The following is a 63477-nucleotide window of genomic DNA, read 5'->3' on the forward strand; positions in this document are numbered from 1 at the left end:
GAGAAACGAAATTGGAAATAGAAATTTCGTAACATGGGAATTCAGGCTCGCGTTTAAAGGGATAAAACTGTGTGAGAGTCATGCGAGTCAAAGTTCTGATACCCTGCACTTCTATTATTCTCATGCAGTAATGAATACTGTAGGCATAATGTTCATACAGATTATTTTTAATACATATCCCTACCCGCGATGGCAGAGTGACACAGCAGAAATAAAGGTTATCGCTTAACTACTGCGAATGATGAGCCCTTGTATCACCTCACAAATATAACTCTGTCTTAAGATTCGAGAGAAGCTACGAGACCCCCTCGTATAAGTCATTATCTAGCCAACATTTGAGAGGACTAATCATCAACTGCACATGTAAAATATTAGACACTTACCCCAGGGCAGATGAAATTACAAAAGAAACTGTGCCTAAAATTCACGTATTCGCACGTTAGTGACTTTAGTAACACTCACAGCCAAAACATTGTATACATTATCGTGTGATTCTTCTGTTTGCATTAATCATAGGCTAGAGATGTGGGCAGAGAAAATGTATCTCTTCATCGATTGGTTCGTATGTTTGAGTGGGCGTGTCCTACTGCTTGCAGTTAGTTGAAGATTAGCTGTGTGGCTAAGGAAGTCACGAAAGCAATAGTGCTTGTTACGAAACTCTTTTATAGTACCGTTACTGGATATTATGGTCACATTTGAAAAGTATTAGATACCTAGACTAAGTATTTTCGAAGAGTATATGATATTTATGTTTAATAGCATGACTAAACCATGGCACAGAGCTCGATACTTGTCAATTTTCGGCCCTTATTATTCCTGAACTACGTATACAAGAAACTTAAACCCCACGTAGCTGATTTCTCCTACAATGTACCGTAGCATATGTATCTCACTCTTTGCCTGCCCTATCAGGATTTATCCAGCACTTCATCCAATGAAAGAATAGCCCTTCAAAATACCCTTGGGGTAATGTATTAATGGTTAATTAAATTAACTTAAATTAAATATTTAAGTCGTTCTTGCCTCTACTGGTGTACTATCAAAACTGTGGTATATTGCTCAGGGCTTCACTATGTAAAACGTAATTATACTTGACGGTTGTTATATAGTAATAATAGCCTATGATCCGAATAATAGTTTCAGCGCAAATTTTAGGGGATATGAGTCGAAATGAACAAATCAGGAACTTTATAATTTCAATACTAGGCTATAAAAAGCATTGACAAGCTGCTCTTGACTCATACGCTGATCTTTCATTCAGGTAAGGGGTCGGTTACAGCAAATGCGGAGTCATCGTGGCACAGCTTCCGTTCTAATGTCGTCGATCCGGTTTATAAATATTTTATCTCCATATTGCATGATCTGTTAAAACCAGCCTCAATAAGGAAGCGAACGGAATATTTGTGATATCGAAATGTGAAGAAAGGACATTATGTCAGCCGTATGTGTGAAACCAGTGAAGAGTTGAATCACAGCAGCATTGCAATTTAGGTCACCACAACGTAGTAATTTATGGGAATTTGTGTTTTCCAGGCACTTACAGAGTAGGTCCACCTATTTAATATTTACTTAATAAATACAGTCAACATTCTCGAAGAGCAAATAAGATCTACTTTTCCACAGTAGATATTGTGGGGGGTGAAGTTGTGTCTGTAAAAGAACAGTGGGCACAACATTGACATGCAGAGCCTGCTACGGTTGCACCCAGTAGACCCTGTCTTCACAGTGCTTTATTCAGAGGTGGAGGGGATTGGGCACAGTCTTAAAATCTGAAAGATTTGGTGATTTGTTGCGGAGATTGAGCTGATTTGGGAACAATGATGTCTCAGTGAAGGAGCAGAAACTGAGTAGGAGCCAAAAAAGTCACACACACACACACACACACACACACACACATGCACATGCACGCACACCTAACTTTCATCCCATAAGAGGTTTTTAAGAGTCACAGATACAGTTAAACATCTGAGCCCTTTCCCAAGAGAAATGGAATTTATGAAAAAGCAAGCATCATGAGGTTATAATAATATTTTTTTAAAAATCTGTGGAAGACCAAGAACTACTGGAGGGATACATTTGTAAACCAACAGAAATTCTGAGGATGTTTCAAAGTTCAACAGGTCAAGAATAGATCAAGCGATAAACCAAAGTGAGCAAGAGACTAGATGACATTTTAAGGGGAAGAAGGTGCCAAGAGAGGAATGCGCGTGTGCCCGTGAGTGGTGTGGTTAGGCCAGCCAAGAAAAACAGCATCTCACTGGCATTGTGGCTTTCCTGCAAGAGCAGGCGAACAGGTCAACCAAGACCCTAACACCCTGCAGGAGGGCACTTAAGCCTAAGACATTATTACACATGACTGCAGAACAGGAGGAAAGAGTGTCATCAGATTTCTCTCTATAACCCTTACCAATCTGAAGCAGGAGAATGAGAACGGGGCACTTTAAGAAAGCTGCAGTAGAGCAGTGCTTTCTAAGAGCCTGGGAAGTAATGTTCAGGCTGGAAGAAACAGAACAATCCAGGGGACAGAGGCCCTATACCAAGGGCTACAGGGAAGTCACTCTGTCTCCAAGATAGGAAGCTCTGCATGACCCATTTAGGATACTTCTTTGAAAAATACCAAAATGAAATGCTTTGTTGGTGAGCCCACATGGCAGAATTATCCAGAATATGGGCGGCAGCATGATCTACATCAGATCAAACATTACTCGTAAAGACTGATTATTGATCATTCTGATTGCTGGTTGTATTTAGTCTATAGTGATTTTTTCTCTCAGGAGAAGAAACAAATTAACAAGTAAGGGTGGCCACCTAAGAGGAGGAACAGAAAAGTAATTAAGATTTTTTAAAATTCTTCATCTATATTCATTATTGTTGGATTAATAATCTGGACGTGATCTGATATGTACATTACACTAAATGGAAAGTTACCCACTAAATGGGCTGCTAAAACCGACCGCCTGACCACTAGGGGCTGCAAACATCGACTCCATTTCCCATATCCGAGCATCACTGGACGATCGACTGTCCCTGGTTCGGCATCCTTGCTCTTGGTACCTCCCCGTACCAGCTACTGTGATGGTTAAGAGTTAGTTGCGCGAGCTTCAAGCAAACGGCAAACATTCGAACTTTTGTGATTTCTGTGGATGGGGAAATACAGTTTAAGGCAGTGTCTCCAAAGTAAGTTTGACGTAGACTGGACGACTAATGTTCTGGGATATGAAGTGACTCATCTGGAATAACGTGTGGAGGAGTTGAGGAGTGTGCTGTTGAAACGGTAGGTTGGATTCAAATTTCACTTGTCTTGTCGCGAGTCGAATTCTTCTCTCTAACAGTTAACTCAGAGCATTCAAAGCAGTCATTTACAGAAGGTAGATGATCTGACGTGTGCACAAAATAATTTTGCCGTCAAGTAAGTTGCTTGTTTTCGACCTTTTGTTTGGTTACGGTCAGCTCCCCGTTCCCATGGTGAAGCGTACTCAAAGCGTGGAAGCGCCTCACATTGAGAAGTTTAATGGTGTTGTCTCTGCCGGACACAATGGAGTTTAGGCCAAACTTCGTCAGTGGCTTGGACCTTTGGGCCCTTTTGTAATGATATTGTCTTCTGTGTCATACTGTAGTGACTTCTTTCTGAGCTACGTATTCGGGATATCTTAGCTATGTACCCTAACCTACTTCGAGACCTTTTTTAAAACCTGAAATATTCTAATTTTCCCACTCCAGACTGCATATATGGGTTAACATATGTGGACAAATTTAGTGATATAAATCCTATGGGGTTATTTTGAGTATATTGTTCTCATATATTGAGGTCATAACGTATTCTGTCTGAAAGACGTCTTGTTTATAAAATTAACAAAAATTCTAACAGTGAACATTCCTCAGTTAACTGAAAAGAAAATAATGAAGCATGCCACTCTTCGTACTCGCATACTTAATTGCACTGCATGCATTGCATGTGTTACAAAAAGGCGGGGGGGGGGGGGGGGGGGGGGGGGTGCAGAAAGTGGAAGCTTCTAGTAGAAGTACCCTGTAGGTTAAACTGTAACACAGCGGAGGCATCAGAAATGATTTATCGATGTCATAGGAGCTATGAAAACAGTGGCTTATGTGCAGTATACATTATTAATGGTACAAATTAGATATGACGTCCTAGTGCCCTTATTGACAGTTGTCTTTAGCTAGCTACAATTAAGATATTGTACCTTCTTGAAGCATTGATGTATCAGTCTGGTATTGTATTGTGCTGTGTCCCTTTTTTTTGTTTGTTTGATTGAATGTTTTGTCGGGAAGCAGGCTGTCAATTAGCAGTTTTGTGTATAGCTCGTACTGTCACAGAACCAGTGCCATCACATTACATAATACCAGTGATTTCTAAATTGACAATAGAACTCAGTCCAAGGCATACCCTCTCAGGCCAGTGCATTTAACTGTTCATCCAGTAAGAATGTGGAGGGTTTCTTTGTAACATTTGTTCAGAGTTCTTAATTGACCGATTATAACTGATGCTACAATTCTTGCGTTGTGACCCAGTTCATTTTGTAGTATGACTTGTCAAGATGTTGAATAGTGATTCTGGTTTTAAAGGGGCTTGCTGGACTGTTTACCCATATTCACTGTCTTAGTTAAATTTGCGATCATCAGTGAGATGTATTGATTAAATTCGTCTGTCGTTTTGTGGGTCATGTGTCTAGGAAACATGACACACATGCGCACGCACGCACATACACACACGCACGCACACATGCATACTGATTTATAATGAGCTGCTAAAATAGTGTATACTCCACATCACTGCTCTCTCCTCACTATAAAAAGAAAATATTTTGACCCTTATTACATTCGGTCACAAGATGGAATATTGATAGAAATATGCAATTAATGTGTTTTTGGGCATAATTTAAAAATTACTGCTACATCTACAATGTAATGTTATACAATATATACTGTTTTTTTCCTCCAAATGGCAGGAAAGACTATCCAATTATTATGAGTTTTGGGGTTTTCAAAACGTGGCCAGACCGTTTATTTACACCCTGTTCTGATAAGGTGTATGCTGATTTTTATCACTAAGTTGACTTCTTTGTGGTGAGTTCTTTGCCCTGTCCGTTCTTCTCCATTATCTCCAGATCCTTGTAGTCATACAGTATGTGGTGGGATGGATGAGGAGGAGCAGAACCGCTATGTGGCCCAGCTGAAGGAGGAGTTTGACAGCTGTGACACTACAGGGACTGGTTACCTGGATAAAGAAGAGCTTACATCTCTCTGCCACAAACTGAGCCTGGATGCCCACCTTCCCTTACTGCTGGACACTTTGCTTGGCACACAGCACTACGCCAGGGTAAGAGATCTCACTTCTCTTTCTCTCTTTGGGCAGGTTCTGCTCCAGGGATTGCACCATTATTTCTCTTGATATAGACCTAACAGATCATTTTAAATTCTCTGAATCGAGGTATGTTGTTTTAGCGGAGTCCCAGTTACAGTTTGCGTTTCGCTCCCGGGAATTTTTTGGTGAAGCTAAAAATGATAATGGCCGTTTTTTTTTGTCTTGGTTGTTTTTTTTTTTTTTGGTGATGCAGGTGAACTTTGAGGAGTTCAAAGAAGGGTTTGTGGCTGTTCTTTCACGGTCCTTGGACTTCAGCACATCTGAAGAGGACAGCAGCTATCTTGAACCAGGTAGTCGACTGATAAGATTCCCTTAACTAATTTATGCTCAGTGCTTTTATATCTATGTGTTTTTCAGCTGCAAGTAAAACTGACTGATAGTGAGCTTGCCTGGTTTTTGAAAGGACAGTTCAGGTTTCAAATAATGTTGCTCATAGTTTTATAAAAGCTTTGAATGTGGGCTTATTTTGTGATTCTGATTGAGTTAATCAGCTGGATCGGGGCTGTTTGCTAAGCTTGACCGTGGAAGGCCAGAACCATCCCGTTTATAAGTCACAGATTTCATTGTGCATGTTCCAACAGTTAAACTTAGTATGGAGTTCGCTTCAAATTGTGTTTTACAAATCTAAATGTCAGATTCGAGGAAAATCGAGTTTTGTCTGTTTTTCATTCTATTTAGTGTCTGAGGATAATTGATATTTTGCTCTGATCCTGATCCCAAGGAATGTGAATAGTTTTGAAATCGGGAGTTTTTGGAGATGGTTTGGATTTACGATAATCTGCTGAAGCTTATGAAGCTGAATGAGTCCTTTCAGGTCTTTTTTTTTTAGTAGTGTGTAATTGTTTCTAACAATGAAAGGAGTTGGAAAGATAAGCTATATGTCTGCCAAATTGTAATTATAGCTTGTTTTGTTCGGGCTAAATAGAGTGGAGAAAGTGAATACAGATACCAGACTTATGATTCATGTAGCTTTTCTCTTATGGAGAGTCCAGTGTAAATGTTAAATTGCGGTAAGAACCGGATGTGACCCGTTGCCTTGTAAGTTTATTCACATATGTACTCAATGCAATTTTTGCCAGTTGCCATGAGTTTTTGAGATTACTGAATAATTGACATTTAGACTTCTAGGATATCAGAAACAGACTGAACTGATTGAATCTTAATGGATAAACATAAAAAGACAGAAAAATTGGCTGAAACAGAGGTAGTGGTGACAGTGGTTTTCTTGGTTTTCCTTTAAAATGTTTCAGTCGTTTCTGTTTCCACGTAAAGGACAGATGGTATGAAGTAAAATAATAACAGTAGAATATGAAGTGAATTTTGCAGATTGGATAAGGTAAATGATTCTGTGATTGGTTCAGAAAATGGTTTTAAGTATTTTGGTTTTTGGTTTGTTTCATGAGACCTTTACTTGAACACATTTGTTCTCTTTGATTATCTCATTTTCTTAGCCAGTGTATCTTTTCTCTCAGTCAACATACTCTTATTTCATGTTCTTATTGAACAATATCTCTCTCTCTCTCTCTCTCTCTCTCTCTCTCTCTCTCTCTCTCTCCTTCTCTCTCACCGCAGTGGTCCCAGAGGAGGTAAAGCCTAAATTTGTGAAGGGTACGAAGCGATATGGGCGCAGGTCTCGTCCAGACACACTCGACTCGGAGCGCACAGCGGACTCTGAAGATTCACCACCTTTTGGGACAGATTCACCTGAGAGGAGAGCCAAGCTTAGACGCTCCACCTCACTGGAAAGTGTAGAGGTAAGATGATTGTCTTTCTCTCTATCATCCTTTCCTTTCTCAATTCAAAGGCACAAGCTGAGCAGTTAGGGTCAGTTGACCGCGGATATCCTTGAATACTGCTGTAAATTTTACCGGAGTTACATAAAGTTCTGTTTGGAGTTCGTTTAAAGTATTACTGTTTCCTTGCAAAGAGGACAGTTTTTGGAATGGCCACAAAATTGAATTTACTCTGCCGAGTGTTGTTTCATGTTCACACTGGTTAGAGTTAATTTAGCCTAACTCTGGCCAGTTTGCTTTATCACTGCCCCCCGGGTTGATGGCTTAACGCACGCCCGAACAGACAGAGACCGGGTACCGTTTTGCTCACCCAGTTCGCTTCCGATGAAAGAGACTATTGTTTTGGAGTTTTTTTTATACAGTTACATTTCCTGACATGTGCAGACTTCGGCGTCAGATTCGAGTAATCTGAGGCAGGCTGCTCCACACTCAGGAAGTGCTGTGTGGTGTGGAATGTGCAAGTGGCGTAGCACTAGGCTGAGCCCCACCTACACCAACCCTCAGTGTTACTGTTGGCTGCAGATCAGAGATTGGTCCCTCTTACTTTTCCCTCTTTCTTTCTAGAGCAAGAACGCTGGCCCGTTTCTGCTGCGTCTGGAGTTTTTCGCCGACTCCGTTATTGTTCGTTCGGCGGTAAAAAAAAACCAACAAAAATAAAACGGGTTGGCGCAGTCTTGACCTGCTTGTCTCTGTGAGCAATATTTTAGGGCTGAACCTCAGATTAAGTATCATCCTATGACGATATTAAAGCCAAACAGTTAGATTGATAGCACATGTAGTGTCTTTTCTCTACAGACTATTATCTACGAAATCCCATCAGCAGCGGGTGCTAGTCTTTTTTTTTTTTTGGAGGGGGCTGAGAGCCTGTAACCGCAGGGGTTTTCTCAGAGTATAGTTTGTTCAGTTAAAGCTTTGGAGATGTCACACTGCAGTTTGAGGGGTTTTTCTTTGTTGTTGTGGGCAGAGCACCATTTGGCCTAATATTTATGAGCTGGCCAGCGGTGCTCTATCTGAGGCAGTGTGTTTGTACGCGAGTTCCTCCGACCGTATGCCTCCTCTCGGAGCTTTTTTGCTAATGTGCATAAAGCTGGGATTAGAGGTTTTGTTTAGTCGGTTTGGGTGGAGATTGCGGAGAAGGCCAGTATGGTTCTTCACTAAAACACATCTTTGCCGACTCTTTGAAGCCGGTTAACTAATAGGAGGGTTTTGACGGTAATTTAGAACCACCGCAGCGTCTTACTTGCTGTTCCTCTTACAGTTTACAAGCACATCATCCGTTTGTCTCCCAGGTTCTCTTTCTTTCTTTCTTTCTTTCTTTCTTTTTTTTCCTTTGTGAAATATTTAAAGCATTTATGTAACCCAGCGCTGAGTACTGGGCTTAGGAGATTACATGTTTTCTAAAGCCACTCTCTCTGTCTCTCCTACCAGACTATACGACAGGCCACGCTGTATCATGCAGTTGGACTCTTCCCCCACCCCCTCAACCAACAATCTGCTTTAAATAACTAACATTGCCAATAGTTTACTTATTATGTAAAGGGTTTTAAGCCAGCGTCAATTTTAAACCCACTTGGATGGTGTTCCAGCTGCTGCATTCCTGTCAAGCCCTTTGTGCTTCCATACTAGTTTACAGCAAATGAAACATATTTAGTAATCAAAATACACAAACATGAAAGATGGGTTTTTGGTGATGGGGGCAGGGGTGGTGGTGGTGGTGGTGATGGGGGGGGGGGGGGGTTGGGGGTGTTGGACTACAGAATTCAGTCCTGTTGCCCTGGACACAGATTCCAGTGCGTGAATACCTCTGGAATTTTCTGTCAAACTGCTGGAAGTCCTGTTATGTAAATAATTGAACCGGTCACGATAAATATTGCAAACACAAATCCACCCATTTTGTTTTTATATATTTTGCAATTTGTTTTAAACGTCAAGTAGAATGCCCCCAGTCTCTGGTATTGTTTCCTACCCCACAGTCATAAAATGAACAGTTATCTTATTGTGCTCCGTGTTTCATGCATTCCTTAATATTTTCATGCATTCTGTCTGGTGACAAGTTAATGATGGAGGGCTGGATCAGGAGCAGGCTCACTTATGTAAACACTGAAGCCATTGACTATAAAAGGATGCATTCCTGTTCACTTTTGTGTGAGATGGCATTTGTTATGGGGCACTTTGAGTAGGGAACACTGCTCTGTTTTGCGCTCTTAATTAGTGAGCACAGTGATAGCATGTTTTGAGTCCATCTGCTTCTGAGACAAAAGCTACTGAGATCAGAGAAAGAGTGAGGGAGGGAGAGAGCGAGAGAGAGAGTGTTCTGGGCTCTCTGCTGAAAAGCTGTTTGTGAATGGTTGTGTAACGATGTTCAATATTTAAAGCTGATGAAAATTGATTGTGGCTCGGTCCCGTATTCGATTCTCTGTGTTTTATTTCCTGTTGCCAGAGGCTAATTGCACAGTCACACCTATAATCACTCAGTGACCCAGTCTTAGCCTCGGTGTCATGCAAAGCATACAGATTAACGAAACATACGTTTGATTTTTACACAGTTGTTCATTTATTTGTTTGTTTGTTTTATTTGTTTGCAGTGATGTAATGTGCCACTTTATACACACACACACTCACACATATTGTTTACTTTATGGTAACCCAATGTTTGACTTTGATAATACAAGCCCATTAGCTGTCATCAGTAGGATGGTCAATTTGATAATAAAAAATGAATATGATTTTTTTGTGTGTATGTCTCGCTCTGTGTTAAATGTCATTGAAACAGAATGATGGATATTCCTGGCAGAGTTTAAATCTGTGTTAAAAAATCCTCATTCAGAAGGCCATGGCATCAAAATTGCTCTCACTGGTAGAAGTGTTGGGTCTCACCTGGTCTAAATCACATTTACTTTACGTACGCCGTGCGCCGAGAGATTAGCGAAAGCAAAAAAAAAAAAAAAATCACACATGTGTGATGGGCCCCTAAATCCATTCATGTGGAAGTGCAGTGGCCTGTGCGTCGTGATGGAGCGCTGCTTTACTCCCGGCTCTGAAACACTCAGTCTAATGGTTGTTTCTGCTCGGCGTGGCAGAAGGAATGTTGGAATTCCTCAGAGCCGTGATGCTGTTTTCCGCGGCACCGCTGTATCGTGTCGGCTCGTACTTGTGCTCTCCTTCCGCCCCCCCCCCCCCCCCCCCTTTTTTTTTTTTTCCACTCTAAACTCAGCCACACATTATTATTACCATGTTTTCACAGCATGTCTCACTTGATTAAACACACAAATATTTGATTTTGAAATACTGGAGTATTTTAGGGGTGTCAAGAGTGTAAAAAGATCAGCCCATTTGCCCTGTGATACCCCTCTGGTCCTATTTGTCAGGGGTCGAATGTTTTGTTCACCTGTGTATGTCTCACTTGCAGAGTCTTAGGTCTGATGAAGATGCGGGAAGCAATAAGGACACTGTTCATCACTCTTTTGAAGCACAAGGTATACGTTTACATTTTTTTTTAATCACCTACATAATTTCGATTTATTTGCATTAATTAAGAGCAGATGTGGTCATTTTATCATTCAGTAACAGTCCCATCCACATATTACACATTCTACAAGTGGATAATATTTGCATTGTGCATTAGTATGTGAGAGGCTGATTCAGAATCAGAATCATTTTTAATGACCACATGACCGAGGTCGGTTGAATTTGCTTTCGGTACAGCATGGTGGGTAAGCTCAATTTAGCAGTGTCAGTAACATCAGACATTGTCTGTGATGGTCACATCTGCCTTTCATCATTACATTAGAGACACTGACTCGCAGATAAAATTCACAGACATTATTCACAAACAATACTTACAAGATTGGTACAGGAGATTTACAAGAGGTAATACTGGTAATCTGTAGACACACAGTGCATCATTTTCATATGCATTTGTGTTTCAGGTCAGTTAAAACGGTGGAAGCAGGAGAGCTCAGGTAGTGTACAGCCCTCCGTTAGCCCACAGCAGCAGGAGGTGACGGACGGGCAGGTGAAAGCAGTGTGGAGGGAGCTGGGTGTTGGTACTGAGGGCTCTCTGAGCAGACAGGAACTGTCACTGGTCTGTACCCACCTGGGTCTCAAGGACCTTCAGTCTGAGGTACATGCTCTTCCGCACCAAGACCACTCCTCCTGTCCACTTTCTGTTTTAGATTAGAAAGATACTTAATTTTTTTTTTTTTTTGGCTAATGTGTCCACTAAAATCTGACACAGATTCTTTTCTGTATGTTTTTGTGACTGCGGTCAGGAACTGGATGCTCTGTTTAAGAAACTGGACAAAGACCAGGACGGGAGAGTCAGCCTCGGTGAATTCCAGAGTGGACTCTTCAAACACGGGAACTTACCTGCTCCCTCCTCCACCTCTACCCCTGTTCGAGTTAACCCCCATCGCACTCTCAAACAGGTCAGAAACACACACACACCATACAGGAACTTTGTCCTCTACTGCATACACAAATGCTATTATCTTGTCTGTCGTCTCAATGCTTATGCAGAATATCACAAGGATGAGGGTGAAGTGAGAAGTATAAATTTAACTTGTCTTTACCTGCAGAGGGACTAACAGAACATCTTTGCTCAGTGTGCAAGTCCCATTTTGCTGATTCTTACCTGAAATCTTCTCACTCTTTTTCACAAATACCTCACAGTATATATTACTAATGACAGATATAGATACACCGGGATCGTTATGGTGATACTCTCATTTAAGTTAATACATTCGCTCACTCACTCATTATTTAAGCCGCTTATGCTGATGAGGGTCGCGGGGGGTGCTGGAGCCTATCCCAGCGCTCATAGGGCGAAATGCAGGGAAACACCCTGGACAGGTCGCCAGTCCATCGCAGGTTTATACATTCTGAGAGGATGAAATTACTTAAACAAGATCCGCAGAGAGAGCTTGATGGAGAACTTAATCTAAGTCTTCAACCCAAGGACACACCAGTGTCAGTGAGAGGACAGTGTCAAGAGACCAGTGTGCTTCTACCTCATATTCCTACAGAAACAGAATTGCCTTCAGTATGGAAAATGGCTTAGTTACTGATTTAAGTATACATATGCATACACAGTTATAGGAGCCAAGGAGAGAGGGAGCTGCTCCAATTAGACGTAGAGGAAGAAAGAAAAGAGGACTGGCGAGAAACACAAAGACTTTAGAACGAAGCCGTACACTAAGACTCACACTCTCACTGGTAAAAACAAAAAAAAAAAGAGGAAAACGGTCCAGTTTCCGAGATTTATATTTGTCACTCACCATCCCAGACCTGAAGAGATGTTTGAGTTGAACAAAACTGTCTCAGACTGTTATCCATCCATGACACTTAATTGATTACCTAACTATTGAGGAGAACCTCTGTTTAAAGAGCTTCAGTTTCAAGCCAAGTAAAGCTGAGGGCTTCATGGCTGGAACCAGTTAAGATAATTAGTGGGGTGGGGCTTCCTTTGGTCTCCCAGCCCTCTGTATTTTACCAAGAATGCATTCCTCCACCCAACCACACAACTGCTGCTCGAAGAGATGTACTGCACTTCAGGCCTGATATCTGGCTGCAGTTTATTAACATGGGGTTTGAGGGACGACATTGGCTCTTTCAGCGCTAATACTGTTGACACTCCTGAGGTGAATCCTGTTTGGCAGTGATTTTCTTACTTCATTTTGAGATGTTTAAAAATCTGTTTTTTTATCTCACATTTCTTCCTTCTTGGGGTGAAAGTCTTGAACTTGATCTACTTATCCTTGAAAAAGTTTCAATTTAAAAAAAAAAAAAGCGAAATGGCCATTCTGTGTCCAAATGCTGCCTCACAGTTGGATGAATTTGCACAGATTGGTAGGGAAAGTAGGCCAAGCCAGCTTAAATGTTACGAAACTAAAAATATGTTTATCAGTGGTCTGTGAAATAATTTCATTCATTCAATTGAAGGTCCTTTGCCTAAGGGGTTTAGCGTTTCACTATGTGAAGTGGAGATTTGAGGCTGAAAGGTCTTAAGGCTATAACTCGACTTCACGGTGTTCACAAGATCAGGAAAGACCAAAGAAAACGTAGGCTCTTTGTGTGCTCGGAAAGTTTGGACGGAATTTTTGGATCGTTTTCCGCCCCTCATGTCTTTCCCACTACTGTCTCAGGCGTTTGAGGAGCGGGTGGTCCGCTCCACGTCCCCCTCCCTCCTTTCGGCCACTGTGGGCCAGAGGCTGCTGACCCAGCTGGATGATGGGTCGGGCTGCACCAGTCCAGAAAGAGTCATCGCCCTCTGGACTGAGGAGGGCATCCGGAATAGCAGAGAGATTCTACAGGTCAGTCTTCATAGACTCCATCAGGGTAGACTGTGGGTAGTGTTAAACTACCCTTGTATGTGTTATACTTAGAATAACATAGGTTCAGTTAAGGTTGTGTGTCCCTTCAGGAAAAATTGTGCTGAATTCTAAAAACAAACAAATGGAATACGCTCACACAGAGAAATATTTTAATATCCTTGTGTTGCAAACAGCTCCTAAAAGACAGAGGGGGGGTTTCTGTTTGATGCATAAAGATCATAGAATGGATTTGTCATGCTGTCCAGAGACTAACCAGTCATGCTTTTTACTATGTAAAACTTACACGTTTGAGATATTAAACATCACAGAATTCTTAAAAGTCAGGTAGTTAACCAAAAACATCACAGAGAACAAGGAACTGTACGACCGATTTGTTGGTTTTGTATGAGGAGTGTGGCTTAGCGTTTGGTTCAGTGTGCCTCTGCTCCATCCGCAGACTCTGGACTTTTCGCTGGACGAGAGGCTTAGCCTGGCTGAACTTACTCTGGCCCTGGACAACGAGCTGCTGGTCAGCGGGAACGGGATCCACCAGGCTGCCCTCATCTCCTACAAAAATGAGATCCAGTACCTACAGTGGGTCTTCGCAGTCAAACCATGTGCTCGACATGCGTGTCTGCTTCTGCAATACAAACGCACAGTGCCCTGAATCAGTTAATGCTATCATAACACTTATTCATTTCATTCTTTGTGTTGTTGCTACCATGAGTTGACCCTCTAACTCTTGCATACTCAAATCAGTGTTTTTGTTTTCCGGCTGTTGCTGTTCTCACTCTAAGTAATAGCACTGTTGGTTGTACGGACAGTGTTTTAGGCATCAGCGGTGTTCATAGGGAATCGTGGGCGCTGAAACCATGTCTTAGCATAGAGATGTTTAGATGGTATTTCCCTGTGTCCCCCTCAGAGTGCTGGCTGATCAGGCGTGTCAGGAGAGGGACAAGACCAAAGTCGACCTGGAGCTCGCCCACCGTCGGAACCTGCAGCTGGTCAGAGAGGTGGACGACCGCCATGCCACCATGGAGTCACTGAACGAGACGAAAATCAAGTAAGGCCGGATTGCTTTCATTTTTCTCCCTCTCACTGAGTCTCTTGGTGCTTTCATATTTGGTTGTCAGAAAAACCTGCTTGACTAGTTTTACTTGAACCTAAGAGTGCAGAGTAGAAGCGGAAGTCACTCCACGGCAAAAAGATTCAGGGTATGAGGGTTTGAGAGAGATCTAAGTGAGTACAGTCCCTCAAACCTTTATCTTTATCCTAAACAAACTGATGTGTAGACTCAGGTGGAGTACAGGAAACAGGTCCACGTTGGAGTAGAGAAACGGTCAGAGAGGGTTGTAAGGATTTCTGTGTCCCGGTCAGGGATCTGGAGCAGGAGTTTCGGGACAAGCTTACGGCCTTGCGGAGTGAGTCCGAACAGGAGAGCGAGGTGATCCTGCAGCAGGTGGAGCATGAACGAGTGAGGCTTCAAAGGGAAGTGGACCTTCTGCGGGCTCGAGACACCAGCCTACAGGAGGAAGTCAACACGACCATCCAGGTAACCGCTGACCTCACAACAACACCACTGCTCTAAGGCTACAAACTCTCTAAATAATGCAGAGATGATATCACAATTAGGATCACATAACTGAAAGTTTAACTTTAGTTATGTGATGTGATGGTGTTTATTTAAAATGTGATGGTGACAGTGAATTTTAGCCAGACATTTAAATATAAATATTACCTTTGGATGTTCTGACACAGTTATGCTGTATGTTTACCCTAGACCAACCTTCATACAATGAATAAGGTCATGAAGGGACCAGTGTTTACCCATGTGGGGAGAGTAGGGTGAAGATGTGCGTGTGTGTGTGTGTGTGTGGTCGTGTGTGTTACTTTGGTGTCAGGTTCAAGTAATTGCTGTTCTGATGTTACAGGAAAGCAGTCGTTTAGAGGAGGAGGTCAGCGTTCTGAGGAAAGAGCTGTCAGAATCACAAAGTATCATCTCCAAACTGCAGAAAGATCTAGAACAGGTAAGACTCCTCTTTTTAGGAATGACGTCACACGCTGTACTCCAGTAATTAAATCTTGTGCATTTTGAATAATTAATCAACATCGCCGTTTATTTAAAACAAACAACCCCCCTGCCCGAAGCCTAACATAATTTCTCATGGTCTATTTTTAATTTGATTGGACAGTTTTCAAGCCTTGATCCGAACCAGACGGGAGCACTGGGCCAGGAGGAGCGCATCTCGGAGATTATAAAAGACTATGAGCTGCAGTGCAGGGTGAGGATGAAGCCGTGTGTGTGTGTGTGTGTGCATCTGTGTGTGTGTGTGTGTACAGTTATTTGAAGGGAAGGAATACATTGTTCACTGTGTCTGTTTATCCTTGGACTGCCCTTGGAATGTGCATATGGTCTTTCTCTCTGCATGGAGTTGGATCAGTAGTCAGAGCTGTGACTGTTTATCAGCTGTTCTAAGGTTAGTTTTGTAGCTGAGAACTGAACTTTTTTTTTTCTGATGTGGAACATTACCCGAACCCTCTTCATTTATATTGTTGCTTTTGTGTTTGTAGTGCTTTTTTTTGCACCAAACTTAAAGGGGACCTCAAAAAACACTTAATTAAAAGTCAAGAGGCAAAAGCTTGCCAATCTGTTGTGATTAAAGCATACAGTCTCGGTGGAATGCTCTGGATCTGTTCTTTGAACCTCTTATCACCTCATACTCATCTCCTCAAAAGTTAGCACTAACTCAAAACACATTGATTTTCCAGCATTATTCATGTTAAAATCTGAATCTAGTGTTTTGCTAGAGTGGCAAAGTACCTCTTGGATATTCTCTGAATGAGGAAGACAGCTAAAAAGGAAAGTGTGATTGCTTGCCTTATAACTAGGGAGAGGTGCTACTGCAGTTAGAAAATTATTTGTTGTTTATGTACATCCCCAAACTAATGAACAATGCAAACAACTAAGTAAGTGAGCAGATCTTCCTCTAGATCCCCTTAATATTATTTGGTAGTTATTAATAGAAATTTACATTAAAAAAAATTTCATTCTCAGTGTTTCTTTGTTGCAGGTAGAGCTGGTTTTTGTTCTAGTAAGTGCCATAGTAGAGCTGTTTTATGGGACAGTTCAGTTTTTTTTGTTTTTTTTTTAATTTGAAATATGCTGTTGATAAAGTAGGTTACATTTGGACTTCTGTTGAATGGCTCTTTTACCTGTGTGTGTGCTGTAGGATGAGCTTTTCAGTACAGTCTTGAGTACAGCTTTCATCTGACACAGGTGATTTCACGTAATGTGTGTTGAATTTGACACAACCAGCCTCATCCCTCTGCTAAATGCATGGTTCATATGTCTCAGGAACTGCGTGACAGAAACGACGAGCTGAGCTCAGAGCTCGAAGCGTTAAAGAGTCAAGGCTCTGGACGAAGATCCAGACGGTCGAGAGACAGCATGTCCGCTCACACCTGGTCCAGCCGCCGAGCATTAACCGTGGAATCCGATTCTGGTGGGTTGACCGTAGCCTTGGCGTTCACCTTTGCACACGTTATGACATCTCATATTTGAAATAATTATATCTCAGTAACATACTTTATTGAAAGCAAAGAGAATGTGGTTAAATATTTGGCTTCTCTAAACATGATTGGCTCTCTCTCTCTCTCTCTCCCTCTCACGTTCATTTACACCCATGTTCTCTTTCTGGTCTGCTGTTTAATAAAACTGAAACTTAGCTAATCTGTGTTTTCTTTGTAGACGACCCTGAAATGAAGAAGGGCACGTCTCCTCAAGTGAAGAAAAAGCTACATGTCGGTGAAAAGAACAGTAAGCAACTGAATTCACCTTTTGAGAACAGAAACAAGATGAACATCTGTGTGTCACGAGAACACTGAGCGTAATTCTTTTTTTCTTTTTTGGGATTTAATGTGTTTTCCAGCCTTGGGCTCTCTGGAGAATCTGTCTGTCCCTGTGAGCATTGAGACAGAGCTAGCCATGGAACAACTTAAGGAGAAATATGAGCAAGAGGTACAAGACCTGAAGATACAACTAGAGACCAAGGTACTTATTTCTCTGCCAGACAATCTGTTACTTTAAATACATTACTGAAGGGACAAAAAAAAAAAAAAGCACTTTTGAAATTCGTCATCCAGTAAAGCTTGAATGTTACCATCCTCTCTGCAGGTGAACTTTTATGAGCGCAGCATGGAGCTGATGCGTCGTAACATGGAGGTGGAGCGAAAGGACATCTCACAAAGCTTCAAAGTGGAGATCAGTGAGTTGGAGGAGCAGAAAGCCCTAGCAGAGGAGAGGGCGGAGCAACTACGGAAGGCCGTGGAGAAGCTGGAGGCGGAGCTTCGGGACAGGGCCGAGGGCGGGACTTTGGCCCCTGAGCAGGAGAGGCGGATCCAGCGTGAGCGGGCGGAGCTAGAGCAGAACTACGCGCGTGAAATCGGCAACATCGTGCACCGCCTCACGTCAGAGAAAGACCAGCTGGAGGCGGAGCTCAAGCTGAAGATGGACCAGGAGGTGCTTCTGGTGAGGTGGGTGTGGCCAAACCGTTTCCTCGATTTCCAAGTTTTCGGGTAAAGGAACGTGGGAATGGTGATATACAATGTATCGAGAATGGAAGGAAGCAGTTCGTTATATACCGAATAGAAGGCAGCAGTAGCCTAGATCTTGATTTGAATCGGTTAATTAGGAAATCTTAGGCCCTGTTTACACTTGGTTTTTAAAATGCGTCTTGGGCGTTCAGATCACCTGTGGACAGCCGAGACACATTGCCGTTTATACCTGTGTCTATCATGCGTCTCCAGGGTGTCCAGCTGACCGCTTGTGTTTGGATTTTGTTACTGCTACGTCACTTTTGCTAAAAGATTATTATGTTAGTCTCTGTTGGGGACTTGTGATTTCCAAGTTTCCTTCCTCCAAGTTACCTGCTGCCATACATTACACTGTTTGATATCTGTTTTACATTTATTGGTGAATTACGTGTATGTACTTCATAAAAAAACTTCTGCTTTATGAATAATTTGTTTTGTAAGATTTCCATAACCTTTCTCATTTTAAGTTATGACTCAAGAGTTTTCAGTGACGCCCCCTACACTCTGCATGATGTCCCACCCCAATTCCTCAGCCCGCACATTTAACATTATGTAACTCCCCAAAACAAATCCTAACCCTTTGCCTCCCGTGGACGCAATACCCATAGTATTCATGTACGTTATGGAGTATGTTGTTATGTATCAGGGAGGAGGTAGAGCAGCAGTTGGCGCAGATGAAGACGCAGTATAGCGAGGCTCAGCGCAGCCTGCTTCACCAGCTGCACTGTGAGCGCAGCCGGCTGCAGGAGCAATCCGAGCACCATCGCAAGGAGGCAGGCCGCTGGGAAGCGCGAGTTCAGGAACTCGAACAGGAGGTGCGCAGGGAGCGCCTCCTCAGCGCTGAGCGTTACGGTGAGGAGCAGGCAGAGATCTGCAGGAGAGTTGCTCTGGAGAAGAAGAGAATGGAGGAGGACCATCAGGAGGAAGTCAGGCAGCTGAGAGAAGATATCTGCCAACTGGAAGCTCAGGTTAACTTGATGTCTAATGCAGAAGAGGAGTCGGTGATGTTACAGAAGCAGTTGGAGGATAAGCTGGAGGAAATGTGTGTCCAGCTAGAGGATAACACTGTCTCTATGAAGGCTCAAGACGCCCTCATCCAGCATTTGACCACAGACCTGCATGCTAAAGAGAAGGAGATGGAGATTAAGATGGAGAGAGAGCGAGAACTTCTCGGTAAACTCTCTCAACTCGAGCAAAAACTGAAAACGGTTCGCGAAAGAGAGAAAACGCTTCTTAAACAGTTGTCTCATGAAAAACAGGTGTGTGAGGCAGGGAAAAAGAGAGAGCAGGAGCTTCTTGACAAAATCAGTGAGCTCGAGGAAAATTGCAGTAATGAAAAAATGAGAGAGCAAGAACTTGTTAGGGAGCTGTCTCAGCTGACGTCAGAAGTGGAGACTCTGAAAGCTGAATCAGAGACACTGATCAAAGAGAGACAAATACTACAAGAAAACTGCAGTCAGCTGTCTGCTGCCTTTGTTCAACAACAAACTCAGCTTGGGGAACAAGAAAAAGAACTGGACCAGCTAAGGGGAAACTTGGAGAGAACACATGAGGCTTTGAAAAACAGAGATGACGATCTCTCAAAGCAAGCCACAGAGATGAACTCTTTAGAGAGAGATAGAGTTAAGCTTATAGAGGAGCTGAAGAATCAAAGTACCACTCTAGAGCAGCTTCAGGTAAAGGTTTCCGGTCTTAAAAAGGATTGCGACGGGCTGAAGACGATTGGAAAAACTCTGCAGGATTCCTTGGACAAGGAGCAGGGCAAGGCCACTCAGCTGCAGACCTTGCTGAACTCCGAGCGAGAGGAGAACAGCCGGCTCCTGCTGGAGAGCCACAGCTACGCTCGGCTCACAGACCAACTCTCTTCCCAGATTGTTGAAATGGAGGCCGAGTCATCCAGACTCAGGGATGATCTCCAGGAGTTGAGTCTGGAGCTGCAAAAAAGGGATAACCAAGTGCTGGAGCTTGAAAACCAACTGGAAGCCAGATCCAAAGAAATGGACCTACTTTGGGATGAAGTTCAGCAGAAGATGGATCTTTTGGGAGAAGCTAGTCATCTTTCCAGTGAAGTGAACCTGTTGACCAACCTTTTGAAAGAGAAGGATGAAGAACTGTGTTCCCTTCGAGGAGAGACGGACAACACCACAAACCAGCTGCAGCAGTCTCTTATCAACTCCCAAGCAGAGGTGAAGAGACTAGAGGAAGCCTTTGAATGTGAGAAAAACCGGATGAAAGATCAGCTATTGGAGATGGAGAGGCTGGTCGTGGCTCTGGAGACGACGATGGATCCGTCCAGTCCGCACAGGTTTGTGCCTCACGGACGTGGTAGGCGAAAAAAATCGAACGAACAGACTTTGACTAACCCTCCCACGCCACCACTGACTGCTGCATTTTGCCTCCTCAACATGGATTCCAACAACCGAATGACTAGTTACAACAGCATTTCTCTCCTCTTTCCTCCTCTCTTCGGAGGCTGTGTTTGTGTCACGTGGAATGTTGTCATTAACAAGCTCAACATCACTTTTTTTTTTTTTTTTTCCAGCAATAATAATTTTTTCCCAGTAATATTTTTTTTCTTGTACAACTTACTGCATCTCACTAACTGAATGATTTGTTAATATGCATGAACTGATATTTTATAAATATCAACATTTGAGTGATCTGACAGCAAATAGTGTATTTTTGCATCTTCCATAACTAATCTTTGATTGCTCTCAAAGCATAATCTTTGTTTTGAAATGATTTTAAGTTAGTGTTTGCTTGAGTGTGACTGCTTTAAAACTCAAATAACCTAGTGTTTGTGTGTACCTCACTGTTCAAATGATCCTACCACATACAAATGTGAAGTGTGAGATTTTAACGAATGGAAGATTTAATTTTAGTTTTCTTCTCGAGGGAAATACTGACTACTCACTTTGTTCAACTTTAGGGCACAACTTGATGAAGCCAACTCTGAGAATAGTGCGCTCAGAGACAGGCTTGCAGTTTTACAACAGGATGTTAAGACGCTCGAAGAGGAAGTCAGCAAAAAGAAGTAAGTCTGCTTTTTCATTAAAAATCCTAATTTTTTTTTTTTTTTTTTTTTTAAACCCTGTGTATCTGTTTTTAGACGATGCTACAGTCATTGCAGTTGTGATCCTTTTGCAAAATGCTTGTGTCCCCTCAGGAAGAAGCTTGAGGAGATGGAAAGAGAGCATGAAAGGTTGAAGGAAGAGGGTGAGAAACTGCACAAAGAGGTAAGTTTCCTTTACTTTCTAGTCAGTCAAGGATAACCCTTCTTCTGTCCTCTGACCTCCTCTGAGTCTTCTTTCTCTCTCTAAACCAGAACTCTAAGTACCGCGAGGAGGTGTTGCACCTTAGCGAGCGAAACCTGCAGCTGAGCAGCGACAATGCTGAGTTGAGTTCCCGTCTCCGTGACGACCAGGAGGCGGCACAGCTGCTGAAGAGGAGGCTGGACCAGGCATGCCGAGAGCAGGAGGAGAAGGCCTCAGCTGTCAGACAACTCCAGGAAACCAGCAGTCAGCAGCAGAGAGAGAGGATTCACCTTCAGGCCAGCTGGCAGGCAGAAAGGGAGCTCCTAGAGGGAGAACTAAAAACAGCCAAGGAGAAGGTATCCTGTCTAGTTTTAAAGTGGATAGTGCTCAGTAGATACAATTCAGTTTTTGTGTAGAGGGAACTTTAACAAGTCCAGTTTAAAATCAGAGCATGCTCTTCACCATTAGCACTTGAAGTCCATTGACTAAGGCTGAAGAGAGGTATTGTTGAACAAGTGCTTTGAACCAGTTGTTTCTGATGTGTTGGTGTGTAGCTCCAGCATTTGACCGAGGTAGAGTCTGAGCTGAGCAGTCTAACTCGGAAACACCAGTTACTACAACAGGAGAAGGAGACATTGTTGAAGGATACCGAGGACAGGAACAAGAAGGTGAGAGCCAGACATTTATCTGAGGTCTTTTCGGGGATGGTTCAGGCACTTAGTCCAACGGTCTTGATGACTTTCTATGTTTGTTCAAATTCGATTTTTTTTTTTTTTTTTCTCTCTCTCTTGTAAAAGGTTGAAAGACTTCAGGAATCTCTTCATGCACTCGAAAGCCAGACAGATCAGCTTCAATCCAGACTTCACTCTGCAAGCCAAGAAAAAGATGTCCTTAGGCAGGAAATGGCAACACATCAGAGGATGTTGCAAGAATCTCAGGCGAAGGTGGGCAAGCTGTTCAGACCATTGTTTCAATACAGAAACAGTGTAAAAATATCAAAGGCTCCTTTATCACGTAGAATCTGTACAATTGTTGGGCTGATGACACATGCAGTATTATTTTTACAAAGTCAGTGCTGGAGCTCATCTCTTGATGTTCTTAAATGTATGTGTTTTTGTGTTTACATGTTTTTGATGTGTGGCTCCAGCATTTGACAGAGATGAAGTCTGAGCTTGTTGTCTTAACTCGGTTTACACCGGCCATGGGATTTCTAAGCATTTGAGTGCTCTTGAACTGAGCTGACACATTAATCAAATGTAGCAAATGAAAAAAAAAAAAAAAGGCAGCACTGCATTGTAATAGAACTACTGCTGCCTGCACCTTTAAATGTAATTGTCTTTTTTTTTAAAGCCACTGTATAATTTTGCTCGATGTCATCTGTCAACATTACACCTTTGTTCACATACAAGTTGACAGAAGGTTTCAAGAAGACTTAAAGGTGTTGATCCCATTTTGCCCAGCTACTCGCCTAGTTTTGGCTCCCACATATGCCTGATCAGTCTATCCTCAAATTGCCGGGCTGTATATATAAAAGGGTTTTATAGAGCTGTGACTTTTAAGCAACAAGTGATTCAGCTGATTTGTGGTAACTTCCACTCAATGTATTCATTAAGGTGCCCCCAAGTGGTGCACCTGGTTAAGACACTGATTCTCAGATGAAAGCCGCCCCTCTGTGCTGTAAGACACCATCTGAACATGGTGACCCACTTGCTGTCCGTGACCACCGTGACACAAGTAGTTCTCTCCTCCAAGTACGTCGCATCACTAGGTGATACTTCCCAGCTCAAAGTGTTAAAAGACGACAGAATGCCTGGTTTATATGGGGTGGACAAAGCCTGAAAATGACGTACCAGTCCTACTCATCAACGCTTTGGTTAATGTAGTGTGTAAAGGAGGGACTGATAAAAGTTCAAGGGTAATCTGGATTTGGAGAAAATGGGGGTCAATCACATGAAATAACCAACAAACAGACAAACAAATAAATAAATAAAGACAAAAAGTAAAATGTTCACTAATGCCCAACAGGTTCAGGAACTTGAGGCCAGTATCAATCAGCTTATGAAGGAGAAGGAAGAACTTCAGCTGAACCAGACACGGCAGGAAGACGAGAAAGTCCAAGCCCTACAGGAAAAGTACCAGAGCCTCCAAACCCAGAACCAGGAACTTCTACGTAAGGTAATTCTGTGACACCGTGAGACTCTGGCTGGTCTGTTTTACAAGATAATGGCATCTTAAACTTTAAAACAAAGTACTGTCAAACTGAATAAGCTGTTAATTAAAAAGTCCTCAGGGGTATACGGGCACAGCTCTGGATGAAAATGTGTTGTTGACTCAGCTGTCTTTTTGGAAGGTGGCTCAGCTGCAGACACAGGAGTTGGAAGTACAGAGGTCGACACATGAGTGTCTTACCCTAAAAAACAAACAGGCACAGCTGGAGACAGCTGTGCTGGAAGCTAAGGAAAAGGTATGAAGACCCCTGTTGTTTTGCACCAGGCCACTTCTTGTTCACTTGGCTACCTAGTGCTACTGCGAGATCTGTTCTAGTATTGGATGGCTCGCTGTGAAAGCGATTATAATGAGTGTATTACAGATTGCCGAAGGTTGTGTTTTGAAAACAGAATCATTTTTGTTTCGTGTCGTTGCACAGGCACTGAGTGCGGAGACGGCACTGTCACTGGCCCAGTCTCAGCACATGCGTGAAGTCCAGCAGCTTCGAGAGCAGACGGGATCAGGCGTCAGGGAGCAGCTGGCTGACCTCCACGCCCGGTTGGCCGAACAACAGCGCAGGAGCGAACAGCTGGAGGAGCAGCTCCATACTCAGGCCCAGCAGGCTGGTGCCCAGATCAGCCTCCAGCAGGTCAACATCACTCCACACTACAATCACACAGACAAACTCATTTCTCTCAGCTAGAAGATATCTACGTGGAACTGTTTCATAACTTAATGAAGGGAGAATGGTTGATTTTTGATTTGCACGATACTGCCATTTGGAGAGTGTGTGGTCTGAACAAATGTGTTTTATCCAAAGTCTCTGAATGATATGTATTTGTATTTTATGTTTTGCATCAAACAGGAACAGTATGAGAGGGTTATGGGAAACATGCAGGAGAGAATGGAGGAGCTAGAAGCTAAGCTAAAGAATTTCCGTATGATGCTCCAGGAGAAAGTCAACCAATTGAAAGAGCAGGTGGGTTGATATAATTCAAACTAAAAAAAAAAAAAAATCAATTTAGGATTTTACTTTAGGATTTTACTGATTTGAAGCGCTTTCAGGAAAGAGAAGGGATGTTGTTCAGGAACTTAAACCATATCTCCCTTCCCCTTAGTTTGCAAAGAACGCCAAGTCAGACTTGCTGCTGAAGGATTTGTACGTGGAGAACTCTCAGCTCATGAAAGCCCTGCAGGTGACCGAGCAGAGACAGAAGAGCGCTGAGAAGAAGTCATTCCTTCTGGAAGAGAAGGTCATCGCCCTAAACAAACTCCTACGGAAAATCGCCCCTGCCTCCCTGACCGCTTAGACTCCTCTCTCTCTCTCCCCCCCCCCCCCCCCCCCCCCCTTTTTCACAAATTCGCACTAAGCAGTTAATCACATGTGAAATACCTCCAGTTCTTCTAACACATCAAATAAAGTGCATGTCTCAGTGGTACACAATCACTGCTTAATTGAATGTGGTAAGTGGTGCTTTCTTCACTTCCTTTTAAAGCAATAAACAATCCTAGCTCGTAATCTGAATGCACAAGTAATGCAAGGGACATGGGTAGAAGTAACCTGTAGTGTTACAACACCAGGGTATTATGCATGTATTATTTGTGAAGATACCAATTTTTTTTTTTAAAAAAAAAGTGTTCTTCATATAAAAATCAAATATGATACATTTGAGAGGTTTAATGAAGGACCAGATGTAAGATTGTTTTAATGGAGACAAAAAGACATCATTGGATCAAGACTGTCTGTCTGTTGAAGGTTGAAACTCGTTATTTAATCTGTTCCAATTATATGGTACCTTTTTTTTTTTGGATTAGATTTATTTGAGATGAAATTGAATCATGTTCAAAAGGTACTTGCTGTAAGCGTTTAGGTCAGTATTTTTTTAATTTTTATTTTTTAGCAAAAAGGTTGGCGTAGCCATGGTGTAAATATATTTACACCACAGGAGAAATTAAAAGCCATGAGATGTATACACTTTACTGAAACCATCATAATGACTGTATAAAGTTTGAACCAAAAAATGCAGTATTCATATATATGTACAGTTTTGATACAAATGTTATCCTATCTTAAAATTGCACATTCTCCCCTGAACCTTCAAAAGCTACTGTAATGTCCTCTTTTGTTGCTAATTTATTGTTGTGTTCAGTGTGGAGACACATGAGTAGAAATGTTGTATTAGAAAAAGAAGCAGTCACAGTCACCTCTCGATTCTAAAGGACTTCATGTAGAGGAAAAGATATGATCTTTTTTTTGGACAGAGCTACCCTATCAGTGTATCGATGATGTAAAAATGACCTAGTAAACATTCTCCAAGTATGAATTGTTTTGTTTTGTCTCTCTTACTGCGTATATAAAACAAAAGCCCATAGGAATGCCAAACGTGATGGTCAGTCCTCTTTATGTTAACCGTTTTTTGGGATTAAATTCTCAGTACTTAGTTGTCCTAGCTGCAGTAAGTTCTTATCTGTCTCAAAAGATAACGTTCTCTGGTTCATGTTGCTTAATCAGCTGCCTCCACTGCCCTTAGGGCAGAGAATGCTGTTAAGAGTCGAGTCTTAGTTGTGGTTTTTGAAAAAAGATTAAAAGTCTTATCTCCTGGCCTTCGACTGTATCTGGAACCACTGATTTGGGGTGAGTTTGGGGGGGGGTGACATTTAGTGTAACTAGCACCTGGAAAAAAAATGACTTGACCGGAACTCAGGCTTTGAGTAATGTCATATAAAGTATCTCAAACACTTAACACCCCTTTTGGCTAGAAAAACCTCTCATGGCCTATTATGAAAAAACGATATACAATTCCCACTGTAAATCCTTTCCAAAACTTTTAAGCTCTTTTGGAAGTTCCTAGCTGAGGCATTGCACTGAAAAGCACAAGATATGTACAAAGACAGCCGGATATATTATGAAATCATTACAGTAATATAGGCATTACAATAAAATTCCCGAAGAGGGAACACAGACAGTGAAAGGCTACAAATCTGCTCAAATGTTTCTCTGACCACGTTTTTTTTTTTTTCTTCCTCTGAGAATTTTTCTCTGGTTTGGCTTCCATGAAGGTTTTACGATGTAATTGGATGGGAAGGTGTATTTTATTTGTAGCACTTGAGACAAAGAGGAATTTTTTGAAAGGGTGTTTAAGTATTCCAAAGTCATTGTATAAACCTCCTCAAACCCCGTTCTTACAAATGTTAAAATTATGACTTCACCTTCCACAGTCTGCTATACATTGTACATCATCAGTGGAGTAACGTGTATGTGCAATGAATACTCTTTTCAAACCTGTCATTCAAAGACCTCTAGCCCCTATTTAACCTGTAATTTTCATTCGTTTCAATGTTTTCACTTGCCTCCTCTTTATTACAAAATACCTCCTTTGGTGTGAAGCACAAATGGGGGAAAAAAACCCTGTCGTTCATTTAAAAAAAAAAAAAAAAACAGCTGCCATCTAATCAGGCTCCACAATGACTTTGGCAGCAAGAGAAAAAAAAGGAAAGGAAACTGTTGAGTGACTTTTTCTTCCTAAACAGGGCAGTGTTTAATTCCGTGGTTTTTTGGAACGGTTCAGGCGTGTGTCCACATGCTAAGCTCAGTATGTGTGTCTCAGGTGGAAAGTGTTACCAGAATCCGAAATGTCAGTATCTTAATTTCTTCAGATTCTGTTCTATTACTGAAAATATATGTAGATGATCTTGTGAACCTGAAGTCATAGAAAAAAACTAAAAATATGCACAAATGTCTTTATTTAATTTTTTTTGTCTGATTGTGAATATAACCCAATTTATCATGTTTATGCAGTCGTAAATGGTCAACTGCTCTATGGTCTTTTGCACACTACTCATGCTCAGTTCAATCTTTACTTAGATGCACAAAGTTCGTCCCCACATTGTGTTTGTGAGAGTCTCAAAATGCTATAGCACTGAAATAAAATACTGGTACAGCTGTAGAAGCATCCAATAATTTTTCAAACTCTTTTTAAACTGCTGGTTGGCATTTGGGTGAAGGTATTATTGCCATAATTTCTTAATTTCTCTGTGTTACTGAGCTGCGCAGGGTTTCAAAGTCTGCAGGATATTCTCTCGAACAACTTCGTTCCCACAGAAAACAAACCTGTCATAAAGAGATGTGTACAGATTATTAATTTTGTGTGTTACATAATGTTTTCACACAGATGTGTTACTATGCTGCCCTCTAGTGTCCCCAATGGCTCACTGGCCTACTGTCGTTCAATGAAGGTATCAAATTTTACTCAAGATACAAAACAGTTTGTGCTAAATTTGAAATTGTTGTCACTGCAGGCTTCAAGTTAAACATACTGCTAATATTAATGCATAATAAGAATATATAAACATATACATACACACACACACACACACACACACACACACACACACACACATATATATATATATGCATAATGAATAGTTTCAAAATGTAAAAATGTTCTGGCTCTGAACTTACAGGCTTCTGTCCTTTCCTCGAAGTACCTCAATCCGGCTGGCACCATACTTGGGCAGCAGAGGGTTGAGAATATTGTTGTTCCAGAGAAATTTCACATGGGTCAGATCACCGACGTCTTTCTCAGCATCAACAAAGGCCCCAAAGAACTTCCCAGGCGAGAGGGAACCACTTTTAAAATAGAAAGAAAAAAAAATCTTAACAAACTTTTAAGAAATACTGTGAATTAACGCACAACGATAACTGCCCTTTTGTTTTCTGTCATTGTAAACTTGTGACTAATAAATATCTATATTCTCATATAGATGCACTACACATAAACATTATATAACATACTAACATATCAATTTTATGATTTTAACCTGTGTCAAATATACTTAGATACATACTGTTTTCAATATATAGTTCAATATGTTCGCTATGACTGCTGCACACACCTGTAAATTTCATACTGGTAAGTGTTTCCATTGCTTCCGTAAAATGCCACCTTCACGTATCCCGAAGTGTAGAGAGAGCCATCAATGGTTACCTTCACCTCATAACGATAACCTAAAAGCATGATTAATATCCAAAGATACTGTCACATTAATGACATTGCACTATTCAGCTTAACATATGGTTTATTAGTAATCAATAATAATTAAGAAATATCATTTCTCTTTCTCTAATTAAAAAATGACACACAACCGAGAGGAATCCAAGTGGCTATCGGGTTTGTCAGGTTCTATTTCGGTTTTCGTTACAATCAAAAATTTAAGGGGCTAACTATTATCCAGTGAGCCATTCAGAGTGTGTGTCTGTGTGTGTGTGTGTGTGTGTGTGATGAAACGATATGATCAGCTGGCTGCATTTTGTTATGGCGACAGTGTCGCAGCAGCTGTCAGCCATGTACAAAGACCTGTGCTTAAGCAGTTTGCATATCTGTCATTCCATATTGCAAAAAGGCTCTTTCTAAATCCTTTCCACATTTCCACATTGATGTACTCTATACAGTTATGTGCCAAAGACAATGACAACATGCTGAGGAGATACTGTGCTTTGTTCGGTGTCTGAGCTTTACTGTATGCAAATTCACCGGTATTTGGAAGCCTTGTTTTCTCTTTAAATATCTCCACGAGACTGTGAGTGCTTTGGAAGGCTATGAGAATACCAGCCAGGAGTAATTAAAAGGAAAAACGTAATGACTCAGTGAAGCATCAGCATGATACCGATGTGAACTAATTGCAAAGTTTGATTGACAAAGCCTCTTGCTTCCTTAGTTTGCAAATCTTATTTGAATGAATACAAAGGTGTGCAATTATGAAATGATCATCTCTAAAATCTGGTATACATCTCAAATGACCTGGATTAAGTTGTGTATAAAAAAACACGTGGAATATGTTCAAGAGTCCAAAAAGGATTTCCAAAGAACAGAAAATGAAATTTCTTTTCAGTGTGAATCCCTGGACGAACTGAAAGAACCCTAGAAGCTTATTAACCTTATTCTGATATTCATGAGTTTATGATGAGAGCACGTACGTGCGAAGGGCTTAGCATCGCCTGTGTTGAGATAGAACTTCATTCTGTCCACCCCAGCAGGCACCTTGAAGGTATCGGCATAGTGCCCCATCACAGGGCATGAACCAGGAGCACAGGGGAAGCACTTTCCCTTAAAAAAAGACAAAAAAAATGATAATGAGAGCGAGAGAGACAGAGAGAGAAAGAGAGAGAGAGGGAGAGAGAGAGAGAGAGAGAGAGAGAGAGAGAGAGAGAGATTTATCATGAAATGTTAACATTTTACTTGAAAGAAGTTTTGTTTGTGCTTTGGGCTGAAATGTTTAAAAGTTTAAAAATTAGTACCTGTTTGCCTGAAGTGTTTATCAGGATTAAGTTACATTATTCAAAAGCATACATTGGCTCCTTAAAACCATTTAGATGGCGAAATACTAAAAAAGATGTATTATTGAAACATTGACACTTTCTAGTATTTTATGCGCCTCCTCTCTGAAACGTCTCTCTGAGTAGGGATGTCACGAGAACCGATACTTCGATACCAAGTCGATGCCAGAATTCTGAAAATGTGACAGTACTCGTTTTTCTACAGTATCATAGGTACAGGGGATGCAATCCACCTCAACTCGTCGAAAAGAGAAACAGTAGGAGTCGTGTATGGAAGTACTATGCGTTTGAGGCGAATCATCAGGGATAAATTATAAATTCGCAAAAACCAGTACACCAAACGGTGCCATCGAACTTTTCAGACAAAAGGGGAAAACACTTCCAATTTGGCAAAACACCTCAAAGACAGACATCTGGATTTATTCAAAGAATTCAAGAGGAGTAAGTTTCAATTCATGTTAACGTTAGCGTTTTAAATAAATATTTCCGGACAAATGTTCTGTCACCACCTCAGTAAATTTAAACTACTGATTGCACTCTGAGTACATAGAGGTGTGTGTGTGTGTGTGTGTGTGTTAGTACATTGCGTGTGCAGCCTCAGCTGTTTTCTCACAGTCATCGAGCTATACCTGATAACTGAAATCTGAAAATTTTCCTTTCACAGGATCAGCCAGAGTCAACCAGGAGAGGCAGGAGCAAAGTCAGCAACTGTTTTGTTTTGTAACTGTTTTGTAATGTTTAAATGTTTTTAATAAAGGAGTGTATGTTGAGGTACATGGGATTTATTGTTTTGTTTTTGAATTTTACCGTGGTATCGAATTGGGTATTGAGAATCATGGAATTTCACTGGTATTCGTATCGAGTACTAAATTTCTGGTATTGTGACATACCGATGTCTGAGTAAGAATCTTTTCTTACACAGTTTCTGTCATTGTCCACATCGACACAGTGTCAAGTGCCCAACAGCAAAGAGGGGGGATCTAACAGGCTTTTTCTGTTTCACTTTGAACTTGGACGTGCTTTAGATCAGCACCCTATAAATCCGCAGAAGAAGATGATAGTGGTTTACACTGCTTTACAGTGTGGGAACAGAGGGAGTTTATAGCTGTCAGTTAGGCGAAGGAATAACACCCAAGGGCGTTTACAAGAAGAACAAGGAGACATTGCTCCCTTAGGGGACATAGTCAAATGAGGTCACGCTCCTTGCTCACGGCGCTGTTTGGTTGGGAAGCATCCCAAACTGGGGATAAAGTGTCATTAACTGGGACAGCTGCAGACACTGGCCCTCCTGCAGATAGCATGGGGGAAGCCCGTCTGCTGGGGCTGTGCCCAAAGCAATCTTGGCGAATCAACATCTAAAACCATAGAAAAAGTTCACAGCCATATCAATGTCACAAGCGACGACAGGTGGTCTGCACACAGCCCCCCCCCCGCCCCCCCCCCCACTGCGGCACGGCCCAGCCGTTGTCATGCACCATCTCCCCCCCCAATGCCTCTGATACCTTACCATCCATCTGAAAGCCTCAGTCATATTTAAAAACAAGGATACCCTTATGCCTTATCCAACCGACACCTTAATGACAAGCCCAGCTTGGATGGCTGGGTAAGCGAGGTGTTGGGGGGGGGGGGGGGGGGGCTGTTACAATTGGCAAAGGAGAAATCTCACTCACAGATTCAAACATAGAGTCATCGGAGCAGGGATACCCCACAAAACCGTCACGGTTCACAATGCTGTCACTGTAGTATTTGTAGGCTCTCAGGTGGTTGCAGGCCACAAAGTCACGAGTCCCTGATAGGGAGAAACCATGAAAACAAGAGAGAGAGAAAGAAAGATAAAGGGAGAGTGAGAGAGACGGGGAAAAGGGGGAGGGGTGTTGGTAGAGAAAGAGAAAAGGGTCACTAGGCTGTGTGTTGCTTTCTCACAGTATGGATCAAGTACCAGGCGTTTGAAGATCTCCAGCTATGTGGTGGTGGCTCCCTTAGGCTCTCTTATCTACTGGATCAAAAAGGGCAGATTCAGCTGTGGGCCCCCATGCCATGCCACTGGTATGATATAAATGCTGATACTTGAACCCTCCCTCCACCAAACTCCCCCCCCCACCAGATTTCAAAAGAAGCTTGTCGCCTTCAAAAAAAAAAAAAAAATCTATATTGTTTGCATACGTTCAAGTGGAAAAACCGTGGTAGGCTTCTTTATGACTTTTCCATTGGTGGTCATGCTGATGTTCTAAGAAAGCAACATTGCGTGATTCATTTTTACAACTATAAAAACCCAGGTTAATACTTTAGTATTTTCTGATCCTTCTACTTTTCATTTTGTCTTACGCAACATCCCTGGTACTAGGCCTCTCCGTTTCTATTGAGGTGAGGGCATTTCAGGGTCAATAACTGTACAACATGTCTATCATCTGTACTCTGTATTGTCAGTCTGTTTCATTTGTAAAGTGCTACGTGTAGAACTTTGTAGTCTTTAGATGTGCAGGCCCTGAAATGTTAGACTTCACGTTGTTTTCCCTGTATATGTGTTTGCACCTCTCACCTTCCCAAATTCCATCAATGTCCACAATCTGTGAGATGATATTTTTGTCACAACCTGGCATTTCTTCTCCTCCATTGGGATAGAAGTCGATGTGTCCGACAGCTTGGGACATTCCAAGACCTGAGAGAAAAAATGAAAATGTCTGTTTTCGTTCTGTTTTTTTTTTTTTTAACTGAGGTTTCAGCCTACATATGCCTTCTGAGAGCTGTGACATTGAAAAAACGTATTATTATTATTAAAACGTATTAAACTTGTTTATTCAAAAGAAAGAAAAATTCTTAGCATAATGAGTTTGAATGCACTGATTACGGCAGCTAAACAACTGTGGCTTTTATTCATCCTATCATGAAAACGACGACAGGACAAGAAGCTCAACGCTGCATATGCTTCTCACCAAGGTAAGGGACGAGAGGAAGACTGTCTGTGTGAATGACATCCACAAATTTGGCATCTGAGGGGTCTAGTCGCACCAAGATGGGACACCCTTGAAACATCGGCTCAGCAGGGTCCAAGCCTGAGAGAGAGAGAAGAATAGAAATACGCCACCAGACCAATACAATACGTGAAGACGGTAATATTATAAGTACTGTAAACAGTGATAATTCAGCCCCTGTTCTGCCATCAGACCTCTTCTTTCTCACACACGACTTCCCTGAGTGGAAGTTAAAAATATTGGTCCGGAAATGACCCAGTGTCCTTCCATGGAAGTCCAGAATGAAAACAGTTCGGAAGCTCCATGGAGAGAGCCTGCGTTACCTGTGATTCTGCCCAACCCCGGGATCCTTCGGCCAGCTTCTCCGGCACAGTGCGCCCCCAGGCTGTGTCCAATCACATGGACATTCTCTGGCTTCTGACCGAAAGAGGTCTGTGGGAAGGGAAAACAGAAGCCGTAATCATATCATAGTTTAATCTGCCACTTTGGTCTTCGGTGTGGGAGACTTGTGAGAGAGCTCCTCTTGCCTATGGATGACAGCATCGATCTGTGTTAAAATGATTTCACATGCTTCAGCTGTTTTCTCTGTGCCTTCGCCTGAGCGGCATGGAAGTTTGTTCATCAAAAGTGAACTGTGCTTCAGTGAAAAGGAGTGAACGTTAATTATTTCCATTTAGACCTGGATGTTAGTTATGACATGCGGTGATACTGTTTTATGGGTAAAACATACCTGAAACAGAGTGACCAGTTCTGCAATTTGAGCCCCAACCACGCGGATGTTATTGGCTGCTTGTGTGTACAGAGTCCGTGAACCCCCTTTCCAGTCCACACAGATGCAGTTAACGTCCTCGACTGTCAGCATAAGCTAAAACACATCATACTGTCACAACACTTTCAATTTCTCCAAAAACTTCTAGGATTTTAAGTTACATGTTGGTGCATAAAAACAACAGTGCAGATAAATCCCTTAAAGAATTCATAAATGGGAAAAAATAGAAATAAATCTGTTTGGTATTTTCAGCCAAAAAATGCTAGCGCATAAAAAATGCATCACTCTTTTCTTACCGAACACATGTCCAACAACCAGTTCTCATCACCTTTGTCAATAAACCCATGAATAATGAAACGAGTCTTTCTTGCTGGGCTATAGTTTGATGCTGACACAATGTTTGGGTCCGCTCTGATTTGCTAAAGACAATCAGAAAAAAAAAACGCAGTAAAGCATCCATAACACATTGTGGGGACAAAAGCCAAAAGTAAAATTATAGTTTACTGAGAGTTGAAAAGCATCTATGATATTCCATCTTACCACTGAAATGCCTAAGTTTAAGAAGTGCTTAAGTGTTTAGACCAAACTCATCCTCTTGGCCTTCCCTTAAAGATTACACATGGCATAGGCCAGGGCAACAAAAAATAATATTTACTTACTGATGGATACCACTTGAAAGAAAAACATTTTATGTCCTGCAGAGTACAAACTGCTTCAAACAGTTACTACTGATTACCCCCTCCCCTCCCCCTTGTTACGTTACTACTGAAACCCCATGTTATGGTTACAATGGACTGCCTTGCCTGGTAGGCGTTGGGGTTCTGTTTTGTGAAGAGGAGGAAACGGGTGTTTATTTGTTCAGGGCTCCACGGTATACGTGCAATCGGTCTCTCCACGGTACCGCTCCATGGGTTGTCATCAGAGAAACAGCCCAAGTTCCCATAGCACACTTCCGCCCCTGCCAGTCAGAAATCATTAACCAAGACTTACATTAATGTGTGTAGGTCTTAAGTAGAGCCCGGCCGATATAGTACTTTTCAGACCAATGCCGATTTCGATATTTGATGATTTAAAAATCCGATAATGATATACTGGCTGAAATTCTTTTTTTTTTTTTCCCGAAACACATAACATAAACAAAGATTTTCCCTCACATTTGTTATGTGTAGTTATGTAAGAGTCCTCACAAAGATAACATGACATAATGCAGTTTAAAATAAACTTGTTTTATTGTCATAAGTCGTGCATTGAACAAAGGTATGACAAAATATATCAAAGTTTTGATAAATAATACTTTAAACTGATATAGTGAGCTAGAGTAAAGGCTGCTGTTGATTGCATCTAATACTACACGAGTATAGTCATGTCATAAAGGGGACTTGCGACTTTGGGATTTCACACTACACGTTTGAAAGAGATACTAGTCAACTTTGTTTGGCTACCAAGCCATGTTGGATACTTGTTCAGCTCACGTTTATTTACGTGTCCCCTCTGGTTTAATAATTTCCAATGCACCGACTATAACTGCACACATGTGAGTCGCAGATATATTTACTATTGCTTCATTGAGGCCGAATAAATTAAATGCTACAGTTTAATCGCTCATTAACGTTAACGGTCTTCCACTGATAAACGTGGCATTATCTTGCTTTGTCGGGAACTTAATTCAGCAATGGAAAGCGCTATGTGCTGCTGTAAGCGATGTTGCCAGGGAGAATTTTCAGAAGAGACGAGGGAGAAATGACAGGACCGTTGTTTGTTTACTCGCTAGAACGACCTCGCTGTTTCATAAACACACCTACAATCAAGTTTGTCAACAGCTTAGTCTACACCGCTCAACTACCGTAACATTAAACATAGGCCTAATTTTGATGTTTGACTGACTGTACCGGTTTTCACGTTACTGCAGCAAAACCAGGCATGGTGGACAAGAACATCATAACATGGTTGAATGATACATCCTCCTTCTCCTTTTCAATCGTCATTTATCAGTATAAACACCGATACCAATTTATCTGCAAGCAGCTCATATCGGCCCATAATATCGGCATGCCGATTTATCGGTCGGGCTCTTAAGACCATTAAAAATGAAACACATGGCTTCCAAAGCGACTAATTTCAATTCATTATGTGGAAATCAGATTCATTCAGATTTTCAGTTCAGATCAGGCATTAGGACATTACATGCCTGTCATATATCTTTACAGCTGGATCCAGAGAACTTTATTCATTGCAGTTTTTGTCATAACATACGAGTAGGCAAACCTAGACATATGTATATGGGTATTAATGAGTAGACTCTGAGATAAGAACTTAGTTTCTTTTACTTGATCATTTCCAAAATGAACTCTTTCAGGCAAAAGAATTTTGTAGAAAAGAGCAGTTGGTAAATTGTCTGCAAATATTTATTGTTAACAGAATAAGCAAAGGAAAACCAAACTGGCAAATATGGTTATGCTTTTTATTTTCAAAAAACAAAACGAAACAAAAACAAACAAAAAAAAAAATAATGAAGTTCAGCAGAATATTAGTCAGGACATCTCTTACCATATGCAGCCCCCAAGAGGCAATTTACAAGACCGCTAATCCAAATCAACCACATCTAAAAGAGACAATAGATTCTCATAAAACCCCACTTTCGTAAAAATGAAACACTAAGAATATTTCATACAGTTCATACAATGATACAAAGCCACAGCACAGCGACGAAAATCAGTTTCCATTCGCACTTAATGTAAAATATGTATTCGCACTTACCTTGACCTGCTGGAAATCGTGTCCCATTCTTTCTCAGCTGGGGGGGTCTATTTTATAACCCCTGTCTGGTGGGAATTGCCCAGGTGGGAAGCCAATCAGATAAACACGGCGCGCTGGCGGTGTTGTGTCCTTCTCTCTGCTATCTCTCAGGAGATAATCCGAAAATGCCATATTGTTAAATTCCTAAATACATTATGTACTGAAATTACAGTAGCATGCAGATGAGTCGGGTTTGCTCCTATGACACAGTATAAATTTGGTGCTATGGCAAAGCATAAATTTGGCCTATTATCCCTGTGATATGTGTACCTTAGGGAGAGTTAACCTATATGTTTCAAATGCCCTATTAAACAAACAAACAAACACCCAAACAAACAAAAACAGAATGCCTGAGGAGTTCGCATTTTAATTTAAAGTACGTGCTATGAGAGCGTAGAACTTCAAAAAATAAATGAATAAATAAATACAGAGGTAAAAGTGGTATAACATTTCATCATGGTGTGACAGAGCAGGCTGCGGTGCTCTGTCTGGCTGTAAAATTAGAAAACGCTGCAGAATCAAATTTCATTTGCAGGGCTGGTGATTAACCATCTTACCTGCCTCACGTTCTTTATTGGATTGGCCACATACACATTGTGAATGTTCCTTGCTTTGAATAGTATGGCCTGACTTATTATTACATTTATAGTATCTATGTAATTTTTACCATTGTACTTTGCTCAGACATGACACATGAGCGTGAGGATAGGCACTGTTATCATTTTTGGCTAAAGTTTTTATGTGTTGGAATGATTGTTATCGATGTTGGCTAAAGTTTTGAGGCGTTGGAATGACTGTTATCAGTGTAGGCTAAAGTTTTGATGCGTTGGAACGATCTAAAAGAGCGTAGTCTTTTTCTTTTCTTTTTTTTTAAACTACGCCAGCGGCAGAGCCTCCACGCGTGTTTCTACTCCACATTTTTAAAAACTGACATATTCATGAAATGTTACATATTTCCCTCAATTTATGAGTCGTGTTTCGCTTTCTTCAGAACCGACAACAGAACCATTCCCCAAACCGTCAATAGATGGAAGCAGACAGCAGACATTCTCTCTATACTTCGGGTTGCTCTACTAGGGTCCGAGAGGACAGACACAGTGAGAGACAGCATAGTATGCAGTAGGCCTAAATAACGAAAAATTAGACAGAATGTAAATAAATAACAATAAAATAATCCATCAGTGGGGTATTCCAGAGCGCGTGGTTAGTGAAAACTCCGAGTTAGTCAGCTCAGAACAAATAGGCTACTAAACCTCCTAGAAGAGCCCCATGGCTTTGTTTTGGTAGAAGAATGAAGCCATAGCGCTCTTCTGTTAGGAGGTTTAGTATTTGTTCTGAGTTAACTAACTTTACGTTTTCTCTTAACCCGCTTTCTGGACCCCCCCACCCCGATCCCAGAGAAAACTTAACGCCCCCTCCGATGGTGTTGACATCTCTGTCGTTAGGACTGGTCAGAACACTCCAACTCTTGCCATGTGTTTACCGACTAACTCAGCAGGTTAGAGTTAAACAAACATCTAACTTATTTTAAACACTGAATTCAGACCTTTAAAGTGTCTGCCAATGTTATTTCAGATACCTCTAAACCTGCACGGGGAGTGGAGAATTAGCGCGACTGTTACTACTGTTACAGCCGCGCCGGGTCCGAGCGAGGCTCTGTGACATTTATCCCTGTGATGGGATTCAATAAAGCACATTATACTTGGGGCCAGTGGCTTTTCTCTGCATAGTTCATTCTTTTTGTGGTTAATATTTTAACGCCAGAATAATCAATTATCAAACAAATATCAATTCCCAGAATGCATCTGGTGCTCTGAGTCGTCCACGGTACAAGGTGACACACACAGTCTTCCATTAACACGTATACATTTCAAATAAAATACCACAAGAGAAACTATATTCGTTGCCAGATATACAAACAAATCACATTAGAAATATAATATAAGGAATGCATCAAATCAATTAAAAAGCAAATCCCTGTTCACTGTGCTTATGCTGCTCAACTACGTAGTACACAAACTGGCTTTATTTTGAAGCATGAGAGACTGTGTTAATTCATATGACAATATGTGTTGGGAACATCCTTACTTGCGCAGCCATGGTCAGACCGTAACAACTATTGTTATCTTGGATACCTACATATCGTTTCATATGCGACGCGTCATCATTTCATCGTCCTGTTGGCGCGCCATTCAGTCACTTAGGTATACTCGGTGATCGGGGCTAATTCTTCTAGCCTTAGCACTTAGCGCCAGTAAGCATTTCCCAGCAAACACGTTTTTAATGTGAAATACATCGTCTTTAAGCACACAGTCTTCACTATAACTCTTTAACAGGCTATTGGCCTCTAAGTTAGCAGATTTGTTTGAGTAATACACATGAATTTACCAACCTGTGATGGGATTCAATAAAACACATTTAACTTCGTTGCGATGGCTGTGCAACAATGACTGCGCATTTGCTGTAACTGACCCTTTACCTGAATAAAGGTTCAGCGTATGAGACAAGAGAAGCTTGTTAATGCTTTTTATAGCCTAATATTTAGGTGGTAAAGTTAAAGTGCAATTAAGCCATTACTCAATTCTCTTCACTCCCTGAAGCGCCCTCTAGAGACCCGGATATGCACCTCTATAAACGATATAACTGGTGATCACAGTAAAAAACAAAAACAAAAAAACAAACAGAAATCAAAGGTGGTATTTTATGAGAATAACGTTTTTTTGGTCTCCCCTTTTTTAAACACCCCTCCAAACTACAGAGTTTGAGCGTAGCCTAATGTTTACCAGATGATGTGGCCAAATTCAATATTGGTCCCCGAGTGGTTGGGTGCTCCTAAATCCCTAGTTAATCCTATTCAAAAATACCCCCAAGGTAACTTATCCTTTGAGGGAACGCCTGTGAGAATGCCCTGATTAATTAAAGGTGCCAGGCATTGTTTGAAGGTAAATGCTTCTTTACTGCAGTTTAAGGGGGACCTAGCGTAATTTATCACATATTGTCCATACGCCAAATGCTGTGTCGGAAGAAAGTGATGAAATTATGCTTGAGAATACACAAAGTAAATACGTTTCACTTTTCTGAGGTGAAAGTGCCTTAGACATAATGTAAAATTCTGAGAATGGATCAAAGTCTGATGTGTGTAATGTTTTACAACACGAGCAGTGGACATATCATACTTTAGACGAGCAATAGGTCAGCACAGAGGTACTCTTAACTCTAATCGGTGGATACGTATTGAAGCTGCTTGTTATACGGTGTACGGAACTTTCACAGATTTTTTAATTCGGGTTTTTTTTTTTTTTAATCTCGATTAACATAAGAATCCTTTGATATTATTTCAGATGTGTGAGCGTGTCTACCAATTACTAGAGCCCTTTCTGGAAAACGTCAATAAGTAGGACATAGAGTGTTTGAGGAAGGACAAAGGCCAGGAGAAATTACAGCACATTGCAAGATTGAGCAGGCTGTGGTGCGGGGGATGAAGACAGGAAAGCAGGCAGGAATTTTAATCCCGCTAATGTATTACAGTTGGAGTAGAGGACCACAGCACAGGCAGGGCCTGCGGGCAGAAGATGGAGGGTAATGAACGATAAATAGAGAGCAGTAGAACTTTGGACACGAACACATTTTGAAAAAGGATAAATGGGTTTGTCGGAATGTGTGATGTTTTTTAAAAAAAAAAAAAAGAAAGAAAAAAAGAAAAAGGGCCTTGATTCTATCGTTGTCATTTGAGTCAAAGACATCTGTATTTCTCTCCCCGTGTTCTCTCAGAAATGACACTTTTATCCACTCTGGACAAGACAACAATGTGATGAGACATGATTCACTCAAGGGGAACCAGCTTTCAGGTGGTGTTGTCTAAGAATGAGCTGTCACATCTTTGTCAGGTAATGGAAGCTTTGTGGTCTATGAATACCCATCTGCCCCAGGCTTGAGCATGTGAGGTACCTCACCATTGTCTCACTATTGTCTCTGTTGTATTAGCTTTGGAGCAAAGACTTAATGAGAAGAAAAGCTTGTAATCTCATAATGGCAGATTAGCTACAGCCCAAATGATCATCACTAATTTTTCACCATAAACACGGTGAACAAACAGGTACGTTTCTATTTAACCCTCTTAACGAAAGTAAGATTTTTTTTTTTTTTTTAAAGGTTTGTTTTTGTTAGTCTTTTTTTAAAAATGGCTTTCATCTTATCATTTTGTCTTCAAGCTGTGACATTTGTATGAATTATGTATCTTGATTCATGTCTCAAATATGCACATTATTCATGTTTTTCTTTTTATATCCTGGAAATCCCCTACAATGGATTAAACATGTTTTAGTTCATCATGCGCTATATTATGCCTCTGTGTTATTTCTGGTGCATAACCTGATATTTCACCGCCGGAAAATAAAAGATTATTCACGCTACCAGTGTAGCAACATATCTTTTGATATGAGCAACTGTATGTATAACACACCATAATCATCACAGCTGTATGTGAATCAGTTTATGACACACTAACACAGCATGGTAGAAGTTTCTAGGTCACACCACAGTGTACTTACTTACCTTTCTCAGTGACTTTTAGCTAACAGTTAGCTCTCAGCTCAAATTTCATGATAAACAAACAAAAAAAAATAAAAAGTCCAGCTGTTCATTAAATGTATTCATCATTTGGCAAGTTGTGCAAATAGTTCATGAGGCAAATATTATATTAAGATATCTCTATGAGATGGAATCTGTCCTTGATCAATTTGTCTTGTTAATAAGTTTTAGAAAGCCAGCAGGCCGACAGACTTTAATTTCGTTAATCCTCGTTTAGAACACAGTATAAAAAGAACTGATATTTCATCCATTCTGTTTATATTGTTAATACCAATTATTGCGTTGAAAGCTGCCTCCTCGAACCTCAATTACATGTATCAGATTTTCTGTTTTAATTTTGCCTTAGCACTCTATGACATCGATTCACCGCACCATAGATCTGAAACAAAATTATAACAAAGTTAAACCTAATTAAAGTGTGGTCCCCCTATTACATTGTGCAATTAGTAAATTAGTTAACATCAAACTCTGGCTCTTGATATTAAACTTCCTCCCCTTTGGAGTGTGTTATGTAATATATGAGTTTTATCATAAGCTTTCTGCCATTCAATAATTAGAATGTGTTAGCGTGACGGGATGTGCTGTTCTTTTAGTTCCATCATTTAGTTGTATTTCCAACTAAACTTGCAGTTATAGCTTCTGTTTGTCGTTTGAGCTTATACAGATATAGTCAGACGAATATATCTAAGGACTATTAAGGCCTATTAATTCAGTTGAATTAATAGGCCTTAATTTCCTGTTAGCAATTTAAGTCTGTTTCTGTTTTGCCACCAAGCAAAAAAATCGCCCATTTTTCCCTCTCCTTTTTCCACAGCACTCTTGACCTCCTTGTCATTTTGTTTTTTGTGGTTGAGTTTGTTGTGTTTCTCCTCTGAGCCCTTCATAACCCTCAGGCATACAGTGATTAACTTGCTTTAAAGTTCATTATTACGGTGATTGGGACAGCTATTTTGTCTTTGGGGGGTGGGGGGTGGGGGGCGCAGCTTTACTGTTCTGCTTTCGAGAGATTTCCTTTTTTTGGAAGTTGATTAAATTCATTTTTTATGATTGTTACTCTCTGGTTAAGTTCTACCGGCAGTGGTTCTGATCTTGTGTGAAAAATCGAGTTCATTAATGTCAACAGCGTGATCAGCATTTGCTTCAATCTCCCTACTCTTAAAGTGTGAGAGGCCGTTTGCTCTCCTAGATATTTATAGTCTGTAAAGGGAGATGCAGATGCTTGCTGTTTCAATGCTAATCTGTTGTTGACTGTAATTTAAGTGGTATTGGTCCCAAGGAAGTTTTACTGACAGCTTAAATTGTAATTGGTCCTCATTGAGTCCCTGGCATATCCCCTGCTCATAAAACTCTTAGCAGGCCATAATTACAGATATCGGTGATTCAGAATCAGACAACATGAAACTAAAGTCAGATACACAGAAAATAATTTCTGCAATGCCTGCTAAAATAGAAGCCAGTGTAAGATTAATGAAAAATGAAATTTTAAATACGTTTCTCCAATAAACTTTCCCCATAGATGCCACAAGGTCTATTTTAATTAAATGCTCTTACAGATGTTTGTACTATTTTTACACATTCACCGTTATTATTCAAGTGTTATAAAGCCAGAATATATTATGTTTATTTTAGCCAGTAAATTCCTGACAATAATTCTGGTGCAATAAGGAGACGTCTGGTCTTTAAGCAAATCCTGTGTTGACTGTGTAGTCTGAAAATGAGTCTTTTACCTTGCGATGTAGGTACACTAAACTCTCTGAGGTGCTTGTTACAGTGTCTATCAATTCGGGGGGGATCTTTTCAGACCATGGGTCATGACCACGGTAAATGCTGTTTTCTTTCTGGTTCATAGTCGGGGCGTATTGGGGTAAACATGGGGGAATTGAGGATATTTACCCTCCAGTGAGATATTGATTCAGAGTGCTGAGGGAGACTCATCAGCGTGACCACTCTTCACCTTCAGCCTCAGACCACTCTTTCACAAAGAGAGAGAGAGAGAGAGAGAGAGAGAGAGAGAGAGAGAGAGAGAGAGAGAGAGAGGGAATGTCTGATGCTTGGAGTATGTCTGGTACCACTCTTAGATTTACGGTTTAAAAAAAAATAGGTTTCCTCTTTTTTTTTTTTGTTTTTTGTTTTTTGAGAACTTTTATCTTTGTACTGCATGTCAGAAGAGTACTTTCCTTCCCTTCAGTCTGTAATATGATGAGAAGACTGTAATGTTCTTTTCCAAAATAATGTTTGATTTGCATTTGATTATTATACCTCGACGTGTATTAATATTTAATGGCCAGAGAGACCAGTTTGTGATGTTGGAAATCACAGTTGGTGCCAGTGAAAATTTAAATCAAAACACTCCCTCTGATGTAGAGAAGAAATTTCAACACACGCAAGGCTTTGTTTTTCCAAACTGAAACAAAAAACACCCAAAAAAAAAACAATTACTCAACGTAGCGATACGACACGGCTTGTAAATCTTGATCTAATTTGGGGTTTTCTATATATTTTCATTAAAAAAAAAAACCTGAAGCAGTTTCATTTGACCCGGGCTGTGGAATAGGGCAGCTCTCTTTCCTTCTGTCGTGAGACTGCAGGGAGGCCTTTTGTACATTTATGTAATGTTGGCAGTGCTCCCTAAACACTGCGGAGGCAAAGCACCAAGAATTCCACCCTGTTACAGGATATCTAGGAGAACACTCAGCTCACGACAGAGACCCCTCAAAGACTGTAGGTCAAAAGGATCAGTGACGTGCCAACAGGAACATCTATATCTCTTCATCTCTTCATCTCCCTCTCTCTCTCTCTCTCTCTGTCCTCTGTCTCCGTCAGTTATATTGTATAACGTTGCCAGGGTTACAAGATAGCGTTGCTATGGTGTCACAGGGACATTTAGAGAACATTATGTATACTGAAGATGGTTTGACTAACGTCATGGTGAATCATAGAAGAAAGACATTAGGAAACCTGTTGGCTTTTCAGTGTTTTTTTCCCTTTAGTGCATGTGTTATTCATAAAAACAAATACTTTTTTATTTTCTTTTAATGAGACAAAGCAGGCTACACCAGAAAAAAAGCTTGTTTTATAACAACTGCACTCTTACATACATTATTTTACAATCATAGACTCCCTTTTTAGAACACCACACAAATCTATATATTCAATGGCTTTTTTAGTTACCCTCTGTAAAAATGTTCTAAATTTTTCTGCTCTGACAGAAGTTGAAGTTATTTTTTTTTTCTCTTGTGGTTATTTTTCTTTTTTTTTTTTTTTTTGAAAACTACTCACTGCTAAGTTTTTGTCTTCCGTCTGACAGCAACCTTTGATCTTTGACCTCTGACCTAGGTGAATGGAATTCATAACAAAGATTAAAATTCCTAAAGGTGGTACTCATGGTACATCCGTCTAGGCTCTGCTCTTGAAGAACATGCTTATCTCATTTTCAGAGTACTACTTTTCATAGATATTTTATCACATACAAAACAAAAAAAAAGTCCATTATGTACATCCTTATACCAATATTGCCACTGTAGTTGCCTTGTTTTGATGGTAGGAGTGTTTTAGACATGTTTAGTTTGGCTAGTTGAGTTTTCGCGGCAGATACAGTACAAAACATTCGAATCCTCTTTGCAATTTGTAATTCACTCTTGTCATGCAGCAAAAAATCAGAGTGGACAAAACAGCAGAGAAGTTTTTTTTTTTTTTTTTTCTTCAACAGTTGGTCGGTTCAGCAACAAAGCCTCAACACGTTTTGAGTCCTTTGAGGCATGGTCCATTGTAAAGTTGTTTATCTACCGCTTTTTTTTTTTTTTTTCCCTCCAAGCTTACGCCTGTTGCGTACAGTCACTTTAGAAAAAAAAAAAAAAAAACGATGTTGTTTTTACCAGTCCGTATTGTAGGGTAGTACCTCAGAATCAGTTTGACTTAGGCAGGGTGTTTTTCTTTTTCTTTTTTTTTTTCTTCTTTTTTTTGTTTTTTTTTGTTTTTGTTTTAAGTTTAGGAGGGGATTTCGAGGAGCGGGGCAGTAATCTTCATACTGGCCGATCCACCGCGTACTGGCAGGGGCTTAGGTTGGACACCGGGTTCTGCACGGCCGAGTAGGCGAAATTGGCGTGTTGCTTCGCCTTGAGCCGGAGACTGGCCAAGCTGGAGTTACAAGTGTCTCTGTACATGTACGGGCTCGCCGTGGTGGCGTACGGGCAGGCCGCGGCGGACACCGCCGCCGAGTTGAGCGTTGGGCTGTTGAGGTTGTTGAGGTTGCCCAGGTTGTTGAGGCCTGAGCCGGGGACTCCCGCCACGGCCGAGGGAACCATGGACGAGGCCATGTTCATGGAGGAGATGGAGCTCGGTGGGGAGAACATGGGCTGGGAGGACAGGGGGCTGACGTTCATGGAGTTGAAGAAGGGGAAGCTCTTGGCCGACAGCGGGCTGCTCGCCAGGCTCTTGGTGGCCCAGTTGTTGTAGGAGTAGCCCGAGTACATGTCGTCGTACGGCTGCATGAGTCCGTTGAACTGGGCGCCGAAGCCGTTCTTGCACAGCTCGGCCTGCTGGTTCCTCTCTCTCTTTCTCCACTTGGCACGACGGTTCTTAAACCATACCTAGACGCGGCGGGGTAAGCAGAAGAGAAAACAGAACAAAGAAGATTAAGTTCCACTTTGCAGGGTGATTTACTGAAGAATGAGATAAACTATAGGGTGGGCCTACAAGTCCAACAACACCCTTGTTTGGAATGCAGTTTTTAATGTCGTAATCACTTTAAGTGTCAGACAAGGAAAAAAAAAAGTATACATATATACACACACACACACACACACACACATACACGCACGCACACCTTACACTCGCACACACACACACACCTCTTTTTCAAAAGCAATCTGTGGTGAAATGCTGTAGTTCTTAATATTTCACAGAATGTGTGTTGCACTCATTTATGCTTCATGTGTTTACTTTTTGGACCGTCAGCACTGAGAAAAAACCTGACATTGGGACACACGTCTGAAACTTGTCCTGAAATTTCAATAGTCTTCATTTTGTAAAGGGTCTCCAACTAAAGAATGAGGGACTAAACCAAGACTTGTGCTGTTTGCACAATGTTTTAGATAGCAGTTCTCATGAGAATGGGTTCTTTGAGACTTTGAGGGGGGAAAAAAAAAGTTCTATCAAGTAAAATTTAACTCTTATCAAACAGCCATATTAAGTGTGATTTATTAAAACTAAATCATTCACTTATTTAAATTATGAGCTTCCTCTGAGATAAATGTCAGGGGAGAGCTGCCCTCACATTTAGTCAAATTTAAAATCCTATTTTTAGAGAAGATTAGAAGGATTAAAGCTTTAATTGCAAATTTTAAATGAAAATATTTAATTTAGTTCTTTCAAAGAAATGAATCTTTCAGTTAAAAAAAAAAAATACATCCAGTGTTGAATCTTTCTCTGCCCAAGAGGCAAAAACTGAGATGAAAATTCTGTGGGAAAAAATACAAAATGAAACAGTTATGTTTGCTTCACAATTTAGTAATTAAAGTGTATATGAAAACGTTTAGATCAACAGAGACTGATCCAATAATTAAAAGAAGACAAAAACAGTAAAACACAACTGATGTGCAAACTTTAGTTCTGCTCTTTTTTCCCCCCCAACTCCGTTTTCCAACTAATCACGGCACAAAAGGCACAAATAGTAATGAAATCAAGTGTCATGAGTCAATCATTTTTACCTGACACAATATGAGTTTGTTTGAAGAGGATGAATATGGACTTTAAATTTTCACTTTACAGCTTGTTTTTACTCTTCACAAAGACTCTCGTCAAAATATAATGTCTATTGTTAGCTATGCAGCACATAAACGTCATGCTCAGATTACATGTGTGCAGTTACATAAAAAAAACCCAAAAAAACGTCATTCAAACCATCGAAGGCTACAAAACGCAAAAAGACAGCAGTGGAAAAACAAAACAAAGCCCAAAGCTACTGATGGACTATGGGAAGTTCAGTTGAAAAGTTTACCATATGGAAAAGTTTTATTTTTTTTATTTTTTATTTTTCAGATTGTGTTTCAATCCTCCGTCCAATGCACTTAATACCAGTTTATATTAAGAGACAGGGAATCCCTCTGCTGTGAAATGTACTCCTACCTTTCCATTGACACGTTAGCAATGTTGTTTAAAGGTTCTCAGAAAGAACCCAGTGTCAAATGCTAGCAGGATGGTCAGTATGTCACAAATCTTATTTTAGATCCACACTGACTTCCATCTTACTTCTATGACTATGATTCGGTATCAGGAACCTGTCAGGACCTCTGTAGAGTCTCTTTGACACATCTCTCATTTCTTAAAAAAGTAATTAGCGTAACAATTAAAGTTAGGCCCCATAGTGAATTACATCTCCTACAAAGATTTTCCATGTAAAAAAAAAAAAAAAAGTGCATGCTTTGCATCTGAGTGTAGATAGATTGAAGACAAATGTGGTTTCATGAATCTCCCATTGATAGGTTTTGAGAGCGTCACCATTAGTCATCAAACTGTCAGGAGAGCATGAAATGTAACCCCTGAAACAGGCTTTCATTAAGGAAATTCCTCCCTTCTCTGTGTGGTCCATTGGCTAAGAGCTTAAAGGTAGCAACGTTTCAGCCTGCCATTGAGTCCGTGCTATGATTTAGGGTTTGAGAGTTTATTAGGGACACATACTCACTCAATTGCATAAATCAACATGACGGGCTAAGCATTTCAGATATGCGTCAGGAGCGAGCATCCAGCTTGGATTACTGGCATATGTGGACGGTTCAGCTGGTCACTGACAGACATTAGGACCAGGGCAGCCTGGGTGCTGTTGTCCTTTCAAAATAACAACCAAGACTGCGTGCTATGTGACCTTTCCTCTGGCCAACGTGAATCTGATCCATTAGATGGCAGGCCAAGCAGTGATTGTATTGTCATCCATCAGGCTGGAAAACCCATCTGCTGTACTGCACAGTGTGTGATCGAGCAACCTCTCGGGTTTAGGTGAAAGGAATAGCACAGAGTTCTAATGGCTCATGTTTATTTATTTTACACGTTAGAAGGAACGAAAGCTATTCCCCGATGAATTCGCCTAACGTTGTCTATTCTCTTTGATGTTGCTTCAAGTGAGTCAAAAACTGTATTATGGCCAACTGAGACAATAACTTTATTCTTAGCATACATCCAGTCTTTACCCTTCCTGGAAAACAGAGCCAGAGAAAGTGATCTATGTAGTCAGAAGCCATAAACTTTATATTCCAGTGCTAACCGTGGACCCTTTCCACTAAAGGGGGAATTTGTGAACCATACTATTGACATTTAGGTTTAGGAGACCAAAACAAACATGTTTCAGCATAGTTTCTGCTCCCAACCTGCTTCCACCCCATACAGAAAAAGTCACTCGGTACTCATACAAATACGAAGACCAGTGTTAGATACATTTATCCCTCTTCTATGTTCTAAAAACATTCTGAAAACATTTGCTTTCTTCTTTGTTTTATTTTTCATTAATAGAATGCTTTGAAAAGTGTTCACAGGACTTAAACATGAGGTGATGCATCTGAAAAACCTGAAGGCATATACAAATCTTTTTAATCAGATGCATTCACAGATCTGAGAGGCAAATACAACTTCCTCTATCTGATTGCTATATATGCTAATTGACTGAACTGTAAAACAGGAGAGGACAGGAAGACAGGCACATATCAAGGGTCACAAAATTAGGTCACAATATAAAACAATATAAGGTCTTTATAATTTTGCCTCTGCTGGACAGAGCTGAGGTCACCCACTCAAACGTATACCCAGTGTGGAGGCTTACCCGTACTCGCGCCTCTGTAAGGTTGGTCCACACGGCGATCTCCTCTCGCGTGCTCATGTCTGGGTAACGGTTCCTCTGGAAGGTGGCCTCCAGCTCCTGGAGCTGCTGGCTGGTAAAATGGGTTCTCTGTCTGCGCTGTTTCTTCTTCAGCGAACCGTCCTCTGGATTCGACTCATCCGTCTGGTTCTGATGGGACTTTTCGTTGTCTGCTCAAAAGAAAATGGAGGAATCACATATGTGTTACGCTTTTCATAAGCAACAGTTCGATTTCAATGAAATGGCTCTAATTCAGATTCATACATCAAAGCACGTCAGTCTAGCCATCACAATATCAGAAGACATTAACGATGATTTACTTAGAGGGGTTTAATATTTAAGAAGGATGTTTATAAGACTTGTGTTTGAAACATATTTTGTCAAATGCCATCAAAATAATTATATGCAATGTCAGGTTTTCTGTCTTGCTTTTTTTCTTTAGCGATGTTACCTTGGAGAGACAAAACTGGATTATTTTTTTCTTTCTTTCTTTCTTTCTTTCTTTCTTTCTTTCTTTCTTTCTTTCTTTCTTTCTTTCTTTCTTTCTTTTTCATTCCCAAAAGCCCAAAGCGGATAAACAAATATGCTGTACTGTACTTTCTGTTTATCACAAAAAGTTTTTTTGTCCTTGTCAGAAGTACTCTACAGTCAACGATACTCAATAATTGTTTGACCCTAAAACAAGGCAAAAAGACAGGGCAGAATAGTATTTGTTATGTCTGCTCAAAATCCTCTCTGTGTGGATCAGAGCTCTGCAAATTGAGGACCTCACAGAAAGGGCTAAATTAGCTGGCCACATAATCCCAGGGATTAGGCGTTAGTGACAGGGCAGGTTTGGGGCTGTTTAGCGAAAGCTTAGCTCTCCAGGAGTGTAGTTATAAATGATCAGCAGGCTTTTTCAGTATCCACAGGTCCACAGTTAAAACCAGAGAATCAAGCCTCTGCTGTTATCTGTCTGTCCACTTACAGTACTTTGACTCTTAGTTAGTGTAACTGTAGTGTGAAGTAGTTTCAGTGAGAAGACAATATAACAAAACTCTACATAATGATGAAGAGATTAGGGTGTGCTGTCTGTTAGCGAATTCGGGATTATAAAATTGCTTAATTGTGTTGTCAGGCTTAGAATTTGAAGTGGCAAGTACAAAAGATTATTGTCACATGCAAGTTATCGTTTACATTTCTGCTCTTTTATAATCAATCCACTATATTTTTTTACTCAGGCGAATGTACTTTTTTTTTTTTTATTAAAGTTTATATTAGTGAGTTTAGTAAGTTCTTTTTTTTTTCATTTGCTTGTTTAAGATAAAGACATTTTCTTTGCAAAGTGGATGTACTGGACCAGTAAGTATATGCCATCATGGAAACATCACTCACACACATGGGTCACCTTAGATCATTAATAGGCAAATTAACCTGGGAGTTGCTTGTGTCCTGCCCATACTTAAATGGTTGAAATTATGAAGATTACACATGAGCTGTTCTGACATTTCGAATTTTACAAATCCCCATGACTCAGTTTTGTGATCATTAAGTACTTCATTTTTAATAGCTGTCTACCTCTTCATTTTGAAAGAAAGTTAACAGTGCCGAGCAAATGTTGGAAAGGTATTGAGATTACGAATGTGTATGACTGATATATGATTTTCTCTGAAAATATTAGTACGGGTTAGTTGTAAGCGAAAATACTGTGAACATCGCGAATCTTTTTTGTTGCATGTCATTCGCATGAGTGGCCTGATCTTGGCTCCACACTGTCTAGGTGCGCATTTGCGATTTACTAATGCAGAAGACGCACCCACGATTGACTGTAATTAAACCTGAATTTATCAGAAGCACTCGTATTGTCATGGACAGTGAAAGGCATTTCTGATTACTGCCGCATGGCACAGTCCCTCTCCCGGGAACAATTAGGCCTATGTGTTTTCTGTTTGTCTTAATTAACCAGATACGGTTATTATTACATATACAATTGTTTAAATGAAATAAGGATGAAAACCCGCTCATACATAGCTCCACATCACCCTGCCAAAACTGGATTCAATGTAGGTCGAGAAATCAGAAGGATTACTTAAAAGGCATGGCAGTGCGACTTTTTCCTTCGAGTTCCATCCGCTTGTTTATTCAAAGTCATCATTATTGATCATTAAACGGCACGCTGTATAATATCCAATGGATATCTCCCACGTGCATCCTACCATACTGTGTGGTGTATTTTTTTTTTTTTAATGTTCTGAATAAAAATCAAGGGGATAGGCAATTCCTGCGGAAACTGTAATACGAGGAGCTCCAATGCGTGCTTCATCAGTGATTGTGGACTAACAGTTCAAACCTTGTTTAAAATTACAGGTCACCATGATGATTTCTTGAAAGTTTGGATAGAATTTGCACCTATGCAGCTCATGCATTTTTTTTGTCGGTGACCTGACACCCACCGTGCAAATGATTTCATCGCCAAACTTTCCAAATGAAGGTAAACATGTTGTTTTGCCCCACTGATTATAGCCATACTGGGTGCCGTTTTGAGGAGATCACGTACAGCTTATTCGGACTCATTCGCTTCGGTTGGGTAAATTCTCCTACCAACATTTTTGACTAATGGGACCACAGAACCAGCGTGGCAGTTTAGTCAATCATCCATCCACGATTTACACCTCAGCACAATGCGAAATATCCAGGGGAATAGTTTAAAACAGGGTTTGGAGAAATTACCTTTCGCTGTTAACCTACGAGACAGTTCCATGATCGGATAAATATGGTCTTTGTCACGCCAAATAAAAATCGCCCCGATCATACGTAATATGTCGAATGCATAGGTTATAGAATTCATTAACATTTTTTATTAAATTCGTCTTTGCTGTATTTTAAGATTTGTTGATCACATAAGAGATCAACCAAAGAAAGAAACAGAACCACTTGATGGTTCATCGTCGAATCGCACTAAGAAATGTCTTCGTGCAATCGGAAGATTTTAAACGATTGAGGCATTAATAAAGAAAAGGGCGTGTACTTGTACACACTTGAAATACGGCTTAGTTTTCATAATAAAAGAAAAGAGTGGTTGAAATGCGCTTTGTTTGCTGGAGTTATGGAAGTGTATGACGGAGTCTTTTGTGTACTGTATATAGGAATATCTGTTAATAACTGCATTGAGATTTTTTAAACAGAAACAAAAACATTTTATTTACCCACCATGGTCTTTTTAAGTATCGTCGTGAATTACTAATTTGGGTTGACTTCGCGTTGCACATAACATAAGTAAATTATCATTATTATTATTATTATTATTATTATTATTATTATTATTACTATTATTGTGCAGCAATTCAATATGATCTAATCTGTCTCACTGTAATTCGGTCATTATAATAAAGAGAGTTCTGCCCTATTTTATGATCCACAGAAATGTCTCTCAAATTCTCACGACATACCCCAGTAGATGCCAGCTGCGTTTTCCTAGGCTATATATTGAGAATATGAAAACTGACCGCTGTTGTCTTGACCTTTGCATCCCTGATCGTGCTGAGGAGTCCCGGAGTCCGAGAGCGACAGTGCCGGGCTACGGGCTTCACTGTCCGTCAGAAGGTTAAAATCCATAACCCCTGCAGCCAGGCTCTGCAAACAACAATTCATTACATTTTAACAATTCAATACAATACATATGACGCAAAACACCATCTAACAAAACCCGGATCAGCAACACCAGACACACACGTGAGCGCACAAATACAAATACACACAACACACACACACACACACACACACACACACACACACACATACATATACCATACACAGGCGCGCGCCTACTTTTTTATGTTTTACTAAATCTTAAGTTGCCTTTTATGAATTTCAAGACGAAACGTGGAATGCAAACTTACAGTCAATTTATAGTCTTAAAATCAATATTTACGGATGGAACTTCCTTAAACAGTCATGAACGTAGCATGCATATTCGAAGACGATTGTTTTCATCGATAACACTTTCATGTACATATTTTATACTGAAGAGTAATGTGTGTCATTCAAGTAACAACACATTCATAAATCACCAGTCCAACCCCGTACATTTAAAAATCTCAGCTTGATATCCTCACGTGTCTGAAAAGCACGAGTACTTGATAATGCACTGAATTTTTGCAGGCACGTAAATCTAGCCTAATTTGCATGGTATGCCATCCTTTAAATGCATGCTTGCAATGGCTTGTGATCGATTCGTTTTGAGTATAAAAAAGTTCCGTGGTATGTCCGTCCACTCTGTTCGCAGTAAAACCGCTAAAATATATGATGACACTCGGTCTTAAATAGCAGCCTCGTGAGGGAGGCTGACGCGTAATGGAGACTAAAATAACGGCTCGTTTATTTATACAACCGCAGTTAACACCTTTAAGATATAGGGACACAATCACTCCCTCAAAGCTTCTTAGGATTTATGATGTTGTTGTTGGCTTCAACAACGAAGTGAACTCCAGTTCATTTAAGTGACACTTTACGCCGCAAAGTCAGCGTCCAGATCTATTTGAACAAAACCAAGAAATATCAACGCCAGTATCTGAATTTATGCAGCGCTTAAGGGATGTAACACCGTCACTGTTATAATAATACAACATATTTATTGACTTCACCTTCAGTTCGATACACGAGGCAGGAAAACAACTGTTTCGGAAATTTGATTTAAATGGGACAGATTTGTACGGTTTGAGATTACAGATGTGGCAGAGAAAAGCGAAAATTCTCAGAAACGATTCCTGAGGTAAGTCACAACTGAGACTGCTTTCTGAGAACTCCACTCAGAAACTGTAGTTATACACCTGACAGAGAACCCATTAATTATCTCTGACAACAGCGTTGTGCCCTAAGACTTGCCAATTCCAAAACAAATACATAGCCATCGCTGCATATGTTTGCCAGTATTTGCAATCTAAATTCACATGAGAATTCAGATGCAAAACACAGTGGCCTGAACTCTGGGCCACCACAGAGAATATACTCTGTACAAAGCAGAGAGCTGGAGAGGGGAAGAGAGAGAGAGAGAGAGAGAGAGAGAGAGAGAGAGATAGAGAGAGAGAGATAGAGAGAGAAAGAGAGAGAGTGAGAGAAAGAGAGAAAGACAGACAGAGAGAGAGAGAGAGAGAGAGAGAGATAGAGAGAGAGAGATAGAGAGAGAAAGAGAGAGAGTGAGAGAAAGAGAGAAAGACAGACAGAGAGAGAGAGAGAGAGAGAGAGAGAGAGAGATCTTTTGTAGCTATTGGTTTTTTTTATCTCTAATCCATAATAATGTAGGTTGTCCTCCAGCTCATTGTTTTAAGTTTTTTTTTTTAATTTGATATTTGGAATGAAGGGCTCTATGCTCAGATTTTAGACTGTATTCATGATGTTGCCACGTTCCTTAAAGAACAAATACCGTTTCAGGTAACTACATCTGTACACTCTAACATTTTGGAAGTATCACAACTTCCACATATCTGGAGCAAAGAACACAATTTAGCATATACATACTAAGCTTTATATCATAATCGTATTGTATTGTACATAAGACACAATTAAGTTGATATACTTGTGTCAAAATTCTGTATAACACTAATATATGACTGAAATTTATGTTAGTAAATAACTGAATAGCTTGATGGAATAAAAATTTTGCAATAAGATGAACTTGAAACAAACCCAATGAAAAGGCCCCAACATATTGACTGCCTCAACTCACCTGTAGAGGAATACAGCTAAAACAAATAATCATAGATGTTGACATAAAATAATTAGTTTGGACATTTTTGTCAAACATGGGAAAAAATTGAATTATGTAGTGGAATTATACTTAAGGTGACCTCTGCAGCAAAAATATTTATGAAAAGCTTATCATGAAGAAATGAGTTACTATAACGCACACTTTTAGAGTACAGATTACTAATGATAAGACAAAACAGAGGAAAAAAAATCTCTTGCTATTATTTGCCTAACTTCCGGTCACAGTCAAAACATAAGAAAATAAGACGAATTTAACGCACGTATATGTTACAGTTTTGTGTGAGAATGGATGGAAAATCGACACAGAGAGATAAATAGAAAAAAATCTATAAGTCTGTGAAACATCAAAAAACGAGCATGAAGTGTAGTGCATAGAGACACTAGAATGACAAACCCTTACCTAATGTGAAAAATATGATACAGAAAATGTACCATGAACACACAGTCCAATTTGGTTCCCTACTGGAAACAGATTTTAAAATGCACTCTGTTCCCCCTCCCCCTTTTCTTTTCACTCATAAATCTTTAGATTACTTCACATAATATATTCCTATATTATATTATCTTCCTATTTTAAAACCAGGAAATTTGACCCTAATATGAAACAGGCATCTTTACCAAAATGATGTCTTTGTAATAGACGGAAATTGCTCTCAGGTTTGCTCTGGAAATGTGGGTTTCAGTTGATTTGTTGGTCATAGAACTCACACGCTTTAAAGTGCTGTTTCAGTCTACAATAAGGGCAATATGCCATTTTGATAGTACGCCAATGATTAAACCTCGATCGATTCCACGGGCTGCGTAACTTATTATACGCGTTGTGCAAATATTCCCCACAAATACAAGCACCGCTGGATTTATTTCTCATAAAGATGAGCTTACCAAGAGGATAAGTTATGCACATCTAGACACCATATGCTGGAAACTGAGACAAGCCCGCTTCCATCAACTACTTGCTTTTACAATACCCGAAACACAAAAATCTAACCGAAAACTCAAATCAACCCTGCTGTATACCTAAATGGAAATCTCCAAAAATGTGTAACTTGCCTGAAAAAAACAGCTGCCTTTTGATGAGGGTATCATCTGAGAAGTGCCGTATTTCGATTAGACCAACTGGTACAACTAAAATACGTATCCGAAGTGACATTGATGAATGGGTCTAGGGCAGGGAGGGAGCTCGGAGGTGGTTTTCTCTGACCAGGGGTAGCGGATGACGTAAGTTAGTTATTTCATCTACAACAAGGTGTCAGTACACCCCATGGGAGGTGCGACAGTATTACATTTCGCATTCTATATCAAGAACCATCCACAGGACTGAAGACGAGCAGCGCTAACAAATAAAGGCCTAAACGATGAACCAGCAAACTGTTTATACTTATGAAATATGAAAGAGCCCAGGTCAGAGAGAAAATGGAAGCGGTCTCTCTGTCCCAAACTCACCTCAAGTCAGCACATTGTGGGTGGGCTTACATAGTGCTGCCTGGACTAGCCATAGTTGCTTCATTGTGTGCCACATACTCTACTGATTTAAGATGTCCGAGCAACGGAGCAAAATTCATATTTTAACGTATATTTAAAAAAGAATACCATGTGTATATCTCGGTAAAGGCTGAATTACCGAGGAGGAAAGTTGTTTATATTTTAACAGCTCCCTTGGGGATATGGTAAAATGATGTTTAAATGTGTTTATATTGAATGTCCTGTAATACCGGCCGTGACGGCTAAAATTGTCCAGGGTTGAATCCTCCTCTGTGATCTTTATGTCACGGTTTCCGGTATATATGTTCTCAATTGATAAATGCGTTCTAGAGTACTTCAGGAGCATAGTCTTAGGTAACAGGTCAAAACCATTAATACAAATATCTTTCTCACTACATGTCAGAAATGTATCATTACTGTATTACATTTCATAAAAAGAAATATAAGAATAAGGAGATGCGCAACAAAAAGAATTACAATATAATGAACTATTTTGTTATTGCAATCACATAATTAATAATAATGATAATAATAATTGTAATAATAATAATAATAATAATAATAATAATAATGAGAAACAGAGCGGCGACCCTTATTATTATTATTGTTATTATATATTATGTACACGAACTGTATTAACATTAATTAGAAAATTCGAAATATTCACAAGATATGTATATATAATGTATATAGTTTTGATTGAGCTGTTGGAATTTTGTCATACCCCCCACGCTTAAATTTTACGGGCTAAGTTCTCTGCAAGCATCTGCGGTGCATATCTTGTTACTATGGTGTTTAGTTTGTTTATAAGAATAACTATAATATTTTCTGTAGAGCTTTCCACGTGCTAGTCAGGCCTTCAGTTAAGTGCTTTTTACTGAGACAACCGCCACCTTCTCCTTCATGTTTTTTACTTCACCACGCTATACTTCGTCACAGCTTCCACACCTTGTTATCGTTCACCTAGAATTGCACTTGGACAGAGGCACCAGAGCGCACGCCACAATGAACAATTTCCACTTCGTGTTCTTATGGTCTAAAAAAAGTGAAAATTGTCTACACATCAAAAAGCATTCACCGGCAGGCCCGTGACATGACTGGGATCATACAGGTCAGAGTGGGCTATGCGCCCCGCATAAGCAGGGAGGTTTGCATACGCCACAACGATCTCATTAAAATATATATCTAATAAGAGGAAAGATAATGGAGGAAAGATCCTCTCATTTTTCAGGAGATTGGTGAGTCCATCTGTTGGTTCGACAGAGTCAGACTGCTTACATTTCCATGGGCTACGGCATTAGCCTCAGAATAATTCATAAACGCGTCGAGAATTAATTCCTTGGATTAAGAGTTGATTAAGATGTGTGTCACTTTGCTGTCTGAGAACTTATTAAGGGCCCACTCGAGCTGGCGGCAGATGGAATTTCTACCCAATGTTTGAAGATGTTAATTTCTCCCCTTCTAACATCCATTTGCATTTGCTTGTGTGTGTCAAAGCGCGGATTTTCTTACTCACACGGCTCCACATATCCATGTACGGAAGATTCCTCCCTTCAAGAACGTTTTTCTCAAAATAACTTTGGTTGTGTTTGTTCGATTATTACACAACACACATTAAGTAGTTGCGATACAAATGTTTTTTCCAAATGAAATGCTTAAAAAGATTAAATGTTCTTTTCAAGCCCATTATTCGATTGCTTTAATTCTCATACAAAAACTGGGACCGTGTAAAAATCGCCCTGACTTTAAATTTAGATTAACATAATGTTGCTTTGAACTAGACTGTGTATATACCACTCTGTGTATATCAGTTTTTTTAAAACAAGGATTAAATATCGTTTCTTATGTTTTGACCTTTTAATTTTTATACAATTATTAAGAAAACTAGTCTTGAAGTTCGGATACGCGAAAAAATGTGAAAATGTATGAGTACAAAAAGCAATTCGGGAAATTTAGCTTTGGACCCGCAGGTCAACTTAGGAAAGACAAAATACTCATAACATGGCACTGAAAGACTTGTTATGGCCATGTGTTACACAACAGAAGTAATGCATGGTTGTTTGACATTTGTGTTTGTATTTGATGTTTTTGCTCACAAGTTCATGTGGTCTAAAGCCAGATTTCAGAAAACGGAATTAACCGGGCCATTGTTTGTGCAGCCCAAACTGCCACTGGTCGTTTATAAGGATGTTGAAATGATCAAGTCAATATAAACAGATGGAACAAATATTATTACCCTAGGCTAAATCGTGTCCTTAATACCTTTTATTCTTTAATTCGTCCAGCTATTGCTCACTGAAAGAAAAAGAAAATATTTGTGTTGCACAATGGATGTGTCCCTCCCAACAATTCGATGCAAAGCGTGGTGTTCTCATTAAATAGAACAAATGACGAAATTGTGTGGCTTTTATAACTAAAAGGAGCGTTGCTATTAGTTTGCCAGGGCAAACATTTCTGCACCTATTCCTTCCGACTATACTTTTGGTTCGAATCGTGACCTTTTGGTTTTTGGGCACGCACTTAATCCAAACTTCCCTTCAGCATCTGAACTCTGGGGTCGTTATTTACAACCGAATACATTTGTCAAAAAGTCAGTGACGGGCATTTCAGTGTGATGATTGATGCAGCGTAAAATGCTGGCTCTCTCTTTTTTAGCTTTTCAGTTGCTACAACAAATACTATCAAATAATACTGGCAACCTCAGTGAAAATCAGTATGCGTAAATCTTGAAAAAATAAAAATATAGACAAACGGGTCAAGTCAACTAAATCGAAAATGTTGAAGGCAACGTATCTGCAAACACATGAAAATAAAGACCCTAATGTTTTGGAGTTTGTGGACCACCATGATGGGGGCTCCTGAAAGGAGAGGCACGTGCATGTAGAGCAGTTGCAACAATTTTTTTTATCACAAAAAGAAAGAAAGAAATAAAGAGAGAAAAGAAAGGAAAAGAGAGGAAAAGAAAAGAAGAAAAAGAAAAAAACCCAGAACTTTATAAAAACCCAGTCATTATAAATACCTATCGCTTATAATACAATAATACAATACTCTTCCATGTACAGCACCCATTATACAAAAAATAGACCATATATTGCCATTTAAAAGAAAACAGAACTGGTAGTGTGTTGATGGCTGAAATGTACTTGCGGGCGTGTGTGTGCGCTAGTAGGGAAGGGTAGACAGACAGTGAGAGGGAGAGAGAGGGGGGGGGGGGGGGGGCGAATAGGGAACCAAGGGGTGGGGTGGGGGTCTGTTTTTCATACTGGCCTCTTGAGGCTGAAGAGCACCTGCCACCTATCAATTTTGGGTAGATCCCAGAAATATTTTTGACTACCAAGACAGGCCTATTCTCGCAACGACAAAACGTAATATTGCAGTGTCGTGTGGTGAACACATAGGCTATTATGTCGGTGTCCACAAAATTAAATGTTTACTTTGGAGAATGGAAACTTTTTCAAATGGAAGTCTCTTCAGTTGTACGTGATTTTAAAAAGAATTACATCAAGCTGATGTTACAATTAATGCTTGGAATTTTAAATACATGACGCTTACGAACAAGCATTTAACGAATAGCTTAACAGTTTGGTTAAATGTAAGACCTTATGTTTGTGTACGCCGTAAGCTTTTAAATTTCATTTCGTTGCCTGTCACTGCGTCCCATGACAGGACGAGGCGTGAGAAATTCATTTGAGTCCTCATAAAACTGCCATCCAAGAGAATGGCAGATGCATTCCGAATTTATCTCCAAATACTAAAAACAAGGAAACATTTTTCAGTCCAGAGAACAGAATGAGATACGCGCGTAAAGAACAGCTCATCACGCAATACTTCGGCTTTGGGGCTTTAAGTAGCTTGGGAAGTCTATGCTTAGTTCTTGGGACATGGGAATTTTAAAACGAAATAGCGCGGGGGATATGCACACATTAAAGAGATCAATAATCGGATTGACGGTGAACTGTTGTTTATCAGCAGAAGTTCCGTTGTTTAAGGGGGACCCGACTGCTCGTTTACATATTCCATTGGAATTTGTAGACCATCTTACCAAACCTTAAATCAACAACATATCAGTTCCGCTTCCATTTGACTCTAATTTTCTCTCCGCTTTTAATCTCCGTTGGAGAATATGAAGTCGACTGTCCAAGTTTCGGTGTACAGCCCAAGTGAAAAAGACGTGGCATCAGCAGGCTACCGTGTACAATCGTTTCTTTTTTTTCAGCAGGGTATAGGAAAACTCCGATATACATTACCTTGTCTCTACATACACTTAAGCGGTTCAGCATTTTCTGAACGTGATGGGGCGAGTCATGACACTGTTTTCTGAAGCCCAACCGAGGAAGAGAGGTTTCACTTACATGAAATCCCGGTCTGGTGAGAGTAATCCCGGTAAACACAACTTTGTTGTGGGTTAATTGCTGTCCTGAATGGGTGAAGTCGTCATATAAAAAGTTCCTTTGCAGTAAAATGAAAAAGCGTCAGTTTTTCCCCTCTCTCGATGTTGTCTGTCATAGGCGCTGTCAGTGAGTGAGAGCCTGAGCCCCATGCAGGGGGGGACTGGCTTTATGCTAAATATCTTGTGCGACAGGTCCGCTGCGGAGAGGACAGCCCACTTCATGGATTTTGCGCTTCTCTCTCTCTCTCTCTCTCGCTCTCTCTCACGCACACATACACACATACACATACACACGCACACACACACACACACACACTCAAACACAGCGAGAGAAACAGAGAAACAGAAGGAGACCGCCTCTTTCCCGCGTAGCGCGATCAGTCTTTTGTTACTGCCGTGCGTTATCAGCTGTAACGTGTGGGATTGTGTTTCCATTTTAGGCGCATTGGAGACGCACGATACAAGAGCAAAGTCACAGATTTCTGAAAACGTTCACCAGATTCATTGCTGTTTGTTCATCTTCAATGTACTGCGTAAGGTTATCCAGTCAAGTTTATTTGTTTTGGAAACTATCAAAGAGATAGTCCTACAAGTTTTGGAGCAAGCAGAATTCACATAAAAAATGGCCGTCTGTTAATTTACTGTGGTCACTTTCTCTGTTACAGCCAATCGAAGTCTGCTATGTCCAGTCATAATGTATTACTTACATTCTTATTACTTACATTTTATCCTTATTTTATTGTCATTTTAATCTCATTTTTAAGTCAGAAAACAAATGTAGACTAGAGTACTAGAGTCGAAAGGGGACTCTATAGATGCCCTTATTTGAAGACAACATAAAGCTCTCTCTCTCTCTCTCTCTCTCTCTCTCTTCGTGTGTGCGCGCGAGGGCGTGTGCGTATGCGTGTGCGTATCACTCGTGAGTAACAAGCAGCCTACACATGTGTGTGCACAGGCTGATGACAATGCCCTCTGGCGTCTACAAGTTCAATTCAGTAACTACAAAACATGTATATACAAGTGTTAAGATCACAACTGGCGTCTAATAAGTCGTTTAAGTCATTTAAAGAAGCTCGAAACCACATACATCAGACGCAGCAGCGTTAAAGAGAACAGCCGCATCCAGGGTCACTAAGTTCATTCATTCATTCATTCATTCATTCATTTTCCAAGCCGCTTATCCAAATTAGGGGCGCGAGGTGCCGGAGCCTGTCCCAGCGCTCATTGGGCGAAAGGTGGGGGAAACACCCTGGATAGTCCATCGAGTAATTGGCTCACTCAGTTATTATTTGTTAACCTATTCTTTCCTAGTTCAGGTATATCAAGCTACACAAAACTATAGCAGAATCCATGATTGCTTTTTCTAATCCAGAACCCGTACTTGTGAAACGTTTTGTTGTGGCCTATTGTTAGTACAGTTACTTTGCATGGGTCATGATTAACAATTCAAGCTGGTTCAATGTAAGAGGTTTGACATTGCATGTCAGTCCTGATGGATAGTTTGAAAGGCTCCAAGACTGTTTTTAAAAGTGATTGTTGGTTTTTAATGCCATTACCTTATTTCTGCTTTTACAATGTTACCCCAGCTGCTGAATCAAAGCTAACTTGGAATCATGAGATACAAGACCCCCTGTAATTTCATCTTAAGTCCAGTGTTGGTCTATGCACAAGAGAATCCAGAACGATTCATTGTGTAGATCTCGTAGATGTGTGTCATTGATAAATAGTATTTGTCTTCTAAATCAAGCAAGGCATTTATAAGGCCCATACAGACAGTGCTTAATCTTCTATAAATGTTTAGGTAAACACTTCTATAGTGGAATATAAGATAGATTAATTCACTGAGTACCAGATGTTTGTAACTGTGGAAGAATATGGGAGTCAGCAGAAGTCTGACCACAGTTCTGAACATAGCTACAGTGGGTCACATGAGTATAAGGCATGAAGTTTTCAAGCTGTTCCTCAGAGGACTGTAAACTGTCATAAAACCCTTCTGCTCAAGCTTTTGTAATCATTAGGACATGCAGTTATGCATGATATCAAGTGGTAGAATTGATACCATCTATTATGAATGGCAATGTCCCTTGCCTTTTTGACTACTTGCTGACTACAATTTTAAGAGTTGTACAGGTTTTTGGTAGGATTAATGATATGTTAATGACTGTAGTCTTTTTCCAAATCATTTCCACATCAATATGTTAAAAGGCTCATCTTAACTGAGAAAAACAGCACTTTGTAGTGCAGCATATGCTCTGCAGCAAATTGCTCAGCAAAAGTATTACCCCTCCAAATTTGTTTAACTATGTGATTAGTGTTAAGTGTCTGTGAATGTGCTGTGAGTAGCGTGTGTTTCTCAAATATTATGATTCATCTGCTTAACCAGAACAAGCCCGTAGTTGTATATTCAGTCATAAATACTCTGACATTTCACAAGAGATAAATATAATCTATTTCAGTCTACAAGATTTCTAAATATGAATGAATCTACCTTTGCATATTGCGTAAAAATTAAACGTTTTGTAGATGAATTGAGATTTCCTAATATGGTTTAATCCAGAACTGCAGAGAGGCAAAGTGACAGCATTGACCGAGAAACTGATGTGTTATTGGAACACGATGCTGTAAGAGGGATTAGGGGAGTGAACGTGGGCATGATTATAATAGCGTGCATAACTGAAAACCATGCGGTGGTCATTACTATTTTAACATGAACTATGAGAGCAATACATAGAATGGGAAAACTGTGTGAATCACTGAAAAAGACTAGTAGATTCCCAGGTTTACATATTAGTCTACAGATCTGAATTCTTAGGACTTTAAAGTAAACCAACAATTCACAGAGTATGACATAAACAAATAGAATGGAATTTGGCGGAATGTCTTTAGACGGCCATTTAACTTACGCTGACAGTAAAACTTTATTGCCCCTTGGTTGCATAATATGGAAGGTTTGTCACAGCCAAATTAGTTGAAGGTTTTTGCAATCTGGAGGATACCCCCTGGCTTTC

At 40.4% G+C, this 63477-nt stretch overlaps 4 protein-coding genes across 6 annotated transcripts in view; 1 reads left to right on the plus strand and 3 right to left on the minus strand.

Annotated features, from left to right (window-relative positions):
* The window catches only part of aifm2 (AIF family member 2), a 4218-nt gene extending 3752 nt beyond the window's left edge, over window positions 1-466 (minus strand). For both annotated transcript variants that reach the window (XM_030771179.1, XM_030771178.1), the window contains exon 1: window positions 384-466. The gene's annotated coding sequence lies outside the window, so the exon portion shown is untranslated. The remainder of the gene's footprint in view (window positions 1-383) is intronic.
* A 4689-nt stretch (window positions 467-5155) lies between these two features.
* Window positions 5156-24852, plus strand: ninl (ninein-like). Of its 2 annotated transcripts, XM_030771657.1 has the most exons (28): window positions 5156-5338; window positions 5577-5673; window positions 6956-7137; window positions 10586-10652; window positions 11106-11344; window positions 11448-11603; window positions 13320-13487; window positions 13945-14081; window positions 14410-14550; window positions 14865-15039; window positions 15419-15514; window positions 15680-15769; window positions 16843-16990; window positions 17236-17304; window positions 17417-17538; window positions 17662-18020; window positions 18727-19339; window positions 19370-20385; window positions 21010-21114; window positions 21247-21316; window positions 21406-21690; window positions 21889-22002; window positions 22132-22278; window positions 23360-23509; window positions 23685-23798; window positions 23982-24191; window positions 24408-24521; window positions 24661-24852. In XM_030771657.1, the coding sequence occupies exons 1-28, from the start codon at window positions 5156-5158 to the stop codon at window positions 24850-24852; spliced, it is 5559 nt and encodes a 1852-aa protein (XP_030627517.1). The 2 variants fall into 2 exon arrangements, with proteins under 2 accessions (XP_030627517.1, XP_030627518.1); XM_030771658.1 differs by lacking the exons at window positions 18727-19339; window positions 19370-20385 and having other exon boundaries at window positions 11106-11299.
* Window positions 24853-27580: 2728 nt separating this feature from the next.
* On the minus strand, window positions 27581-36222 carry LOC115810468 (pancreatic triacylglycerol lipase-like). Its single transcript, XM_030772399.1, has 12 exons — window positions 36168-36222; window positions 34424-34578; window positions 33917-34039; window positions 33582-33716; window positions 33175-33283; window positions 32813-32932; window positions 32419-32538; window positions 31550-31668; window positions 29520-29649; window positions 28439-28550; window positions 28005-28172; window positions 27581-27653 (listed from the first exon to the last, which is right to left on the minus strand). Exons 1-12 carry the CDS (start codon window positions 36220-36222, stop codon window positions 27581-27583), a joined length of 1419 nt encoding a protein of 472 aa, XP_030628259.1.
* An 8806-nt stretch (window positions 36223-45028) lies between these two features.
* On the minus strand, window positions 45029-52446 carry pitx3 (paired-like homeodomain 3). Its single transcript, XM_030772574.1, has 3 exons — window positions 52338-52446; window positions 48817-49022; window positions 45029-45595 (listed from the first exon to the last, which is right to left on the minus strand). Exons 1-3 carry the CDS (start codon window positions 52444-52446, stop codon window positions 45029-45031), a joined length of 882 nt encoding a protein of 293 aa, XP_030628434.1.
* Window positions 52447-63477: the final 11031 nt, after the last annotated feature.

This window comes from Chanos chanos, chromosome 4, assembly GCF_902362185.1.
Source record: "Chanos chanos chromosome 4, fChaCha1.1, whole genome shotgun sequence".
Taxonomy (NCBI): domain Eukaryota; kingdom Metazoa; phylum Chordata; class Actinopteri; order Gonorynchiformes; family Chanidae; genus Chanos; species Chanos chanos.

Excerpts from the sequence above, each read along its gene's own strand:
- ninl (XM_030771657.1), top strand. The coding sequence starts at position 5,156 with ATGGATGAGGAGGAGCAGAACCGCTATGTGGCCCAGCTGAAGGAGGAG. Across the intron at positions 13,488-13,944 it reads ATAGCAGAGAGATTCTACAG|ACTCTGGACTTTTCGCTGGA; the intron begins GTCAGTCTTCAT and ends CTCCATCCGCAG. Across the intron at positions 21,317-21,405 it reads GTGAGAAACTGCACAAAGAG|AACTCTAAGTACCGCGAGGA; the intron begins GTAAGTTTCCTT and ends TCTCTAAACCAG.
- pitx3 (XM_030772574.1), bottom strand. The coding sequence starts at position 52,446 with ATGGATTTTAACCTTCTGACGGACAGTGAAGCCCGTAGCCCGGCACTG. Across the intron at positions 49,023-52,337 it reads CAAAGGTCAAGACAACAGCG|ACAACGAAAAGTCCCATCAG; the intron begins GTCAGTTTTCAT and ends TCTTTTGAGCAG. Across the intron at positions 45,596-48,816 it reads TTACAGAGGCGCGAGTACGG|GTATGGTTTAAGAACCGTCG; the intron begins GTAAGCCTCCAC and ends CGCCGCGTCTAG.
- LOC115810468 (XM_030772399.1), bottom strand. The coding sequence starts at position 36,222 with ATGTGGTTGATTTGGATTAGCGGTCTTGTAAATTGCCTCTTGGGGGCT. Across the intron at positions 28,551-29,519 it reads CGATGCTAAGCCCTTCGCAC|GTTATCGTTATGAGGTGAAG; the intron begins GTACGTGCTCTC and ends TCATGCTTTTAG. Across the intron at positions 27,654-28,004 it reads CGAGGAAAGGACAGAAGCCT|GTTTGTTTTCTGTGGGAACG; the intron begins GTAAGTTCAGAG and ends TCTTTATGACAG.